Source organism: Squalius cephalus (genome assembly GCF_949319135.1).
Source record: "Squalius cephalus genome assembly, chromosome: 19".
NCBI lineage: Eukaryota > Metazoa > Chordata > Actinopteri > Cypriniformes > Leuciscidae > Squalius > Squalius cephalus.
In genome coordinates this window covers 18,966,432-19,034,745 of record NC_137140.1, presented here as the reverse complement: position 1 = coordinate 19,034,745, position 68,314 = coordinate 18,966,432, and the positions used below count along the sequence as shown (strand labels likewise).

At 37.5% G+C, this 68,314-nt stretch overlaps 2 protein-coding genes across 3 annotated transcripts; both read right to left on the bottom strand.

The window, feature by feature from the left end:
• Positions 1 to 7,659: 7,659 nt before the first annotated feature.
• On the bottom strand, positions 7,660 to 10,301 carry foxl3 (forkhead box L3). Its single transcript, XM_079851483.1, has 3 exons — positions 9,205 to 10,301; positions 8,389 to 8,557; positions 7,660 to 8,085 (listed from the first exon to the last, which is right to left on the bottom strand). Exons 1-3 carry the CDS (start codon positions 9,312 to 9,314, stop codon positions 7,669 to 7,671), a joined length of 696 nt encoding a protein of 231 aa, XP_079707609.1. The 5' UTR covers positions 9,315 to 10,301; the 3' UTR covers positions 7,660 to 7,668.
• A 4,957-nt stretch (positions 10,302 to 15,258) lies between these two features.
• Positions 15,259 to 67,613, bottom strand: fam20cb (FAM20C golgi associated secretory pathway kinase b). Of its 2 annotated transcripts, XR_013819161.1 has the most exons (11): positions 66,418 to 67,568; positions 65,790 to 65,965; positions 64,576 to 64,654; positions 27,408 to 27,500; positions 23,899 to 24,014; positions 22,497 to 22,677; positions 21,006 to 21,115; positions 20,815 to 20,896; positions 20,614 to 20,673; positions 17,109 to 17,585; positions 15,259 to 16,818 (listed from the first exon to the last, which is right to left on the bottom strand). XR_013819161.1 is itself a non-coding variant. In XM_079851090.1 (10 exons), the coding sequence occupies exons 1-10, from the start codon at positions 66,936 to 66,938 to the stop codon at positions 17,327 to 17,329; spliced, it is 1,677 nt and encodes a 558-aa protein (XP_079707216.1). In that variant the 5' UTR covers positions 66,939 to 67,613; the 3' UTR covers positions 16,997 to 17,326. The 2 variants fall into 2 exon arrangements, 1 of the variants encoding a protein (XP_079707216.1); XM_079851090.1 differs by lacking the exon at positions 15,259 to 16,818 and having other exon boundaries at positions 16,997 to 17,585; positions 66,418 to 67,613.
• Positions 67,614 to 68,314: the final 701 nt, after the last annotated feature.

The window sequence follows — 68,314 nt, the reverse complement described above, 5'->3', positions numbered from 1 at the left end:
ACAAAACAATTTAGTTATGCTTTTAAAATGTAATAATTCCTTTTGGCAAGTTTACTGTTTAAATGAAAACAAATGAAAACTTGTTCTATTTCTTAAAAATAATGTTTTAATTAGGGGTTCAAGCGCGTGAAACTTTCGTAAATAAATTTCGCGTAAATTTCCAAGAATCGGGCAGACCAAACCGTAAGTTTTAGAGACTTGAAACTTTGAGGGCTGGTAGTACTCACACAGTCTACACCAGGGTTCACCAATCTCGGTCCTGGAGGGCCGCTGTCCTGCAGAGTTTAGCTCCAACCCCAATTAAACACACCTGAACCAGCTAATCAAGGTCTCACTAGGCATACTAGAAACTTTCAAACAGGTGTGTTGGAGCTGGTTGGAGCTAAACTCTGCAGGACAGCGGCCCTCCAGGACCGAGATTGGTGAACCCTGGTCTACACCGTCACCAAGGCTCGCCCCGATCGGCCTGACGGGGGCGCTACAGCGGTCAAAAGTACGAAATCGTTCATGACTCCTAAACCGTTAGGCGTAGGCTCAAGTCAAGTGTCTTATATTGTTGGAATCCTTGGCTCACGATGACCAAAATGCATGCCTCGAATTTGATCGTCGTCCCGTCAAAATTTTTATTTTTTCTATTTTTTGCAAACTAGGTTTTTGGCCCGATCGGAGCCAAACCAGTGCAGCTTGGTTCTCTGGAGTCTGATTGTCAATAATTATCAAAAAAGTTGAACTTTTGATTCGTGGTCTCTAAGGGTCACCAAACCGTTCTAAGAGGGAGGAGACACTTTTACTAAAAAAGCTATAACTCGAGAACAAAACAAGAAATTTTCATCAAACTTTCGCGCATCACGAAAAACGTGGTCGGGGGCGGCTAATGAATTTTGAGCAGCTGTCAGACAAGGTTAATGGAGGTCGATCGGAACAAAACTCACTGGGCCTAGAGGCCTGTGAGAAATTCAAAAGAAATTCAAGCACTCTGTAAAGTTTACTCCAACACATCCCAAACACTTTCAATGATTTAAGGTCTGGACTCAGAGGTGCCAATTCATGTGTAAAAATGATTCTTCATGCTCTCAACCATTCTTTCACAATTTGAGCCAATTTGACATTGTCATTCTGGACAGTTTGACACAGCCATGTGGGAAGACACATCATGGCCATATTCCAGAATGACAGTTTAAGAAATTAAAAGCCTACACACTCCATCAATTAGAGGCAGGAGAACAAAAACATATAGCATTTTATAAACATATTGATCACTGCAATAATGATCCAATAATAGACAGTAGACAGGCAAACATCTATTCTTAGTCGCAATGGATTCAGTGATTCCGTCTGCGTGTCCGCATTGTGGAAATCACAGGGCTCTACATGGTATTTACAATATAGAAAGTTAGTTGTGTGTGGATTATTTATTGTTGTGTTATAAAGTTAGAACCATTAGAAAGAAGGATATAGGTTACGATTAAAAGAGGCCCCCTCTCCATTGAATAGATTGTTTCAGCGACACACGGTATGACGGTAGGCTATTTCAGAAATGCAAATCGTACGCAAAATTGAAACCGGTATAGCCTACCAGTTGAACCAGTATACCGCCCAGCACTATAGATTTAACGTTAAAATGTAGTTCACTGTTATTATTTTATTTTTAAAAATATAGTGCTGTTATCCTTTTATTTTGAACTAGCCATTTTATTAAGATTTTTAAATTGTTTTGATAAGCTCTGAAACGTATTTAATTTTAATTTCTGAAGTTCCGGCCAATCAGAACTTCTGCTATAGCAAAAAAATAAATATTTTCCTCATATTTTGATGGTTTAATATTGAACTTGGGTCATTAAAAACAAAACATGACTTTTGGCCACTATATACTGTGTATATATATATATACACTCACCTAAAGGATTATTAGGAACACCTGTTCAATTTCTCATTAATGCAATTATCTAATCAATCAATCACATGGCAGTTGCTTCAATGCATTTAGGGGTGTGGTCCTGGTCAAGACAATCTCCTGAACTCCAAACTGAATGTCAGAATGGGAAAGAAAGGTGATTTAAGCAATTTTGAGCGTGGCATGGTTGTTGGTGCCAGACGGGCCGGTCTGAGTATTTCACAATCTGCTCAGTTACTGGGATTTTCACGCACAACCATTTCTAGGGTTTACAAAGAATGGTTTGAAAAGGGAAAAACATCCAGTATGCGGCAGTCCTGTGGGCGAAAATGCCTTGTTGATGCTAGAGGTCAGAGGAGAATGGGCCGACTGATTCAAGCTGATAGAAGAGCAACTTTGACTGAAATAACCACTCGTTACAACCGAGGTATGCAGCAAAGCATTTGTGAAGCCACAACACGCACAACCTTGAGGCAGATGGGCTACAACAGCAGAAGACCCCACCGGGTACCACTCATCTCCACTACAAATAGGAAAAAGAAGCTACAATTTGCACGAGCTCACTAAAATTGGACAGTTGAAGACTGGAAAAATGTTGCCTGGTCTGATGAATCTCGATTTCTGTTGAGACATTCAGATGGTAGAGTCAGAATTTGGCCTAAACAGAATGAGAACATGGATCCATCATGCCTTGTTACCACTGTGCAGGCTGGTGGTGGTGGTGTAATGGTGTGGGGGATGTTTTCTTGGCACACTTTAGGCCCCTTAGTGCCAATTGGGCATCGTTTAAATGCCACGGCCTACCTGAGCATTGTTTCTGACCATGTCCATCCCTTTATGACCACCATGTACCCATCCTCTGATGGCTACTTCCAGCAGGATAATGCACCATGTCACAAAGCTCGAATCATTTCAAATTGGTTTCTTGAACATGACAATGAGTTCACTGTACTAAAATGGCCCCCACAGTCACCAGATCTCAACCCAATAGAGCATCTTTGGGATGTGGTGGAACGGGAGCTTCGTGCCCTGGATGTGCATCCCACAAATCTCCATCAACTGCAAGATGCTATCCTATCAATATGGGCCAACATTTCTAAAGAATGCTTTCAGCACCTTGTTGAATCAATGCCACGTAGAATTAAGGCAGTTCTGAAGGCGAAAGGGGGTCAAACACAGTATTAGTATGGTGTTCCTAATAATCCTAATAATAAGTTAAAATATATATATAAACATATATTAACATATATTAAAATATATTTCAATCGAAAACATCCATTTTCAATCATAATAATATTTCACTATACTGTTTTACTATATTTTTGATCAAATAAATACAATCATGGTGAAACTCCAAACTTTTGAACCGTTCAAAACACAGACAGCCTAGAAAAGGCTGGAGAAGAAGGAAGAAGAGATAACCTGTTTCAGACTACTAAAACATCTTGAATGAAAGTATAACTTTCAGCAGGAAATGATCTCAAACTGAAGTGAGTGAAGAGCAGCTCAAGATCTAAAAGGTGAGTGTCTTTATCATAACCACCTTATTTCATGAGTATTAATTACGTGACTGCCAGTGAAGGAGTTACGCTGTTTCTCGTAAACCCTTGAAGACAAGAATCCTCTGTGCATGTGGACAAATTTGACAACAATTTAGAGGAAATGATGCAAGCACCAATGAGAATCAGGCTCGCGTGGCACATTCCTGACTAAGGGTTAAAATGACTTAGAAAGGCTAGTAGTAAACACTTACAACAAGTGCATGAACACTTTCATCTAGGGCAATAGAAATTAATTATTTCCTGATCAAAGTGCAACGGCCCATTAACGTGTTCGCTTTTGGGGCTCTGTAATTAATGTGATAACCACAATGCCGCAAATGACTAAGTATTAAACATGGCTTGATAATCATGGCTTTGTATTGATAGAAATGCAGGTATGACAACTGTACATTTTTATGACTTGGCCTGTTCAGTTTATGCTCTCCTGTGAATTTTTAGGTATTTAGAGATGATGTTGATTACCACAAAATATTTTGATCGCTACATTAGCAAACATGATAATATACAGTATATAAAAAAAATCTTACATTTAACTGGTGTCAGTCCAAAACGTACAGTAGCAAACCTCATAACCCGTAGTTATTTAAAGAGCTCTCTTAAGCTTCCAGGTTATTCAGAAGCATATGTGCACATCCAGATTGGGAGTTATTCAATGAACGCTACATCCTTAGCTAAAAATCACACCTTAAGGAAATCATGATTGTTAATCAGGGACTTATTATTGCATTATAAGTATTTCTTAAAGGTTTCATCGCTATCTTGTTTTTGTAATAATTTCCTGGCCAAAATCCAATTTTAAAACAGGGGAAAAGGCAATGAAAGCTAAACATTTTGAGCAAATTAGCTGTTTATGTTTATTATATGGGTGCTATTATCGTTGCACATCACTGATTTCCCAATTTCCTCGTTCAGTGCTGTTTACCTAGCCCTAAGCCTTTCATTTCACCTCGCTGACAATGCTTCAGTATAACGCAATAAATATATGCACAAAAAGAGGGTTTATTTACAAATATAAGAGGGAAAGATACAATTTTTTTATCTTAAGATCTGTACAACAACAGACAAGGCAAGTGAACAACACCGTCACAATATTCCAGAGACACATTAATCTATGAAGTGTAAACTGGTTTTAATTAAAAAGCAAAGCAAAAATGAGCGTTTACTCCTTAAACTAACATTAATCCGTACGCCATGGCAGGGTAAAGGAATGCAGCCAGAGCTTTGAGGGGGTTTTTTTGGGAGGGAGAGAGGGGAGGGGGGGGGGGGGGGGGGGTATCTTGGGCCTTTTAAGATCAAGCCTTGAAGCACTTTATGCTAAGTTAATTTACCCAAATATATCCACACCAGAGCACACAACATCAACAATGCTGTTAATAGAAACCTGCTGATCCATAACACTTTTAGAGTTAGATGTTCACTGGGGGCAGTGCAATATTTACCTTAATATCAGTGATCGATCAGAGGATTTGCAAGCCGGCATAAGGCGTTTAATTATAATTGCATCAGGATAGGTGTTGTAGTGGCAGCAGGATTTGAATAAGGTCACATCTCTGGCTAACCTTGCAAGTGTAATGCTATATTAAATGCCACTCATGTTAAGTGTGTTGAAACCTTTCTGATGCAGTCACTCCGTAATATAAAGGTTAAATTGAAAAATGTCCCCTCCTGAGCACAATGCAAGCCATGATTGATACACCTTAGAAGGAAAATAAATGTTAACAGGCTTCCCGTTCTAAACTCCCAGCTTTATGAGTGATATGTATTCTAATAGAGTGTTTGGATCGCATTAGTCGGACTTCGTATAAATGGAAAAGGTCAGTCAGAGAGATTAGGGAGATTTGGAGAAGGTTAGACTGCACTTGTCTGACAGTTTGCTAATATTCAGTTATGTCTATTCAAATATGCCAAATGCATTTCTATACCATTAAGGAACATTTTCATGGCATGTGAAATGGACTTTCTACAGGCCTACATATACATATGAAGAGTTCAGATGCAAAAGTCTCTAAGTGCCATCTGAAATTTTCTTCTAGAATGATCATTTTTATCAAGCTTGTATATTTAAGTTCAGTAATTTCACTTAAATGACAATTCATAGGTAATTTTCATTGCCATTTAAGTGAAATTACTGAACTTAAATATACAAGCTTGATAAAAATTATCATTAGAAGAAAATTTCAGATGGCTTTTGCATCGGATCTCTTCATATATATATAATATATATATATATATATATATATATGTTGAAAATAGAAATGCGTCTATATATATAATATATATAGGACATAAAAGGAATCAGTATTATTAAAGCTGGCTGGGATGTAGATTTATTTATTTATAACCTGTTTTTGTTTAATCTTAATTATAACAGTTAACAATTTTTTAAAAACTATTTTAATGTCAGAATAACTGTTTGTTAGGAGATTACAACATATACAGTATAGAATATTTTCTCAAATCTTGAATAATTAATGTTGGTGACTGGAAGAAATGAGGCCTTATATTCAATAATTACTGCTTTATTGCCTTATATTGGCATTTAAACAATATTTCATAGATCTCAGCATTGCTCCTATAAACCTACTAATTTAGCAGATGCTATGGTATATAATATGCTGTGTATATATATATATATATATATACACACACACACACACAAGCAGGTTTGATTTGAACTAAAAACGAATGACCAAACCAAACTATTATGTGATATTGCAATTGAATCAGCCAAACAATTAGGACTGAGAATAGTGTAGCGCATCTCACTTTTTTCCTTTGAAAAACTCTCCTTCTTATATCATCTTTGTACAAAGTTTAAAGATGCTTTAAAATAAACATATTCCCAAATAAAACATCACAAGCAAAATAACACCCCGGGGAGGGCTTTAGATATGGAGGCCTCTGGTTTTGCCCAGGGGAGCATATTCTCAGTCTATCAGTGATTGATACGGATCACAGACTGTCAAGGGCCAATGATACACATTATAAACAACATATGTAAACAATAGAGTCGTTCAGCAGTTGTGCAGTGAGCAGGGAATGCTGATTACACTAACCTCATGTTAGCGCATTTGTTTGCAAACACTTCACTACCCTTGTCCTCAACACCAACACACCTCAGGTGAGCATGAGATTTGTAATTAATATTTGTAATTTGCAATTTGTACTAATTGTGAGTTATGTATTGCTAACACTTTACAGTAAGGCCGCATCAGTTAACGTTAGTTAATTCATTATTCAACAATGCATTTGTTAACAGCATTTATTCATTTTGTTAACGTCAGTTAATAAAAAAAACAACTGTGCTTGTTCAGGTCCATTAAATAATGTTTTTTGTTTTTAGTAATGCGGTAACACTTTATGTTACACTTTATTTTAAGGTGTCATTGTTATAGTATAATTATACATTTATGTACTGAGTAATATTAATCAACATCATGAACTATATAATATATAGGGTTAGAGGTACAGTAAGTACATGTAACGTGTAACGACTGTAAAATAGTGTTACTACACTTTATTTTAGTGTCCTGGTATGTAACTATAAATTAGGCATAATCACATGCAACACACTCTAAACCAAATCCTAACCCATAGTAAGTAACATTACTCATACTTAAATATATAATTACACTGTAACAAGGACACCTTAAAAGAAAGTGTAACCAATAATGCATTAGTAAATGTTAAAATGAACTGAGATTAATGAATGCTTTAGAAGTATTTTCCATGTTATTAAAACATTTTATGTTAACTTATGTTAACAAATGGAACCTTAGTGTAAAGTGTTACTTGTTTGACATGAACAGTCTAATTGATTGATTTCATCAAAATCAATTGTCTGCTTTCAAAAATTCATGGCGACATTCGAAGTGACCTTTTCAAAGTAAGCATACTATATATATATATATATTTTTTATATATATATATATATATATATATATATATATATATATATATATATATATACACTCAAACTCCTATTATTAATCATTAAATAATTATATATTCATAAGTTACATTCTTATTTAACAGCTTTTCTAACATGAGCGACAGCAGACTTACTGACGAGAGCACTAGCACACAATAAACTGCATGTGCCTATATTGACAAGCCAATTTGCATTATGGGAAGAACTTTTTGCACACTATTGAAGCTTAATTTGTCTTTTTCAGGTATTTACTGAATCTGTTATGCCTCCTATGGTTTAGGTTACATGGTCCAGAAGTGTAGATTGAGATGTTGTGGCTCCAGGTGGTGGATCACAGCTCCAGCTATACTGTTAGGGGCTCTGAACCCTGGCAGAGGGTCCGGCGTGGACAGAATGTAGTCAATGCTGAATTTGATCTCAGGCTCAGGTTTGCTGAGGGGTGGGTTGTTTTGGGCCGGTCTGTGACTGGTGTTCACGGGGCAGAACGAATCTGATTCTGTGGATCTTACTGCGACGCCCTGATGAGTGTCCGTGGCAACAAAGTTTTCGGCTGGTTCCTTCAGGCCCATTTTTAAGTTGCGTCTGCGGCGCCGGCGACGGAAGTTGCCATTTTCAAAGAGGTCCAGCATGGACTCGCAGCCCGTGGCGAACGTCCAGTAATTACCTTTTCCTTTCTCGTTACCTTCCGTACGGGGCACCTGAGGAAAACAAATAATCAGCAGCCAGTTACAGCAAACCCCTAAAGTTAAGAAAACCATTAGTAATAATGCCCTTACAATTATAACTATGGGGTTTCTTTACTTTTTCTTAAAACGTTTGTTGATTTCAGAACTTCCAGTCATGCCTGGTTGCACAGCATAACAAAACAATCTGGTTATATTTGTATAATGAAAATTGTTCATCCACTTAGTTTTTTTTTTATTTATTTATTTTTTTTTTTTTTTAATCTGGGTACTTTACGTTTACATTTTAGCATATACATCCAGCCTCCATCCTCATACCTTTATGAAGCAGCTGTTTAGAGAGAGGTTATGCCGAATTGAGTTTTGCCAAGCCCTCTGGTTGGATCTGTAATAAGGAAATCTCTTCATGATGAACTCGTAGATTCCAGATAGGGTAACTTTGTTCTCTGGGCTCTGCTGTATAGCCATCGCTATTAGTGCAATGTAACTAATAGAGAGACAGAAAACGCATGTTAGAGAAAATTTGTCCTTTTAAAGAGGCTTGTATGCCCTAATTTAAGGGATGCATGCTCGTTTGTAATCATTCACACACACACAAATAATTAATAAAAACTAAGAATATAATATGCTTTAAATGTTCTGAAACACTTATTAATCTTGCTAACATTGCAAAAGCTTTATTGCAAGTCTTCACTGATCTAGACAACAGCATAAACTTATTGTCATAATTTCATAAAAAAATACTGTAATTATAATTACTACATATTACATATTGTTTTCATTTTACATAGTATATAGCTGATACATTATAACTTTTAAAATGTTTCATATAAATAATATAATATAATAAACTTTCATTCATTACTTATAAATATATAATAAATATTATTACCCTCTGAAATGCTCAACACCATTCGCCACATTAAGAAATAGAATTTGAAATATAAAATAATAAAACAATGCCAGACAAAACAATAATTTAAAATATCATCAACAACTTTTACAACAATGTATTTAACTTAACATAAAATGATTGTAAATGTGCAAAAATATATATTTTTTACTACCTTTTATTCTCATCTAACAAAAAAATATTATTAATACTACTAATAATAATAAATAATAATGAAATACCTGTAAGCCGGACGACACACTTTCTTCTCTTCATCTGTGGCACAAGAGGGATATCCTTCTCCATCATAGTTAAAACAGTTATAAGGATATTGCGAGCTGTCAAACATCATCAGACGTCCAGGGTGGAAAGCCTTTGTGATTTATAATAATAATAATAAAAAAGGCTCTAGCTGGCCAAGATAAATGAAGCAGCTCTCATGAGAAGTGTGTGTGTATGTGTGTAGTGTAAGTGACCGGCTGCTGCTCAGATGCTCATGTAATGGGCGTACATGACTGGAACTACTGTAAACGTCTGAACCCGGGGCGTGATCAACAAACTCCAGTCACTCATTCACTCTTTGATTCTGGGTGGTCCAGTCCTACTCGGGATTGGATGTTTTGTTTTGTCGTGTTTCTTTTTATAGTCTGACCCTCTTAACTATAATTGAACGACGAATGAAACATTAACAAACATGTTTCTCGTGTCTTTAGTCTTAACTCTTTCAGGTTGTTTGTGTTCCTCTCACAAAGTTGTGGCCCCTTGAATCACATATCTCTCGGCACTAACTCTTGGCTTCTGTAGATGCAATCTATAATACGACATAATAGCCATAAATTGTGTTTCCGTGACTAAAAAGGGGATGTGTGTTCAAAAGAACATTAAGTGGCGTATGAAGGACTGAGAAACACGAGCAAACAGCCCGCGGCGCGAGATGTCGGTGTGTGGCCTGAGATCGATCTCGATTCTCGCTGCCATGTTTGAACACCGCTCGGTCAAAAATCGTTGTTTTGCTTTTGTTATTAGTCTACGCTTTGTTAAAAGTTGGCCGTGATTTGATATTTTAGCAGGTGAGAATGAAACAGTCAATGATTAAAGTCCAGTTGTTTTGCGTTGTAACGATCACACAGATATTCGCGCTCATGTGGCGTTTCCTGTCAGACTCTGAGTGCACAGAGAGTGCGATCTGATAACGTTCCCTGCGGAATCCCGGTCCGTTCCCATGACGCCGTTTCCTCTGCTGGACCGTCTGCGGCTGCTCTGATTACTGCAGTCCCTGTCCCCCCAGACCAGACCAGACCAGACCATTACTGCACCAGCACAACAACACTGTGCATCAGGGACAGGTCAGCCATTAGCCAGGGCTTGAGGCAAAACTGCCCCAGATATTTAAAATGTTTGTTGTATCAAATGTTATAGGCGTAGGCTATAATAACATTCGTTATATTTCATTTGTTACATGCCACTGATGTTTGCCACTGAATACACTGACATGCAGCTGTCAGAATAGACTTTTAACGTGTTTAGGCTTTTAAAGCCTTATTTAAACGGATAGTTCACCCCCAACATTTAAATTTTGTCATCACTTACTCACCCTCATACGGAAGCTTAAGAGGCATGGATTATAATGTTTTTCTGTTTTGTTTTCTCGTGACAACGACTTAAATTTCTCGTGATCTCGAGATAACAAAAGTTGTTATCTCGAGTCTCGTGATCTCGAGATAACAACTTTTGTTATCTCGAGATCCCGAGAAATTTAAGTCGTCATCACAAGAAAACAACAGAGAAATAAATACACTGCTCAAAAAAATAAAGGGAACACTTAAACAACACAATGTAACTCCAAGTCAATCACACTTCTGTGAAATCAAACTGTCCACTTAGGAAGCAACACTGATTGACAATCAATTTCACATGCTGTTGTGCAAATGGAATAGACAATAGGTGGAAATTATAGGCAATTAGCAAGACACCCCCAATAAAGGAGTGGTTCTGCAGGTGGTGACCACAGACCACTTCTCAGTTCCTATGCTTTCTGGCTGATGTTTTAGTCACTTTTGAATGCTGGCGGTGCTTTCACTCTAGTGGTAGCATGAGACGGAGTCTACAACCCACACAAGTGGCTCAGGTAGTGCAGCTCATCCAGAATGGCACATCAATGCAAGCTGTGGCAAGAAGATTTGCTGTGTCTGTCACTGTCAGCGTAGTGTCCAGAGCATGGAGGCGCTACCAGGAGACAGGCCAGTACATCAGGAGACGTGGAGGAGGCCGTAGGAGGGCAACAACCCAGCAGCAGGACCGCTACCTCTGCCTTTGTGCAAGGAGGAGCAGGAGGAACACTGCCAGAGCCCTGCAAAATGACCTCCAGCAGGCCACAAATGTAAATGTGTCTGCTCAAACGGTCAGAAACAGACTCCATGAGGGTGGTATGAGGGCCCGACGTCCACAGGTGGGGGTTGTGCTTACAGCCCAACACAGTGCAGGACGCTTGGCATTTGCCATAGAACACCAAGATTGGCAAATTCGCCACTGGCGCCCTGTGCTCTTCACAGATGTTGCAGGCAGCAGAACGTTCTCCACGGCGTCTCCAGACTCTGTCACGTCTGTCACATGTGCTCAGTGTGAACCTGCTTTCATCTGTGAAGAGCACAGGGCGCCAGTGGCGAATTTGCCAATCTTGGTGTTCTATGGCAAATGCCAAGCGTCCTGCACGGTGTTGGGCTGTAAGCACAACCCCCACCTGTGGACGTCGGGCCCTCATACCACCCTCATGGAGTCTGTTTCTGACCGTTTGAGCAGACACATGCACATTTTTGGCCTGCTGGAGGTCATTTTGCAGGGCTCTGGCAGTGCTCCTCCTGCTCCTCCTTGCACAAAGGCGGAGGTAGCGGTCCTGCTGCTGGGTTGTTGCCCTCCTACGGCCTCCTCCACGTCTCCTGATGTACTGGCCTGTCTCCTGGTAGCGCCTCCATTCTCTGGACACTACGCTGACAAACATAGCAAACCTTCTTGCCACAGCTTGCATTGATGTGCCATTCTGGATGAGCTGCACTACCTGAGCCACTTGTGTGGGTTGTAGACTCCGTCTCATGCTACCACTAGAGTGAAAGCACCGCCAGCATTCAAAAGTGACCAAAACATCAGCCAGAAAGCATAGGAACTGAGAAGTGGTCTGTGGTCACCACCTGCAGAACCACTCCTTTATTGGGGGTGTCTTGCTAATTGCCTATAACTTCCACCTATTGTCTATTCCATTTGCACAACAGCATGTGAAATTGATTGTCAATCAGTGTTGCTTCCTAAGTGGACAGTTTGATTTCACAGAAGTGCGATTGACTTGGAGTTACATTGTGTTGTTTAAGTGTTCCCTTTATTTTTTTGAGCAGTGTATATAATCCATGGCCTCTTAAGGCTTCCGTACCCTCAAGTTGTTCCAAACCTGTAGGAGTTTCTATTTTCTAACACAAAAAAATATATTGTATATATATACACTCACCTAAAGGATTATTAGGAACACCTGTTCAATTTCTCATTAATGCAATTATCTAATCAACCAATCACATGGCAGTTGCTTCAATGCATTTAGGGGTGTGGTCCTGGTCAAGACAATCTCCTGAACTCCAAACTGAATGTCAGAATGGGAAAGAAAGGTGATTTAAGCAATTTTGAGCGTGGCATGGTTGTTGGTGCCAGACGGGCCGGTCTGAGTATTTCACAATCTGCTCAGTTACTGGGATTTTCACGCACAACCATTTCTAGGGTTTACAAAGAATGGTGTGAAAAGGGAAAAACATCCAGTATGCGGCAGTCCTGTGGGCGAAAATGCCTTGTTGATGCTAGAGGTCAGAGGAGAATGGGCCGACTGATTCAAGCTGATAGAAGAGCAACTTTGACTGAAATAACCACTCGTTACAACCGAGGTATGCAGCAAAGCATTTGTGAAGCCATAACACGCACAACCTTGAGGCGGATGGGCTACAACAGCAGAAGACCCCACCGGGTACCACTCATCTCCACTACAAATAGGAAAAAGAGGCTACAATTTGCATGAGCTCACCAAAATTGGACAGTTGAAGACTGGAAAAATGTTGCCTGGTCTGATGAGTCTCGATTTCTGTTGAGACATTCATATGGTAGAGTCAGAATTTGGCGTAAACAGAATGAGAACATGGATCCATCATGCCTTGTTACCACTGTGCAGGCTGGTGGTGGTGGTGTAATGGTGTGGGGGATGTTTTCTTGGCACACTTTAGGCCCCTTAGTGCCAATTGGGCATCGTTTAAATGCCACGGCCTACCTGAGCATTGTTTCTGACCATGTCCATCCCTTTATGACCACCATGTACCCATCCTCTGATGGCTACTTCCAGCAGGATAATGCACCATGTCACAAAGCTCGAATCATTTCAAATTGGTTTCTTGAACATGACAATGAGTTCACTGTACTAAAATGGCCCCCACAGTCACCAGATCTCAACCCAATAGAGCATCTTTGGGATGTGGTGGAATGGGAGCTTCGTGCCCTGGATGTGCATCCCACAAATCTCCATCAACTGCAAGATGCTATCCTATCAATATGGGCCAACATTTCTAAAGAATGCTTTCAGCACCTTGTTGAATCAATGCCACGTAGAATTAAGGGAGTTCTGAAGGCGAAAGGGGGTCAAACACAGTATTAGTATGGTGTTCCTAATAATCCTTTAGGTGAGTGTATATGGGAGTCAATGGGTGCCGTCAACTGTCTGGTTCAGTTTAAACATCCTTTATAAATATATATATATTTAAACATGTTTAAACATCCTTTAAAATATATATTTTTGTTTATATATATATATATATATATATATATATATATATATATATATGTTAAACAATATTTTATAATTATTATTTTTTTGGTACTATAGAAGTCAAAGGCTACAGTCAACTGTTTGATTACAAACATTCTTCAAAATATCTTATTTTGTGTCCAACAGAAAAAAGAAACTCATACAGGTATTAAACAACTTGGGGGTTAGTAAATAATGACAACATTTTTGGGTGAACTAACACTTTAAATGACAAAATCTACATGAAATACATTTATGTAAATGTATTTATTGCATTACTGTATATCATTATCAGCTCCTTTTAAAGTTTATTCTATAATTAAGTCATACTTGTTATGAATAAAAATGTATTTGTATTGGAAAGAATACCTTGATGTTTCCTTAATATTCTTTAATATTATTTGACATGTGTAGAGGTTTTCAACCTTTACAGATAGGAACCTCTTAGACACAGCAAACTCATTGATCTCCAAGATAATAAAACAAATTTATGTGCTCAGTAACACTTCATAAAATACTTTAAAACATTATTAACATCTGCAGTGCTTACATTAATGTACCTATATCTAACGATTTCTTTTAAAATTGTTCAGACGGATCATTAATTAATACCATTATTAGCTCATGTATAACCATGTCATATTAACAGCCCATATTTGTCTAATCACTTTAATTGTTACCGATGTTTTACATAGGCCTCTAACTGGTCATTTATGGTCAGTAGCTGATCTAGAGATGATTGATCAGTTGGACTTATTTCAGCAAATTTCTATATTGATTGCTATTAGAACAAACATTTGCTAAAGGTGATTTTGTAGCTATAAAATTGAAGCAATTGTTTTCTGAAAATATTTTGAGTGATAAAGATTTGTTTTACAGTGTTCTTATTACATATGTTACATGTAGTAACTGTAGTACTAAATTATGCATAATTACATGCAATTAACCCTAAATCAAACCCCATTCATAACCCTAACCATATAATAAGAACATGTAGTTAATTCATATTACTCAGTCCATATATAATTACACTGTAAAACAGACACCTTAAAATGAAGTGTAACCGATAACACTTTACAATAAGGTTTCATTTGTTAACTACATTAGTTAACATGAACTAACAATGAACAATACTTATACAGCATTTATTAATCTAACGTTAATCTCAACATTTACTAATACATTTTTATGATCAATGGTTTATCTGTTAAACATTTGTTAATGCACTGTGAACTAACATGAACATGAACATTTTTATAAACTTGCATTAACAATGGTTAATAAATGCTGTAAGAACAAAGTGTTCATTGTTAATTCATGTTAGTTAATGCATTAACTAATGTTAACAAATGAGACTTATTGTAAAGCGTTACCTAATGATATGCAGTCCGTATTTAAAAGTCTATGATTATTACACTGGAATTATTATATAGGTTACATTAAAAAAGATGATCTGTATTCCATCATTTGCTTAATCTCTGTTTATTGTACCATAACCAATGGACAAACTGAAACAAAAGGTCCCATTAAAGAGACAAAATATGACAGCAACAGCAAAACATACTGTGCTCCTTTGATACTGTGAAAATACTAACTGTAGGTATGAAGAAAACAACAAATCGTATGAAATTGCAATGTAGCCATAATATAATAAACCACATTTATTCTGCTGATTACTCTCACATCTCCACAACCGAGTATTCAAGTATTTCTCTAATTGCACAGGCACTGGATTCACACGGTATTTACAGAACGTTTTCAGCAGTGTTAGTAGAAATGTGTTTTGTAGCACAACAAAGGCTGTAGAGAGCTGGACATAAACACCCACATCCTTCCCACCCTGAACTAAAAAGACAACGAATGTTACAATGTACATGCATGTCTATACATACGCTGCAGCATATCATATACAAAATGATACTAAGAAAAAAGCTCAATCAGCAAAACTAAAATGGCCTCTGTGCTACTGCCGGCGACTAAACCGAGTGGTATTCATGCACGTTAACTCTCATGTACTGTTTCTTTAAGAGCTGTGTCAATGGGGGGTAAAAAAAAAAAAAACGACTTTTAAAGGTTTTTTTTTTGTTGTTTTTTTTTTTTGCGAGGACTAAAAAGATGTGTATATCATCCATTAGATCTAAAGAACATCATTCACATAATTTCACAATTTTTGTTTAATAGCATGAAAATTCTAGTCATTAATCTGACTTTATTTAATCAGCATCCTTGTGCAATTTAAGGGCTCCATTTACAGGTCACATGTGGGTGAAAATGCAGCAGTCACTGACAATGTTGATTATTGAATGTTGAATTTTTGATATCGCCTTCAATTTCACTGAAAACAGATCTTGATGTGCAGGTAGAGTAGGCAAAGCCAGAATGATGCGAGTTGTTAAATGTTAAGGACAATGCAGTAAACCATCAACTTTTTTCAAACATATACTGCACATTGTTACTTATCTACTCGCTATAGCACAAATACTGCAACTGGTTTAATGTACCAGATCAATTTACCTCTTTGATTTCATGTAACAGAATGTATGAGTGGCATGCTTAAAGAACAATAAATATGAAACTCAATAAATAATCTCTGATCAGCTACAACATTACATGACAGATGGGACAGTTTTGGGAGAAAACTAATATTTCACTCAAAGCTTTTTGTCCGAAATAAGGTCATGAAAAATACGTTGCTATATGAATGCACAGTCCCTCTTATTCCTCCTTGTATGGAGAGAGTATAAAGTATTTTATTTGAAGACATGAAAGTCCACATATATTCAGACAGATGCACATGTCATGTACAGCGGCGAAAGAGTTGGTGAAGCTGTAGTTTGAACCTTCTTTAGCTGCAAATACTTCAGCCAAACTTTAAAAAAAAAAAAAGAAAAAAAAAGTCGATATATCTCTAAAGTTCAAATACTTTCCCAAAGGGACAGCAAATACTGGTTAAATGATGTTCTGCAAAGACATGGAAATAAAAGCGTTTTTGTTATGTATTTAGATCCGTTATAACAGTGGTTCTCAACTGGTTTCGCATCTCATATTAAGTGGCAACTCAACACAGGAACAAAGTTATTCACCATAAAAAAATAAAACCAAAAATATCCTTTTTACACTGAAAATGATTATTAGGCCTAATAAGAACTGCATAAACCCAATAGTATGCCACATTTTGAACCTGATATAGGCTGAATAGGAAAATATTTTTAGAAAGTACATAAATAATAATTATACGTCATCAGAACAAGTCTGTGACCCCATTTTAGGTGACGCTTCACCAGTTGAGAACCACTGCTTTATAACACCGGCTGTTACATGTGAAGATCATCTTATATTTTGGATCAAATAAATGCTGGACTGCTTTCTCTGTCTACAGTGTGTCCTTATTTGAACACATGGTCCATTGGTTGAGGAATGAGTCTTTGGAATTCACTGAATTCAGAAAAGTCATCTCTTGCAAGACGTTCATGGTCTATAGAGCTGTGGCGGGACTTCAAAGGACCCGCAGGGAGCATGTGATCAGTCTGTGCCCACTACCTCTGTGGGACCGTGCCCGTGTTCAAGCCCTCTGTGCCCAGGTCGTCCTCTACTACGTTACTGTAGCCCTCCTTCTCAATGCAGTCGGTAAGTACTTGAAGCACCAGGCGTAGCCGACGGTCCATGGCCTCCAGATGAGGTTTAATGAGGATGGGCGTCAGCGTGTCCGCCTGCAGACTTTCCTCCATCAGAACACTCAGTTTGAACTCCTCCTTAGCCAACAGCTGAAGCCGTAAATGAGTGGACTTCTTCATCCTGAGTCAAACAGATCAGACATAATCACTAACCAACAACTACAAATTTCAAAATTAGGACTAATCAAATATTTTTAATTTCAATGAATCGGTTCATAGAAATAATTAATATTTATAAATAACTATTTCAAAACATGATTAAATAAGTAAGGGATAATCCACGGGTAGCTGTGCATTACGCGGAAAAAATTGTTTAATGCACAGTTAGCCGTGGATTATTCCACTTACACAGTACCATGGTCATTTGACAGCATTGACAAGTTAAGCGGTTATTGATGTTTGCAGCACAATTTTTGACCGGAAGGGTAAAATAGGCTGTTATTTTCGTTAGTTACGGTTCTAGGGGTTCTTTCGTCAGTTACGGTACTAGCATTCTGCCCGCTTTAAATCAGATATAGTATAAGATAGTGTGTATATATATATATATATACACACAGTCGTGCTCAGAATTAATCATACCCCTGTTAAATATGATCAAAAATGGCTGTAAAAATAAATCTGCATCGTTTATCCTTTTGATCTTTCATTCAAAAAAAATTGGCAAAATCCTAACCTTTCATTGAAGTAAAAGAATTGAATGTGGGGGGGAAATCACATTATAAAATAAATGTTTTTCTCCAAAACACGTATTCATACCCTTTTATTAAATACCTTTTTGCAATCTCCTTATGCCAAGATAACTGCTCTGAGTCGTCTTCTATAATGCCTGATGAGTTTGGAGAACACCTGACAAGAGATCAGAGACCATTCCTCCATACAGAATCTCTCCAGATCCTTCAGATTCCCAGATCCATGTTTCTGCTTCTTCTGTTCAGTTCACTCCACTCATCAGGTCAGGGAACTGGAACGGTCATGGCAGAAGCTTCATTTTGTGCTCCCTAACACATTTTTGTGTTGATTTTGATGTTTGTTTTGGACCGTTGTCCTGATGGAAGATCCAGCCACGGCCCATTATAAGATTTCTAGCAGAAGGCGTCAGGTTTTGATTTTTTATCTGTTGATATTTGATAGAATCCACGATGCCATGTATCTGAATAAGAAGTCCAGGACCTCCAGCAGAAAAATATGCCCACAACATTAAAGATCCAATGGTATATTAAATTGTACACATGGGGTACTTTTTATCCTTGTGTGCACAAAACCCATCTAGTTTTTAGTTTCATCTGACCACAGAACCCTGTGCCGTTTGACGTTCCAGTCGTGTCTGACAACTGAATATGCTGGAGTTTGTTCTTGGATGAGCGAGGAGCATTTTTCTTGAAAACCTCCCAAACAACATGTGGGGATGTGGGGGTTGTTTGATTTTATTTTAATAGGCTTTCTGACCCCCAAGACTCAACTAATCTCTGCAATTCTCCATCTGTAATCCTTGGAGCGTCTTTGGCAACTCAAACTTTCATCCTCACTGTCCATTAAGACAATATAGACACACGTCCTCTTCCTGGCAGATTCGTAACATCTTTAGTTGATTATAACTTCTTAATTATTGCCCTGATGGTCAAAATGGGGATTTTCAATTCTTTAGCAATTTTCTTACAGCCACTTTCTATTTTGTGATGCTCAACAATCTTTTGCTGCGCATCAGAACTATATTCTTTGGTTTTACTCATTGTGATGGATGATTAAATAAATTTGGCCTTTGTGTTTCCTCATATTTAAACTCCTGTGAAACAAGAAGTCATAACTGGACAATTTCATGTTCCTAGTCACCCTGGTGTGCTAGAAAAGGTAAATATTAATGGGAATATACTTCAGAGATATTTTTCTAGGGGTATGAATAATTGTGGCCAACGTGTTTTGGAGAAAAACATTTATTTCATAATGTGATTTCCCCCCCACTTTCAATTCTTTTACTTCAATGAAAGGTTACATTTTTACCAATTTTTTGAATGAAAGATCAAAAGGATAAACGATGCAGATTTATTTTTTACAGCCATTTTTGATCATATTTACCAGGGGTATGATTAATTCTGAGCACAACTGTATATATATATATATATATATATATATATATATATATATATATATATATATATATATATATATATGTATATAATAAGATAGTATAATAATAACATGATATAAGTAGTGTGGAAAGATTACATTTATTTGAATGAATTATAGCATTTATATATATATATATATATATATATATATATATATATATATATATATATATATATATATATATATATATAATCATTATTTATAAGTAAATGCTATAATTAATGTGAATAAATTATGAATTATATATATGAAGAGAGAGAGAGATGTGTGTGTGAATTACCTGTGTCTGTGCAGTGTCTCTCTCTACTAACGGTGAAGCTGTGAGTTTAATTACTTCAAAAACAGTTGCGGAGAAATATCATGTAGCGATTAAGTGAAGCTATTTTATTTCTAAAAGTCGTGTGGCAGCGTTGAAGAGTTTCTGTGCTCCTGAATGTTTGTGTGTGTGCTCCATCTCCCATCATCTGACTCTGTGTGCGAGTGTACTGTACTGTAAAATGCACACCTTCCAGCCAATTAGAATTTAGACAGACCATGATATATAATAATATAACTTTTCCTACACTTTGTGTATTTAATCTGATTCTTTTCATTCACGTTTGTGCAAACAACATTGTGTTTTAATTTAACATTTGATATTTGTTGAGCTTTTAATGAAGTTCCAAACGCAGGTTCGGGAGAAGCCTTATCATTCAGTCCTGTCGATCATCATTACGAGCATATCTTGCTGTCCCAGCGACAAGTCTTCCAGCATCCCTCCACCTCCCCATCTCCTCTATTTCTCTCATTCTCCCATTATGTAGTACCGTTATAGGGGGTTTAGCTCAGAACTCGGAGCTTCGGAACTATTAATGGGCAGGCGAACTAGTGAACTGATAATTAATTTCTACCATACAAAGTGAAATGGCTTTTGTTAAACGCCACAATCACATTTACACGTTAAGTTTGACAGCCTTGATCTAAACAACTTTTGGAGATTCTTGCAGTGATATGACAAATACTGAATAATAAATAATACTGACCTGCAACACTGACTCAAAGGCACCAGTATGGAGAGCTCATCATGAGAATGTTTCCCAAAGCTGAAGATTAAGAGACAAATCAGACAGAAATGACATTTGTATTGTAATGCTTCAGAAAACACACACACAGCACATTAACAGTAATGAATTTAAGAAGCTTTTTTCATTGACAGTTAAAAAAATGAAAGAATAATGTCTTACCCTCTTCCATTATCAAGGTGAATAATGAAAGTTTCATTTCCAAATTTTTCAAAAGTCTCATAATGATGACGATCCATGTTTCCTTTGAAGACATATAAATATGAACATTTATTATATAAATACCTTGACTGAATTTCAGCTTTAGTTTTGTGTTCAGGCACAAATGATGCACTTCTGTGAGATCGTCTTACCCATGAGGAAATCAAAAACGGTCATGTCCATGATGTCCAGCAGGCGTGTGCCGCTGTCATAGGGTGGCGTCTGCTTCACCTCTTCACAATAATCTGGATCCACCTCCCACCTACAAACACACACACACACACCTCATTAGTGTCACGCTAACACACGCACTCTACAAAGAAAAACATGCTGAAGCTCAATGTAATGAGACACTGGAGGGCTATCATGATAATCTGAGGAGAAACTGGACGATTAGAAGTGAGTCGAGACACTGCTATTAATGAGTTTTATAATGAATATGTCCTACATTTTGGCATTTCTGTTCCAATGAAACAGTGATCTTTAAAGGGATAGTTCACCCAAAAATTACTCACCCTCAAGCCATCCTAGGTGTATATGACTATCTTCTTTCAGACAAACACAATCGGAGACATTTAAACAAAATATCCTGGTTCTTCCAAGCTTTTTATAATTGGTGTGAATGGGGGGAATTCAAAATTTGGAAGCCCAAAAAAGCGCATCCATCCATCATAAAAAATAATCTATACGGCTCCAGGGGGTTAATAAAGGCCTTCTGAAGCGAAACGATGCGTTTGTGTAAGAAAAAAATACATATTTAAAACTTTGTTAGCTATAATAACTAGCTTCCAGCAGACGACCGTACACATACTACGCACCACAAGAGTAACCCCTAACGCGATGTATGACAGGCTGTGCAACAAACTCAAGCTCTTCTTCTCTTATATCGAAATTCTCCAACATTTCTTGTTTTAGACTTCTAATTCGTGACCGGTGTTTTGTTTTGCTCTATGCTCTGCGCTTCCGCGTTCGTCATTGCATCATACGTCAGGTCAGGGGTTAGCCTTGCCGGAAGCTAGTTATTAAAGCATTTTTTTTTTTTACGTTTTAAATATGGATATTATACTTACAAAAACCTATCGCTTCTCATCAGAAGGCACCCTGGAGCCGTATGGATTACTTTTTTATGATGGATGGATGCACTTTTTAGGGCTTCAAAATCTCGTCTCCCATTCACTGCCATTATAAAGCTGGGAAGAGCCAGGAAATTTTAAAATATAACTCCGATTGTGTTCGTCTAAAATAATAATGTCATATACACCTTGGATGGCTTGAGGGTGAGTAAATCATGGGCTAATTTTCATTTTTGGGTGAACTATCCCTTTAAGGGTGCTTTCACACTAGCACTTTTGGTGCTCACTCGGGTTCGACTGACGTCAGAGTTCGGTTGGTGTGGATGATGTGAACGCTGTTTTCTCCTTCTCCTGCATCGTCGTCACCAAGAGACAGGGTTAAACAGCTGCTGCCTTGATGATGCAAACGTGCCATCGTTTGGACCCAAATAATGGAGGGGGGAGCATTCGAACTCGGGTCCGAACCAGGCAATCGGACCAAGTGTGAAAGCACCCTACCAGTAATATGCAAATATATGAACGTTTCTTGGGATGTATTTCTCTAAATGAGGTGTGCTGTGTATTCCTCACTCTGCTTTCTTGCGTTTGTGATAGGATCGTCTCCAGGGGTTTCTCCAGGTCCTGCGCTTGGCCAAGGCCAGGTCGGGCAGAAAAGCTGCTAAAGAGCCCTCGATCTGGTCAGGCTTCCCGCACAGAGCATGCTCAGTGGAGCAGTAGTACGAACATTCACCGTAGAAACAGATGTTATTGGCTGCAGGGATGATAGAGCGTGATAAAAAAAAGTTCAATACATTTATAATGATGAATTTAAAGTCAACATTAAATTCAAATGCATGTTCCTGGCATTATTAAGCCCAAATTCCAGAAATTAAATCAGTCTGACCAGACCAAAAATATATATTTAGCTCAGTATTGCTGTTTATTTACTCTGTATTTGTATATTGTTTCATATAGATGAAAATGAGTAATTATCATGCATCCTCCTTAAACATGTGTCTAGATTACTATGAATTTTATGAAAATGTCATGTGTTGTTTAAGTCTACTTTACAACTCTGGCTGTTTGGTTCCTTGCAGTTTAAGGGCAAATAAATATTGAGATCAAACTGCTTTTGTTGAATATTTGGTTTCACTTGGAAAACTATCACATTATTGTATTGGTAGTAAATAGCATTTCACATTGACTTTAAATTATGATTTTTGTTTTAAAATTCTGTGGCAAATAATTAGTTAATTAAAAACTATGTCATGACATTAACACTACAGTTTGCAGAAAGATTTTGTTTTGTAAAAGAACTTAAGGAATGAATACTTTTATTCAACAATGATGCATTTAATGACAGTAAAGACATTCATAATGTTACAAAAGATTTCTATTTCGAATGAATGCTGTTCTTTTAAACTTTGTATTCATCAAAGAATGTTGAAAAAATTTGTCACATTTACCACAAAAATATCAAGCAGAAAAACATCGTTTCAAAACATCGATAATAAGAAATGTTTCTTGAGCATCAAATCAGCAAATCAGAATGATTTGTGAAGGATCATGTGACACTGAAGACTGGAGTAATGGCTACAGCTTTGCTATTTTTAAATAGAAAACAGTTATTTTTTAATTGTAATAATAGGCCTATTTCACAATAAAGGTAGTGTACATATTTTAATTGCAGCCTATCAAGGGGATTATTTGGCGTAAATCTGAAGTTGGTGTCAAATGAGTTCTCACTTGACAATTAATTGACCAACAGCGCCATCTACTGGTTACCTACAGTAGTAGAAGTAGTAGAAAATCGCAGAATCCTCTGATTAGATAATAAAGATAAGCACAAAAGAGATCAGAGAGATCAGAAAAAGCACAGTTTGAATTGGTGATAAGAAATGATCTTGCCTCAGTTAGGGCTATTTGGGCCAAAACTATTGATTTCGATAAGTCCCCTTTAGTCATGAGAGAGTGACTGCTGGATGCTGAGTACCTGGTGAAATGAAAAAGGTTCTCCACAGTTTTTTGTCACGGGTCACATCTCTGATCTCTTTGGTCATATTCACCAGTCGCCCAGTCACCGGCGGCACTCTGCGGAAATCCAGGATCCTGATCATCAATCAAATGAGACATGAGTTAGTTTTTACATGGATACCACATACGGATTGAAGCCCAATAAAAAATGTTGCAGCCCAAAAAGTTATGTACAGATTTGCTCAAATAAATCAAAACACTCATTCAGAGAGAATTGTGGGAAGAAACTATGGGAGGTAAAATTGATAATAACTTTCACCAGTAGAGGGCGCTCAAAGTACACAACATAAAATACACTTCACAGATTGTGAATAATAAAGCACTAGCCTGTCAAGGGATGAAACATTTGTTTCCTATCAAAACCCTTTTACTTACTGTATATTTCATATTTCATCATAACACATTTTTGCAGAATTTACTGTATCTTTTGACGGAACTGACCTTGCACGAAGCTGAATTTATTGCTGAATGTAACATAAATGTGTTGGCTTTCTTCCTGGTTATTTGTGAGCGTGGTCTGCTCATCCATGTTTTAAAACATGTTCACCCTGCGTGCAAGTGTAGACTCTCTGCTGACAGGGCAACTTGGAAAAAAAACCCACCCTGAAAACAACTAATGGACGGGGCCGAAGGGATAAAAGCACTTGAAGCTACTAATTGCCCAGTCATGCTGACAGAGATGACAGAGAGAGTTTGTGTGCGGGAGCGCTTTCGCTGTCCGATGCATAACTCAGTGGGAACTGTGGGGCAAATGAAAAGTTGTCCTTTCAAACCTCTCTTCTCCCTCAATCCCGTCTTCCTCCCCAAAGCCACGCTACAATAAGCGTTTCCCATCAACTAAAATCCGATAATTAATGGTACGTTGTCAGATTTAGCCGTGGTGGGCTTGCGAGGGCAGAGAGGCCCACTGGGTGATGCCGCTTTAAAATAGAAATAACAACCTGCACTTTTGTCTAACCCAGATGAACTTTATTTAGAAAAAGCTGGTGTTTTTTTCATGTTCTTGGTTTGCGCTTTCTACCCACACACATGCCTGTGTGTTCTGACTAGATTTTACTCCCGGCCAGATGTGCAGAAGCGAGGCGGACCAGGCCGGTCTGGGCCTGCTGAATGATTATATTGTGCCCAAGACTCATGCTGGGTTCAGTCTGACTCACGCTCGCACTGCCGGAGAGGAGGATCCAGTGCCGGCTAGAGAACAGCACAGGACAAGACAACACGCCAATCATGTGAGGGACCTTCAGATTTGTATGGTTGGGCCTCCTCTCCCAAGAAACTATAAGTAGACATTACACTCCAAAAAACATCTTCTAAATGGGTATTTGTTTTCTAGCTAAAATAAGCATTCTTAAAAAATAGTTAAATAATAAAGATAAATAATATTCAAACAAAATAATACTGGTAAATATGTGAGAAGTATAATCGTGTAAGATAATAAGACTAGATATAAATATTATTACTAACACATCTTATACTATTCTTAATTTTTATTTCTTATCTTATTTGAGCAAAAATACAGTAAAACAATAATATTGAGAAATATTATTACAATTTAAAATAACTGTTTTCTTTGTTATATAATATACCAATATAATATATTTTAAAATGTATTATTTATTTTGATTAAAATGTATTCCTCTGATGGAAAAGCTTAACTTTCATACATATATATATGTGACCCTGGATCACAAAACCAGTAACAAGTCACACGGGTGTATTTGTGGCAATAGCCAACAATACATTGTATGGGTCAAAATTATCCATTTTTCTCTTATGCCAAAAATCATTAGGATATTAAGTAAAGATCATGTTCCATGAAGATATTTTTGTAAATTTCCTACCGTAAATATATAAAACATTTATTTTTGTGAGTGGATGCAGCAAAATCGCGAACATAAATGGACAACTTTAAAGGTGATTTTCTCAATGGTTCGATTTTTTTGCACCCTCAGAATCCAGATTTTCAAATAGTTGTATCTCAGCCAAATATTATCCTATCCTAACAAACCATACATCAATGGAAAGCTTATTTATTTTCAGCTTTTAGATGATGTATAGATCTCAATTTCAAAAAACTGACCCATGTGACTGGTTTTGTGGTCCAGGGTCATATACTATATTAGTGCTGTATATACACACAGACACTATAATATAATATATATGCACATATTTTATATAAACAAAAATTTTAATCGATTAATCGATTTAACAGCACTAATAAATATAGCATTCAGCATTCATTAGAAAGTTCAAAAGTAACATTATAAATCTATTTACTGTCACTTTTGATCAAATTCAGAATCAGACTGTGTGTTTTATTCTGCAGGTGTGCATTTGGTCTGGTTTCCAGAAGCTCTAGATACTTACTTACATACAAATATACACAAGAGAATAGAGAGAAAGAATTAAATAAGCAGAATTAAATCAAAACTTAAAGTAATATACATTAAAAAAAAGTATGTACATCTATATGGAGTTGATGGAATGTACTTAAAAGATCACAATAAGTATTTTATATACTTAATATACTGTATAAAATAATGTATTTACATGCACTCCTGGTTTGCATAAACATCATAAGGATATTGTTCTAAAAAAACAGCTAGACAGTAGTGGGAGTGCATCCTTGCTGAATCCTTGCTTAAAGTATTTATTTCTTTTAAAATAATTCATACTGACCCCAAACTTTTGAACTGTATATTATATTATATTATATTATATTATATTATATTATATTTATATATTTTATACTTTTTTTCTCAAATGTTTTTTGTCCATTGGGTCTCCTCTTCGACAGGGCCGGGACAATGTTTCCGGATGTTCACACCCATCACAATGATGAGGAGAACACGAGATGAGAATGGAAATGAACTATAATGGGAATAAATCTCAGTCTCAGATCACAATCGAGGAAAATCTGACTCATATAGCAAACAACCAATAAACTCGGCTGCAATGAGCTGACAATGACAGATGTACATGGGTTATTGCGGCTGACACAAATTAAAGCCTCTCAATCACTAACTGACATTCATCAGAAGGGTAATCACCTATAAGCAGACATTGTTGGATGGAGCTCGATCGGTGATCAGATACTGACGGATGTGTTTGCGTTCATTCAGAGTGAGTCATTATATTCTCTCTGCGTTTAGTGTTTATAAGTGTTAAACTGCAGGTTTCAGACTGCTTACTGCCCCGAGATATGCTCACACACTGTACTTTCACACACACATACAAACACAAGTTCAAACGTGCTGAAAACATGCTGGACACCACAAGCGTTACACATTCACACGCACACAAAACATTCTTGTGCAAATAAACGCGGCCCCACAGGTTCATATACACAAGCAGGCAACATACTTATAAGTAGCATGTGGTGCATGTATCCATACACATATATTCAGAGGAAGACAAACATCTCACACACTCTATTCATGCCAGAGGCTGACATTTATGGCGCTTTACCTGTCTAGATGATATGCTGCGATCTCGGCATTGTGCCTCTCGAAATCTGAGAAGTAGAAGAAGTCTGGGGGTGTCTCCTGCTCCCGTGTCTGCCTGCAAGGCAAAGGTTAATCTGCTGTGAGCCCCTTTCATCAACAAAGCCATAATCACAGCCCTAGCCCTTGAAACTAAAGCCACCCTGTCAAGAAAACTTTAAGAGACGCCCCTCCATTATTTCTGGATTGATGTCTGGAAGGAAAAGTCTTTTCTTAACATATTTTTGAAAAAATACCTTATTTTATTTATTCCTAAAATAATTGACAGAGACAATAACTTCAATTTTCATGCTAATACCTTAAAGCTTGTATATTAAAGATCACAAAATTGCTTCAAGAACAGTTTTCCTTCCTGTTTTGATTTAGGTTATGTTTACACAATAACAATATGCTTAAAACGGAGAAGTTTTTCCTTTGAGTTTTCCGCGTACAGACGACACCATTGTCAAAACGGTTCCCATTCACTCGAATCCACGAAAACGACTAAAACGCTGTATTCTGCTGCCAGGGTGTTAGATGGCGATGAAACACTATAGACTGAACGCGTAATACGCATGTGCATGACGTCATCGCCTTCAGAGATTCGTGTTTTAGTTTGTTTACACGGAGACCGTTTTCAAAAACTTGCGTTTTCAGGCACCCAAAACGTCGTTGTCGTGTAAATGAACGGCCAAAACGCATACAAAGTTTTACGGTTTTAGTTGAAAACGGTGTCGTGTAAACATCCCCTTATTTCCTCTGGAAAGAGTATGTTTGGATGGGACATTTCAAATGGTAATCAAAGGGCCATGATCTGCTAGCTATAGTTGCTATTGTTAGAATTTGCAGGACGTTTTAGGGGGAGGGACATTTTGGTCTAAGAGAGGATTTCATTGGACAGAAATCTGTGTAGTGCAGGATGAGTCATCAATCATTTCCCAGTCAGTTTTCCCATTAATGTTATATTTCTAAAGGCTAATTTTGTTATCATACTGATGGCTCTTAAGCTAACTGGCATGGACTTAAAGCCACAGAACTTCCATTTTGATTTCATTGAAACATCCAAAATTATGATATTGTACATGAGCAGTTAATAACAGGCCAAACAATACGAAAACAATATCATTGAATCAATACTTGTAGGTCATTGGAGGACATATCAAGTTCCAGGCAAACATTTCTCCACAGACAAGAGCCAGAGAAACTATTTTTAACCCGGGCCGACTTCATACGGTCCCGCTGAAATGTTTTCAGCAGCCTCCATTTCAAACATACTTGAGATTTCTCTCTTTGCTCTTCCCTTCTCTCTCTCTCTCTCTCTCTGAATGCTGTCCGAATGTCAGAACAATTAAATCCAGCTGGGTTTCTCGCCTTTCGTAACAGCCTTAATCATGTAAGGACGGTTCAAAACAATGACTTCTCTGGGAGCTGAATCTTGTCACATCCCAACATCTTTGTGGCAAACCGAAGGCAAGGTAGCTGGCGGGAGGAGTGCCAGCTCTGTAATGGAAACAGATCCTTATCTTGGCGAAATCAGGCATTCAGTATCGTCCTCAGCTGGCGGCAGTCGTTCAAGGCGCAGCTGTGAGACTGACACGCTCACCGATCGTTAAATAACACAGCATGGGACCTGCCAAACGAGAGTCTCCAACTTCACATTCTTCTGCAGTTCGCTCCTCAGAGCCCCGGATAATATCGCTCCACTCGCCAACTGTGAACCTCTTTTCAGGCATGAAGAGAATTAAAATGGATTTGTGTTTCTGCCGGAAGAAACAGGCCTACTTCTGCAACAAACCCAGAAGTGTCCTGGTGATGAACCCATTGGACGCTTGCCCTCAGACGCTCAGATGTTTAATTGGCAGAGAAGTGTGTATGTGTGTTTTTTTGTGTGTGGAAAGTAAACACCCCTAAAGGACTTTTCACTCACACGATATTTTTTTCTTCATTTGTCCACTAGCAACGTCTGACAGTCTATTTACGATTAAAAACATATTCAATATTTATTTATACACATGAAATTGTGGAACAAAATTACAGCTTGACTAGAAATGATGCTCATAGGAGATATTTATTCACACACAAGCTCTTCGCCAACACCATTGTCTATTTGAAATACTGGGTCATTTAAAAAAAATGTAATTTTAAGATTTAAAAAAATAGACTACTGTACAAAAGTTCGATTTTTTCAAAGAAATTCAGCACAATGCATTAAACTGATTAAAAGTGAAAGACAATTATAATGTTGCAAAAGATTTCTACTTCAATTAAAAGCTGTTCTTTTGAACTTAATATTCAGCAAATAATCCTAAAAATACTGTATCATGGTTTCAGCACAACTGTTTTCAGAATTGATAATAATATTAAGAAATATTAAGAAATGTTTCTCAAGCACCAAATCAGCATATTAGTATGATTTCTGAAGGATCATGTGACACTAAAGACAGAAATGATTTGCATCACAGAAATAAATTACATTTTAAAATATCAAAATAGAAAATACATTTTAAATTATTATATTACACAATATTATTGTTTTTTTTTATACAATATTATCTCTATACATTTATACAACATTTGTAAAGAACCAAAAAAAAAAAAAAAAAAAAAAAAAACACCTTCCAAAACACAAAGCTGTTTTAACCCTTATGTGCTGTTGGGGATGTTTTCATCCACTATGGGGTATTTTTGAGTCTAAATTTGGCCATAACTTTTTCTGTGTTTCAGCAAATGGAATGATTTTTGGTGACAAATCTTATTTTGACACATATTTTGGGAAAATGCTTTGAAATTTTTCAAAAACTCAACAGTACACTGTGGGCAAATTTACTACCCTTTCGTTATGTTTGTGGCTGAAAACAGCCACTACTTTAAACTGCTGTAAAAATTTATCAGATAAATATTTTTTTCAAATTTTTTTGCATAAATCTATTAATCAACCTCAGTCCTGCTCAAAAATACTAAATGTTTAAAAAAAATTCAGGATTTTAACTCTTTAATTGCCAAATTTGTAAATGATGTCACTGATTTGGGAAAAAAACACACACAAAATGACTCATTTTCAATATAAAATGTGATTGTGGACTGGATTTTTTTTTACCTTTTATCACAGTCTTGGACATGTCAAAGATTAGAAACAACATTGGTTTTGATGCATTGTTAGTTTTTGTGCAGCATCAGATTTTTAACTTTTTCTCCCTCATTTACTGTTCGTGGCTGTTTTTGCCCCATTGACTTCCATTATAACCACATTTTTTGATTGCAAAGCCATGACACCATATAATCATGCATTTTTGATTGTTGGTGGTTTTCCCTGTTGGGAAGAGGTAAAATTTGTCATTTTTACTGTTGATAACCGGGTGGCACCATTAACCCTTTAGATAGGCCTGTGCCAAAAAAAGCTTAGTTTCTGGCTTTTACATGGAGTTATATGGAGTATAACAGCATAATAATGTGTGTGTGTGTGTGTGTGTGTGTGTGTGTGTGTGTGTGTGTGTGTGTGTGTGTGTGTGTGTGTGTGTGTGTGTGTGTGTGTGTGTGTGTGAACTCACCTTGATGCGTCTGAGAAAATCAAAATATGCACCTCAGCTCTCAGAACTGCATGGAGTAAACAAAAACAAAGTAAGTGTATTTATGCACCTGCTGCCTTTTGATGGTGAGAAATGCAGACTAAACAAAAACAAAGCAAGTGGATTTAAACGCGTGCATGCAAGCCTGCTGGTCATTTGATGGTGAGAAGAGCAGCAAGCAACATGAGAAAGGGCTTGACTTGTAGTGAAGTTTTAGAGATGATTATGCAGCCTGACCCCTCCAGCGAGCTGCAGGATGTTTCGTCTTCTCCCTCTGACACCACAGACTCAGGAGAGTCAGATCCTGATTTGGATGTGGCACCCTCATCATCCACTCTAGCTTCCACTGAAGGCGAGGAGGATTCGGAGGATCCTGGATCTGGGTGGATTGGGAGAAACGGCGAAGTGTGGTTTTCCACCAACGCGGAGACAACTCCCTTTCTTCAGCCTGCCAGAGGCGTGACTCCAGGGCCGACGCGCTATGCCTTCGCAAGGGTCCAGAACATGGATTCCGTGTTCAATCTGTTTTTTACGGAGGAGATGATTGACCTCATTGTCAGCATGACTTGCGTCAACACATACATGTTTGTACAGTCATACAAACATGTATGACTATGCCTTGTGATGGCATAGCGCGTCGGCCCTGGAGTCACGCCACTGGCAGGCTGAAGAAAGAGAGTTGTCTCCGCGTTAGTGGAAAACAACACTTCGCCGTTTCTCCCAATCTACCCAGATCCAGGATCCTCCGAATCCTCCTCGCCTTCAGTGGAAGCTAGAGTGGATGATGAGGGTGCCACATCCAAATCAGGATCTGACTCTCCTGAGTCTGTGGTGTCAGAGGGAGAAGACGAAACATCCTGCAGCTCGCTGGAGGGGTCAGGCTGCATAATCATCTCTAAAACTTCACTACAAGTCAAGCCCTTTCTCATGTTGCTTGCTGCTCTTCTCACCATCAAATGACCAGCAGGCTTGCATGCACGCGTTTAAATCCACTTGCTTTGTTTTTGTTTAGTCTGCATTTCTCACCATCAAAAGGCAGCAGGTGCATAAATACACTTACTTTGTTTTTGTTTACTCCATGCAGTTCTGAGAGCTGAGGTGCATATTTTGATTTTCTCAGACGCATCAAGGTGAGTTCACACACACACACACACACACACACACACACACACACACACACACACACACACACACACACACACACACACACACACACACACACACACACACAATCACACACTTTATTATGCTGTTATACTCCATATAACTCCATGTAAAAGCCAGAAACTAAGCTTTTTTTGGCACAGGCCTATCTAAAGGGTTAATGGTGCCACCCGGTTATCAACAGTAAAAATGACAAATTTTACCTCTTCCCAACAGGGAAAACCACCAACAATCAAAAATGCATGATTATATGGTGTCATGGCTTTGCAATCAAAAAATGTGGTTATAATGGAAGTCAATGGGGCAAAAACAGCCACGAACAGTAAATGAGGGAGAAAAAGTTAAAATCTGATGCTGCACAAAAACTAACAATGCATCAAAACCAATGTTGTTTCTAATCTTTGACATGTCCAAGACTGTGATAAAAGGTAAAAAAAAATCCAGTCCACAATCACATTTTATATTGAAAATGAGTAATTTTGTGTTTTTTTCCCCCCCAAATCAGTGACATCATTTACGAATTTGGCAATTAAAGAGTTAAAATCCTGAATTTTTTTTAAACATTTAATATTTTTGAGCAGGACTGAGGTTGATTAATAGATTAATGCAAAAAAATTTGAAAAAAATATTTATCTGATACATTTTTACAGCAGTTTAAAGTAGTGGCTGTTTTCAGCCACAAACATAACGAAAGGATGTAAATTCTAACAATGCACAAGGGTTAATAAAAATCATAATTGGACATAAAAGTCTCTGAAGGAAACACCTGTTCACTTGTGTGACAGTGTACCACAATTCCACTTGCTTTAGCTCATAATTTCAGTACTCTGGGAACCGCATCAGGCTTGTTTTCACAGCTATTATGATAGCTCACTGTCTAATGCACTGTAAAGTAATATTAAGTCTCTAAGCACTTATTGAGCACCACTGTGCCCAAGGACTTGACCCAGCCGAGGCCTCCGCTGCGGTGACAGCACTTAGCATCTGCACACATCTGCCTCTATTCTGTATATGCTATTCATCAAATAGGATTCCATCAAGGTAAAATTAGTGATTAACATCAACTCCATAACACAAATGGTCCCAACAGGAAAAAAATAAATAATAATAATAATACACAGGCTTTTTAAAAGCTCATAGACCGCAGCTGATGGCAAAACCCTCTGAGGAGTGTTCTGTGGGTGGAGAACTCGAAACTCCCTCCACTCACGCTGGCACTCCAGACAACCTTGTTAAGCTGGAGCTTGAGAGCTCTCATTTATTCCCGTAAAACCCCAGAGAGACATGAGGAAAACAACATTCGACTGGCTGCTGGACCAGAAAATTATAACAAAAGAAACCAGACACAGGCCAGCCTGTCAAAGGGTCAAAACAATCCCTCTGAAGAATTCTGTAAAGCTTAGTTTCCTACATTCGACATTAACTACACCTCGGAGAGAGGAAAAAAATCCCTCTTTAAAGACGATTTAAAGACAACAACATAAAAATATAGAACATAGCATTTAGAGTAACAACAGTTTCTAATGGATTTCATTAAATTAACAAATTGACACGTTTATGAGGCACTGAATATAAAAACGAAAGGAAAAACAGGTGCAATCTGTGTGCGTGGGGGGGTTGTTGGGATATAGATTGAAAGCTCAAGGTGAATTTTTTCCTCTACTTTCTTCAAATGCAGGATCGGTGGATGTGGTTCACCATAAAAGACGCCATGGGAATGGTGGCCACTCTTAAAGTACACTGAAATGAGCCTCAAGATGGGCCGCCCTCTGGGATCTTAAAACCAACTCAGCTGAGAGCAGAATGCCTCTAGTGATCAAAATACGCTGAGAGAGCGCTCTCCATGACCCTGCACTTCAAGGTAAACACTCTGTTTACTCCTGCCAAGCCAATAGATTATTGATTCATGCAAACAGGCTCACAAAAACACTAGTATAAACGCTAGTTGTCGACTTATATAATGGCAATATAAACAGCAATATTGGAATAACCCAGACAGCAACATAGTGTGGATGTGGATTCAATGTGGATTCAACGCGTACCAGATGTGGGCCGGATTTGGGCCGACACTATGTTGCTGTCTGGGTTATACTATTATATTTTTATGTTATGGCCAATAACCATAAATGGCTGATATTGACATTTAATACTATTTTGTGTAAATAAATTGCAAATAAAACAGTAAAAAGAAATGAATGCTACAAGTGAACTTAGGCATCACAACATTATAATGTATAATATTAACAATGGATATTAATTTTGAACATTTAATTAGCTCGCAATTACATATCCAGTGTCTGCCTATATTTAAGATTTTAAAAAACTCAAACACTGGCTATTAGCGATACTGTACGTATATATTGTGCATCTCTAATTATTATTATTCATTAAACTAATTAGTAGTTCATTAACTTAACTGTTGGCTGTTTGAGGATGCCAAGCAAGCAACTATATTGAAATATAGAACATGAAATTTAGAGTAATATAGAATTTATAGTCATTGTACAACAGTTTCTAATGGATTTCATTCAATTAACATCCCAGGTTTTGGAGCTGACACTAAACAGATGCTAGGAACTTTTGTTAATTAGTCCAAACCCGGCATGAAATAGCCAAATATCAGCCGATCAATCTGAGATATAGGCCTATATCGGTCTCTCACTGTACACATGTGGTTTCAAGGCCATGGCTACATGTAAAAGCTGGCATTGCAAACAATAAAACAGTAGCAGATTAGAAAATTCCTGATGGACAAAGTGCAAAAGGTACAGACAACCACCAAAAAAATAAATAATAAAACCCTGATCTATTAAGAAAACACACAGGAGCAAACAAATGAATCAAACAGGACACGGTATCTAGGACACTATATTCTGCCAAATCCCTTAGTTGGCTTTACACTGGACAAATACGAAAAAAAGCTCACACAATAGCCATGAAAGCAAATTCATCTCACAAAGCCTGATGGCTGCAGCACTTGTAAAAGCTTATCCCAGCATTCTTAGGAGGTGTGTTGGTCAGACTGCGATTGCGAATGAAGAAAAAACAATGTTCAAGCAGACACTTCTGGAGCCTTAAAGGGACAGTTCACCCAAAAATTAAAAAATGATTAGTCATTATTTACTGATCCTCGCATCTTTTCAAACCCACAAAATGAGTTATCAAGTAGTATTGGCCAAGCTGCTCTTTTTCATACAATACCAGCCACTGTCCCCATTCACTTTCATTATATACAAAGGAACAGCTTGGACATTCTTCAAAGTATATACATTTTTTGTTCCACAGAAGAAAAAAGTCTGACAGGTTTGGAGCGACATGAGGGTGAGTAAATGATGACAGAATTATCATTTCCAGGTGAACTTTCACTTAAAAGAAAAACTGTTGGTGCGAGTACTAAATTTGGTCACTTCCCAAGCTGTTTTCCACAAGAGCCATTCTGTGATTTTTTTGACTGTGAATGATGATCAAACGGAGCATTGTTTAAACTGCAGAAGCATGCAGAAACGACCTTTGGAGCGAATGTCATGGCGTTGGGAGCAAATATTAGAGAAGGGGGCACCAGGACGGGAATAAAGCTACATTCTGTGGCTTGTTTGTGATAACAGGTAACAGGTAATGTCAAGAGGCGGCTCACATTACAAACTTCAGCAGTCGCTGTTTTTCACAGCACTGCATAATAATAACATTAGAGTTTAAAAAAAGACAGAAAAGTGCAGAAATGCTGCTATATATTTAGCCAGGCCTCTTTTCTACTTGTTCTGCACCAGTGACATGCATCATTGTTTTAAGAAACTTGTCAAAGCAAACAGCGGTGTAATTTTTCTTTGTTTGAAAAATGCTTTTCCATCTCTTAAGGGCGACCTCTCCTGAGTTAAGGCCAAACCATTCCTCCTCTCTGGCTTAGAAGTGCTACTGGCAGGTCAGTGGGGATGTCTGGTATTTAGTGTTGCATCTGACAGTGGCGGTCGAGTTGTTGATGAGCGTGAGAGAAGAGACTGACGTCGGCCTTGAGCCTGCTTTATGTGAGGGGATATTCAGACCTGCTGTAAAAATTCCACAGAGAAATGCTTTTCTCTCTGTCTCTGGATGCGGCTTTTTTATTTTAAAGCTCTGACAGGTTTATTGAGTTACATTTCTAAATTTGCTTACGCACAAGGCCAGCATATACTTTTTGGAACATACTGTAGGCTTTATGAATTTAATTGTGAGCGTCAAAGGGCCAGTTCACAAGTTTTGTCATCATTTACTCATCTACATGTCACTCCCACACGTTTGGTGAAACTCGTGTTTTGGCATTAATGAGATTGCAAAAATAATGGATGAGGTTTCAGGGAGTGTTTGTGAAAGCAGACATTATTTTTTAAAATCTATCCATCAACGCCAGTAGAATTAGGCAAAAATTCAAAATGAAATGAAGATCTGGCTCCCTGAATGTGAATTTGAATTCAATTACCACAACCCACAAGAAGCACAATGAATGGGAATTGGAATGAAAAGAAGAGAAATTTACAGAACAATAATTCAAAGAAATTCAACACAGGTGATGCCTTCTGGGAAATGCTGTGTTCTTCCATCCTGGTCTGCAAAAACTAATAGATTAATCTATTTACCATTATCTCTGTCCACAAAGGCTATAAAAACATTCAAACATCAAGGCTTTGTGAAGTTGGCATGAAATAAAAAAAAAAACTGCTACACTTGAATATATCTGTTTTTACTTCCGCTTCACATATGTAAACCTTTAACAAACTTTTCTGTTCTAAAATTAGTACATACAATTAATTTTATTTCTTCATCCTCACATTCAAATGGGCTTGCCTTAATCAAAATTCAATTCAAAAATATGATTTGAACTGGTATTTAAAAAGTTCTGAATGGTGCAGTACTCTGCCCCCTCTGTCTTCCATTGCCTGGACAAACAGTCTCGCATTGCATTATGTTTTGCCCCCCATAATGAAAACTACAGAGATTTCATCTTACTAAAACATATCATTGTAAAATCTACTGTAGAGTGACAACAGATATTTATATGCATGTTATGCAAGTGGTCTGATATACTGTTGTAAAATTCTCACTGTTTAAATCAATTTCTTCTTACTTTTTGGCCATATAAATATCAGCACCAAATTGCAGATTTGCTCAATTTAGGTCTCTTTTCATATTCCTTGAGTTTTGAGCTCCATATTTTTACTATATCATAAAATATGAGCCAAAAAATGCATGCAGTATCAAATATGATATAACATAAAATGCGATATGCAATAACTCGTTAAATAATGCGATATTCGATAATGCTTTAAGTGTGTAAAATAAATTTCAATTATATTTAAATATTTAAAAACTGAAAATAATAGAACCAACATACATGTTTCACATTCTTCTTTTTGTGAGAAGAAATAATCCTTATAAATTCTGAAAGTGAATAGCAATGTTTTACTGTAGCATTACATAAAAATTGTCATTTTAACATCTGTGTAAACCAGGTATGGATGAATTAAATACATACTGATTCTTATTAAAGCTACAAAAGTGTTTTAGTCAGGAGCAGTGAGTGATTTTCTCTTAGTCTTTTGTTGTTTGATTAACATTAAGCACACAGATAGAAACAGGTTTATTAAGCTGCTCTCACTTTAAGAGCTGCACGTGTCCTTTCTCAACTGTTTAGTCCACTTAAGACATAACTGACTGTGTTTACATGAATACTCACCAAGACTGTGTGTGAATTTGGCCATATAAGCTGTGGAAGAGAACTGAACTCGGGATCATGCACTCTCTGAGAGGCGGCTTTCTGTGCGTTTGAGTACTCCGCATGTTGCATTTAATAACATTAAGCATGTCACACGTATGCAACAGTCATGAGTCCAGTCTACTCTCTGCTGTCTGCGGCGACCTTTTTTTTTTTAAATCCTGCAGTTATCGCAAGCCGTTTTGATATGCAAATCATAATGTACATTTTTTGATTATTTCGATATATCATGCAGCCCTACATGAAATACACATGCAAACTTTTTAAAGATATTTTAAAATATTTTGTCTAACAGTTCAATAAAATGTTAGATTTTTCTGACTAATATTATTATATTTCTCAGGCTTTACAGGGTTAATATTAGCCTGACGTCGTCAGATTCTAGTCAGAATATGAGTCTGATACTGCTCCATTGGGCTGTGATTATGGGGCGTGTTTCAACCGAACCAGGAAGGAAAATGCCTCTGCACTCAATTGGATGGACCTACAACCAATCAGAGCAACGGAGTAAGTGGCGTATGTTCATCATTCATCTTTCCGATCGACAAATGCCTTGATCGCGGTTCTCAATGCCTTGAGCACGTTCAAATAATCAATCCAATCAACTTGTCATCAAACAATTACCATGTCTACCCTATCAGCATGAGAGGAAGCATATATTTATTCACTCTGTCAACTCACCTAACATTCCTTGACAGTTTTCAGCATCCCTCCACTCACTCTTGGCCTGTTCTTCCACAGCCTGGAATACGAGGGAGTACTTTGGGTTTGGGCCGAATACCAAGCCCGGAGCCCTCTCCTCGGACAGTACGCCAAATATGCATTTATTCTATCTGACTTATTTGTAAGCGTGAAATCTCAGTTCTCCAGCGGCAGTCATCTTTGTTGTGATGAATTCAACCCAAGCGCTCTTTGGTGACATGGATGATTACGTTACTGTTGATCATCTGTCCATCATTGTATAAAGCCCGCCCTGACAATTTGATTGGTCCGAACAGCTTTTGTTCAGGCATAATAGCTCCACAACGGATCAAGTCCAGACCAAACTTCCCTACCTAAAAATGTTGTGGGCGGGGCTAAGTTTGGCTGGCATCCAGGCTAGGTTAATCTAGGATCTAGAATCAAACTTTGTATTTCACCTCTCTCTCTTTTCTCACACTTTCACAGATGTGCTCAAGGGTATGATATGGAGCTCTGTGAGCCAGCTGTTTTCTTTAAGTCCAGTACAAGCGTGAAAAATGGCTTGACGTGAATACGAGACTACAACTCGCAAGACAAAAAAAAAAAAAAAAAAAACACCCCCTCAGGAACAGGCTGCTTTTTGTACAGAGCAAAAAATTTGCTATGAGAAACTTGGCTAGGCTGAAAATAATGAAAGATCCTTTGCACATGTATTGTGTTTCTGAGATAAGCATTGAGTGCTCACACAATCACTGAACATGAGACTTCTGAGATGACAATGGACTAATAGATCTTGACTGCAAAGAAAACCCAGGCACTCACAGGAAACAGTACACACACATACACACACACACACGCACACACACAAATAGAGAGAGTCATAGAGGAAGAGCTAGGGGTTAATGAAGAGAGAGAGAAAGAGAAAAAAAAGAGAGCACACACTGAGCTGAAAGACAGGCAGGCTTAAATAAGTGAGACCACAGCATCAGCCTCTCATGCGCATCATCCCTGTAATGGCATCGTGTAAATATTCCAGCCAGATCAACAAGCCATAAAGAGGAATCCATCATCTGCACATAATCTCTGACAGATTTACTGGCCTGGGCTGACAGGCTTCCCTGTATGATAGCACGTCTGGGATAACACCCCCCACATGCGCGCACACACACACGAGCCACAGAACACATCTCCCGCCTGACAAGTGGTTAAAGTCAGGTTAAAGTGTGCAGTGTGTGGATGGTGTGCTTTCAGTCTTGTGGTTTGATCTGGGCTCTCCAATGTTGAAGGGGCTGCTGTCACACATCTCAAAGTGGAGGAATGGCAGAGGTGGGAATCGCCTGGGTTTGGGCAACAATATGATACATTTAGTGATTAGAGATGTTTTGAGACGCAAAAAGTATTCTGATGCATTGTGATATATATTTCATTTGACTTTCATATGACAATTTCATGGGTCACTATAAATAGTCAAAGAAATCCTAAATGCAGATAAGATAAAATAGAATAGTAAAAATAGAAAGTAAAAATGTTGCCAGAATGCTTATCATCATAATCATAATCATCATTCACTATAGCCAAGAATTAAATCCATGTTTAAAAAAATATTAAAATAATAAAAAAATAAATAACAAATAATAAAATAACTAGGGCTGTCAAACGATTAATCGCGATTAATCGCATCCAAAATAAAAGTTTGTTTTTACATAATATATGTGTGTGGATGGTGTATAATTATTATTATTATAATTACACACACATGCATGTATATATTTAAGAAATATTTGCATGTATATACTGTGTATATACATGCAAATATTTCTTAAATTTATTTATAAAAAAAGTTATTTATAAAAATGTGTTATTTATATATAAAATATTTATATATAATATAAATTATATATAATATAAATATTTTATATATAAATAACACATTTTTCTTAAATATATATGCATGTGTGTGTATTTATATATAGAAAATAATTATACTCCATACACACACATATATTACGTAAACACAATTTTTTATTTTGGATGCGATTAATCGCGATTAATCGTTTGACAGCCCTAAAAATAACACAAAACAAAGAAACAAAAATAATAAAAGAGAACCTAGATACAAGTTAAAATATAATAAAAATTATGTCAGGATTATTATTATTATTATTATTATTATTTACTATAACCGGGGATTGTTAAAATAAAAATTATATACATAAAATAAAAACAAGATAACCTAGATACAAGTTAAAGAAAAAATAAGTACATATATTTATAAAATAAGGATATATATATAACCAAAAACGAAATGCACGTTGAAATTTAAAATAATATAAACAATAAACGGACTGTAATGTATTATTATAATTCATGATAATGCATTACTACTGTTAATTGATTTTTTCTGTCATTTTTTATTTAATTTATTTATATTATATATTTATATTACCATAAGGCTCTGTGGAAATATTGCAGCAATACACATAGACCCTCTCTGAATCACAAACTCTCTGAAATCACTGAAAGTCTAACTGGAGGTCTCAGAAACCAGAATGTTCTCATTTTACTCGTATTTCATTTTCACAAATTTAAGATGCCCAAGTTAATTAAAGTCTTTGATTTAAAAATGGGCTTAAAAATACGATTTCCTATTTCACCCACTGCCTAGTATCATCCTTGAGAGACAGCGTACTGAAACTCCATGATCCACACAGGCCTAACATCCAGAGACAAATAGCTCCTATCTCTGCCCTGCAGGTCTGCTTGTCTCCTCTCTCATTGGCTGGCTGACCTCATTGAATCAAAACTCTCACTCCTTTATTCATTTATTTTGGTCATTCAAACATAAACGTGTATCGTTTAAGAGCAGGTCTATGGGGCGTTCAGCCATGAATGCCGTACCTAGGTGCCTCTGATGTGAAATAGAGCTTTGTATCCATGATCAAGGCTGTGACCCTGTCAGTCTCTATTACCGAGCTTTATCACTTTCTGCTGGTCGTAAAAAACCCCAGGGTGGGTTAATGATGAAACGGTGAGATGGGACACATGATTTGTAATGACCTAAAATCAAACGTGACACTGAATGTTAACCAAGAATAACAGTCATAAACTAGGTTACAAAAAGAGATTCAAATCGATGAATCACACTGCCAATACATCTGTCAAAATGACCAATAAAGTTTAAACATCAAATATCCGCCTGTCAGTTGTTACTTATTTTAAGACTTTAATTAAAATATATTGTAAAACATGCAGTGATGTGATACATCTCGGTTAGGTATGTAACCCTCGTTCCCTGAAGGAGGGAACGGAGATGTAGTCGACGTGTCAACTGACTGGGATCACGCTTAGGGAGCCTGTCATCTTTGAGTATTGTTAAAACGAGCCAATGAACATTGGCGTGCGTGAATTGCATCACACGCTCCGCCCCGCAGCGCGGGTATAAATACGGAAGTGGATGCACGCACTCGTTGATTTTCGCTGAGGAGCCGAGTGGAGCCCGGAGTCAGTGGTGGTCCAGCAATAGTGGCGACGGGACTACGTCTCCATTACCTCCTTCAGGGAACGAGGGTTACATATGTAACCGAGACGTTCCCTTTCAGTCGCTCACGTTCGACGTAGTCGACGTGTCGACTGATTGGGATCCCTATTAAAACGCCACTTGTGCTGTCACCTTTCAGTGCCTAGAAAAAAGCCTCCTGATCCCCCCGCATTATTGAGGCGGAGATAGGACAGGGCTTAGGCCAGGGAAGTCACTGCTGTTTCACAAGACCACTGGTAAAGCATTAACCTTTCGTTGGAAGGAATACGCTGCGGAGGCCACATCCTGACCGAAGGGAGGTAACATGTGGGGAATAACACATATGGACTGGGCAATTTACCGGGCAGTACAACATACTGTATAGAATGTCACTGAGGTGGCTCCAGCCTATAACAGGGGGGAGACGCAACCGATCAGTGACGGCAGAGCAGGCTCTGCCAAGGGAAGACACGGGCATGCCGCAGGGAGCCGTACCGTGGAAGAATACACATATGGGGCGTAGGGACCACAACATATGGACCCAGCCTAGCACAGGTTCCACCAGTGCATCCGAGAGTTAGGCCTTGGAAATATGTGCCTTGGAAATATACACCAAGATGATGGCAACCACTTATCCAGTGGGCCAACCTCAGCTTGGAAACAGCCTTCCCTTCTGCTGGTCTCCGTAACAGACAAGAGCTGGTCTGAGGTCCTGAGGCTTTGCATTCTGTCCTGTTATAACCGCAAGGAGCGGAAGGGACAGAGAAAAGCCAGGACTGGGTCTGGCTCGTCCGGGGCAGCGCTTGAACTGAAACAGTGAAGCACTCACTTCTACATCCTCTAACCAACCGTCAACAAACACAAACACAGAATTTGATGCTGTTAAAACAGCAGTTGAGAGCCTAGAAGCTCGCGATCTCCACGACAGGCCGCTCCACTGGAGGGATAGCCTCATATCCCTTCGCAGCTCCTCCGTCAAGGGTAATGAGGGGGGAGGAACTACTTAGCCGGTTTCTGGCAGAGAAATGTGCTGTCTACAACCTAGTAAGCTCCTCATGCACTTCAGGGAAGTCCTCCTCATGCACTTCATGCCATGACGAGCTACCGACCTGCACTCACTGTAGAAACCCCAGCACTGGGAGAGTCTTCCAGAAGAACACAGACACACTCGCTCGTTGTATAGAACAACACTCTTCAGAGACATTGATACACCGATCGGCTCCGAAGCGAAAGACAACTAGTGCGTGCATCCACTTCCGTATTTATACCCACGCTGCGGGGTGGAGCGTGTGATGCAATTCACGCACGCCAATGTGCATTGGCTCGTTTTAACAATACTTGAAGATGACAGGCTCCCTAAGCTTGATCCCAATCAGTCGACACGTCGAACAGTACGAACTACTGTTTTCAACTGTATTGTTTAATTGGTTCACGAGTTCACACTTACAAATAAGTCAGATAGAATAAATGCGTATTTGGCGTGCTGTCCGAGGAGAGGGCTCCGGGCTCGGTATTTGGCCCGAACCCAGAGTACTCCCCCCGTATTCCTGGCTGAGAAAGAACAAGCCAAGAGTGAGGAGTCGGGGTGGTGGAGGGATGCTGAAAACTGTCAAGGAAGTTAGGTGAGTTGACAGAGTGAATATATATATGCTTCCTCTCATGCTGATAGGGTAGACATGGTAATTGTTTGATGAGTTGATTGATTGATTGATTGCTTGATTATTTGAACGTGCTCCTCCCGAACTTTGTTAATAAAACATCATTTAAATTATAAAACAGAGGGCATATGCTCTGCAAGGAACCAAGTTCATGCTAAATTTAATATTAATTATGGGCAGGGCCAGAAATGAACTTTTCCATTTAGGGGCAATATTGTCCACTGGAATTGATTTCCAGGGGCAATTTTTATGATCACCTTATTAAATGTATCTGTTGTCTTTTATGTCAAATGCATAAATTTATCTAATTACTTAGACTGTTATCAGTACAATTTTATCAACATCATCAAAAATCAGAACAGTGCAAAGGTGGAACAGAATCTGCATCTGACATGGCATGTTTATTTACATGACAATTGCATGCAAATAGCCTACATGAAGTATAGAATTATAAACATAAAAAAACAGGAATTAATTACAGGGCAGAACTGCAATATGACAAATCATTATTGTTTGTGATATTGTAATAATGATTTTTAATGTTGATTAATACATAAATTGGCTCTTCCTTGTAGTCTACACAGACAAGACAAAACAAGTTAAGAACTATTTATGAATCAGTTTATTGCTTTTTATGCATTAGAAAATAAAGACTTTACATTGGTTGTCTTAGTTCGAAAACCGGTTTGTTCTTCGTACTACTGAGAATAAATACAGAAAGCAAACATGTTCCCCATCACTGAAGCAGTCTATGACTTCAAGTGTAGCATGAGTTATGCACTCTCGCAAAAACTTCCATTATAATCTTTGTCTACATTGCTAAACGATTCTCGTTTACATTGTATCTGCACTTCGTTGTTTATGATGAGAGAATCCGCAAGAAAGTGTAATTCAGTGAGCGTGAGCACTAAACAAAACTCTTTATCACCTTTATCATCTAAACTAAACGACTCTGATTGGATCATTACATTCATACGCTCAACAGAAATGCATGTGATTGGTTTGCAAAATTCAAAATTCTGTAGGGACTAGGGCTTTGTATTGCCAAGAATCTGGCGATACAATACTGTACGTATCACGTTACAGAGGTACAATACAATATATTGCGATACTGTAAGACAGTAATTTAAAAAAAAAAAAAAATGTTATAAAGAACATACCACCATATGCATTAAACCTGAGCAAAAACAAAATCAAAAACAGTGGCATCTGCATTTGCATTTATATCACTAATCACCACGCCGGAGCCAGAATAATTGTATCATCTTGTGAGCTGCATTTGCTAATGCTAATGCTAGCGATTCACCCATGTTTGCATCTCTCCTTCACAGATTGCGTTCTCAGATAACACTGCCATCTGGCGGTCGGGTTTAAACCTAACACAAAGCCACTGACACGAATCTTGGATTTAAAGTAATATAAATATCGATACAGTGTTTTTGAGAATCGATACAATATCGCCAAATATAATATCGCAATATTCCAGTGTATCAATATTTTCTTACACCCCTAATAGGGACATTTTGGGGACAAACTTGGCATTTTTGCCCCAAGCCCCTGTAATTTCCGACTCTGCTTATGGGCCAAGTCAAGTTTGTGCAGTACTGGAGTTCCAAGCACCTCCATGTACAGTAACTGGAATTGACTGCTCCATCTCAGCCACTGCTTTCCAGCAGCAAGAAAGCATATTCCATTATCATTTATAATTACAACTGACCCATGGGATCAGTGAGTATTTCTCATTGATTTCCGGTGCTCAGCCATGCTTTTCTAGGCAAACATGTCCTTTTCATTGCTTCTAAAAACAGAACAAAGCCCTGACGAGGTCAATGTTAAATGCATCATCCGAGATTTTGCCGAGATTTTGCTGAAAACAAGTAGGCTATAATGAGGTTATTGTGATTCCCATCAAACAAAGATCTCAATAAAAATATAATTTTTGTTTTCTCCTTAACATTTTTCAAGGCACTTTAACGATTGACTTCAGTATCTGGTCCATGCTCTTTATTGTCTTTTGTTTTGATAGTAGTGGCATCCATTACAGGCTTTGACAGCTCGATATAGACCTAAGTTTCACTAAACAGTTTTGCAGGCTACATAAAATAAAATGTTTTTTTGAGAAGTAAAAGTTTTTATGGCTTTTAGATTTTAGCTTTGAGGTCATCTATATTCTAGTGTACTCCTAAAATTTGTCAAAAAATAGATGCCCCCATCCACGCAAAGACCACTTATTTTTATTATCTTTATTGAAACTGTATAGAATGACAATCATAGAAGCATGCTCAACCTCAACATTGGATGGCTGTAATATTGTACATATAGAAAAAAACAAGAAAAACAAAACAAAACAAAACAAATAAAATAAAAAATCAATACAAATGAGCAGCAAGTAGCAAATCATCTTTCATGGTTGTGACATAACTTAATCTTATCGACTCCATGTTCTTTTTTCAAAAGGAACAACAACACAGAACCGAAAACGAGTGATTACATTCTGTATCTAAAATGTCAAGTGAAAAAGCTTTATAAAACAGAAATGTAAGGATCAGACAATACAACACCTTTTTTTTAAAAACCCATTAATCACTGTTGCCTCTAAAACAATCATAAGTGTTAGCATTCTCATGGTACACTGCAAAGCTCTGAAAGGAAAGTGGTGTCTTAAGATGTATGACTTACAGTACAGAAGAGAAAACAAGCAAATTGCTTTGCCTATACAGCAATTAGCACTAATTAGTCAGGCTGAGTCCTCCATTTTGGATTTGGCTCTCAGTGCACGTAGCACACCTTAATTGTCTCTCCTCAGACTAAAGCCTGCAGCTGAGAACACAAAGGCAATTCTTCAACCACAGGAAAACAATGCTAATGCTAACCCTGGGAACAGCAGAATAACTGCTCAGGGGATGACCAACTCTTGACTTTACAAGGGGACGTTTGCTTTATTGTTAAATACAAGCAACAACATTAGCCTTTGTCTTACAGTGGAAAAGCCTTTTAGTGAGGCGAATATCGGTCCGCAGCATTAGGTGTTATCTTCTGACTGGAAAACAACACAGAGTTTGCTGCAACGCAGTCAAAAGCAAAACAGCAGGATATGACAGAGCTCTTGGGAGAAGGCTTTACATAATTTATATCCCATATTCCCATATTACTCTCTTAAGGGGCATTACCAGGAATGTCTAGCATTCCAACAGCCTAATGGTCATAAGCTGCTGTGAGTGTGTTGTGTGTATGTGTGCATTTAAAGGTCGATTATTTACAGCACAGGATGAGTCAACTAGACATTTTACAATAACTAGACCCACATGGAATCTGTGCCTGCAGAGTTCTGCAGAAAGCGCCGGAAATTAGTACACAATCTCAACATTGTGTTTATTTATTTAACAATATGGCTATTTTGATTATGTTTTCAGCTACTCTTAGCTCTGTTTAACGCAGTAACAGAATTCCGACTGGAATTCCTGTGGAACCCAATAACTTTTTTTTGTCTCTTCAGTCTTCTGTACAAGGCATGTGTCAAGTCTAGAAAGCAAAACAAAACAAAACCAGCAAATTATCTTAAAGTGCTCCTATTATGCAATTTTAAAGATTCCTATTTTTATTTCGGAGGTCTCCTACAACAGGTTTACATACATCCAAGATCAAAAAAACATTTAAAAGTTCCCGTAATATACATTGCACATCACCTCATTTCTTAAAGAGTCTAAAAAAGGTTTGTTCGAGGTTTCAGTCTCTCTAAACCCCTCCTTTCTGGTCTACTCTGCTCTGATTGGTCAGACGGCCCAGTCTGTTGTGATTGGTCTACCGCTTACAGCGTGTGACATAAACGAAATGACCATTACCATATCTGAATTTCAGCTCCAGAGGCTTCCTCAATGCTCAATGCTAGGTATATAACAGCGAGTGAGACTGGAATTGATGACGACTCATTTTGGCAGTTCAAATCGATTCTTTATTTAAAGGTGAACTAAGTAACTTTTTTACCTTAACTGAACAGCTTCGGAGTCATTGGAATAGTTATATGACTTTTTTCGGGTTGAATGGTGGTCGTCTCGCCCCCCCCAAGAGCCTGTGAGCCGAAAAACCACCCTTGCAACTTGGGCCGGCGGGCTTTACGGCAAACAAATTGCTTTACGGCAAAAAAAATCTGCTAAAATTCTGTCATTATTGCGCTCCCTCACGCTGTTCGAACCCGAATGAAGAAGACGTTTTAAAGAATGTCCCATCTGCTTTGATGTCGTTGATCTACTAGCCTCTGGTATCTGAGAGTCGCCAACGAGTTTTTTGACAGTGTTGTCAAATATCTATTCCGAAGCTGTAGGGGGAGCTCTATAGAGAAACCTGCGAGCAAAAAGCGAGAATACAGCGAAGAAATTCCCGAAACTGCATAGCCCTGCTTTAATGTGACAATAACTTTATTTGTTGTGCACTTTGACCTTTAAAACCTTTTACATTCACAAACAGCAATATTACACACTTCATGAAAGGCAATATTTGAAAATGCATAATAGGGGCACAATAAAATAAAATAAATAAATAAATAAATAAAGGCCAGCAAGTAGCATATTTCATGGTTGTGACATAACTTATCTTTTTGTTTTGTTTTCTTTACCGTTATATAGGGGGAAATAATAATTTAAGTCTTGGGTGATTATTAAAATATGCGAGCTGACAAAATCTCAATGTTTAGCTGATATAATAGCAATAATTATTCTCCTATCACCATGCATTCAGTGAGCAGTTTAGGAGTGCTCTTGGATCAATGTGTATAAGTGCATGGGGAAAAGGCTTAGAAAAGAGCACGTCTGTGTTGTGAAGGTAGGGATTATCTCTAGACGGCATTCAGAGAGCTTTTTAGGGCTTTACACTCAATATCATATCCACCCCACTCTACCTTCGCCTTAATAGGATAACCCCAACGTCTAATAAAAAGCACATCATTTGTGCCATTCCAGCGCCCGCCTCAGCCATGCAGCAAACGCAAGCCCCGCAGAGGGCAGATACACAGACGGGCAGGTTAATGATGACACAGCCAGAATGTCAGGGTGCCGAGGGCACTCCATTCCTTCATATTACAGAGCTGCTGGAAACGGCTTAATGGACAGGATCCGAGGCCAGAGCGCAGCGTGAGGGCAGAAAGACAGCGAGAGATATCGAGACAGACGCGGACGAGCGGGACACGGGAGAGAAAGAGAAGAAAAAAACTCTCCGGAGGGGATGGTCATTCTGAAGGCAGTGATATCCATCTGGGCGGGAAGAGAGAATGGGTGTGGAGAATAGAGAGATGCTGTTAAGAGCCAGATTTGGCACCAGATACGGAACATGGAAATACATACACCAGACCTCTCACTGGGAATTAGGACTCAAAATGTTTTTAAACAACATATTTATGTAGGTGTAAGACACATTTATTTATACTATTCATTAAATGTTTTCTTTAAACAGAACGTGTTTTTGCTGTTAATCTGAGACGCAGGAGAGTGGAAAGTTGAACTTATTTTAACTTAAGGTGTCATGCGCAAGATGCTGCAAAGGACACAAGACGCGAACGAAACTGTTACACAATGGAAAAGTTCTGGGTGAAGGGTCATTCTCAAAAAACAAATTCTAATCTTATGGTAAGAAATTAACATCTAATCACATAATAAAAAACAGCCTCTTCTTACTCTGAACTTTTACCTGGAAGTATTTATCCACAACTTATTGTATTTTCAAAATACAAGTTTTTAACATTGATAACACCAATGACTATATTACTTTTAAATTAATCATAACCCTAATTATTTAGTTTTACTTGATCTTGAACTACTGCTTAACCCAGGGGAGCAATACTGACATAGGGGAGTGAACTGACATAGTTCACATGACTGAAAAGCCAACGTACCTATTGTACAATATGATTATCATTCTGGAAATTTGACATATAATGTCTATAATATTACTCTGTGACAGCTTTAAACACTTCGGCTGGAAAATGTTGGCATATTCTGCAAAACATTACTAATTTGTTTATAATTACAAACCTATTATTACTAAGGCTTCCAAGACATTATCTATTATACTAATTAAGACAAGTTTGTGTGTCTCTCCCCGAAGAAGCAGAAATAATAGGGAGGCCTTTAACATTTTATTTTTGCCTATGTTACTTCATGTACTTTACAGAATTCACATAAACAATATTTAATGCATCACAGAAACTGAAAGTCTGCAAGCCATACAAGCCTAGTCACATAGTGCTTACAAACAGAGCATTTAGTGATTGCTGCTCTAAGGATGGCAAATCTGCCGTCCACATGCAGAAACAGAAAATTGCCGGCGATAAAACAAAAGGGAATCGGCAGGATGTTTAAATGCTTTTTCCTTCTATAATACCCTGTCAACAGGCTTCAGATCAAGCACTTGACATTTATCGACATTTTCAGAGTTTTTCTCAGGTCAGGATGGATGGCGTCAACCTCAGTTGCAGCTGCACAGATAATTCAGAAGAGCGACTGCGATTAAAAGGCATTTCCTCTTTTGCTGGGGTGCTGGTCTCTATTTTCCTTGTAAACAGCTTGGCTACTTTGCCCAAAGGGATTTACTGAGGCCACGCTGAGAATGGAAGAAACATCTGCCTGCAGAAGGGTGTTCTGTTGTTTCCTGTCCTTGGTGCTCTGACAGCAGCGGTAAAAATGTCACTGCTGAGAAAGACTCTTACAAGAGGCCTTGTACTGTTTATGACAAGTAAACTTCTTTGCTCTCAATATAACATTATCACACTATTACATGTCATCTTTTGTTATGCTCCTAAACCTAGCAAGCATTTTAAGGCATCACAGCTGTGCTCCTAGCAGGATCCAATGGTGAAGAAAATGTACAGTAGATTAAAAATACTTCGATTTTTCCCTAAATACTGAAAAGTATTAATAAATATTTTGCATGTTTAACTCCTCTCTTTCGACTTTCGAGGGAAAGCTCCGCCTTTTGAGAAATCAGACTCACCTACAGAGTTATATATATATATATATATATATAAAATTTCATTAAGTGCAGTTCTTTTAAACTTTCTATTCATTGAAGAATCTTGAAAATATCACATTTTCACAAAAATTTGAATCTGTTTTCAAAATGAAATGTTTCTTGAGCACCAACTCAGCATATTAAAATGATTTCTGAAGAATCATTTGACATTGAAGAGTAATAACTGCTGAAAATTCAGCTTTGCCTCACAGAAATAAAATACAATTTTAAATATATTAAAATAGAAAACATTCATTTTAAATTGTAATAATATTTCAAGATTACTGTATTTTACTGTATTTCTGATACTTACTGTATTTTTCAAAGTTTCCCTCAGGCAGATTTTGAAATGGGTTCAAGTTGGTCACACAAATTTGCTGGGTTAACCAACAGAAAGCTGCTTGGTTTGAAAATGAATTGTGTGTGAGCTACACTATTGATAATAGACAATGGAACTTTTTTGACCCATGAAATTTCACAGAAACTTCACTAATGTGGCAGCACCTTAAGAAAAGCATTCTACATTAGTCACTTATGAGGTTCGATTTCAGTTAACTTAGGTTTTGTAAGTAGTAGGTTTTGAAACCGAGCTAAAATCTTCACCCCTTCTGTCTCCCGCTGTCTCCTTTTTCTACCATAGTGTGCATTTCCCATAGGCGGGCAGTCAACACCCACTCCTCAGGCCCTGAGGGGGAGCAATCAGAAGACGGACAATAGCAGAACACTGCACCTGCACCAGAAACGCTCTTCTGTCCCGCCACGGAGGGGGGGTGGACCCTCAAGATCAGTTTCCTGGTGCCCTGACTGGTTGCGCACTGAAATTCTTGATGACAACAACATATTGCACTGGAAGTGCTTCAAATGCAAAATCAATCAGCTTTCCTGTGCTTGGAAATGATTTAGACATGAGAACAAGTCTCCTTGTTTGCCACCGTTTTAATAGGTCTTCTGAAGTGAAAAGAGGCTTAAGCTTTAGCACATCAACAAACTGAAGAGACACCATTTTTGAAGCATTCCTCCAAATATTTTAAAATCAAATGTTCCCTAGATAAATTCTATATAAAACATCTTTTTGTTGCTAAGTGCTTATTTGGTCCCCACTGAGTATAATTAAAGATGTTCCCTGAATTCTTTCATGTCTGGCTTCAGATTTATTGCCGAGACAATTAGAGTAATTATACTGCTGGAGTCTGGTCTGACTGTTGGTGGCAACAGTGCTGGCAAGGCCTGACTTGTGCCCAACATGTTTTCTTATTTTCTCATACTTAATTGCAAAAGCAGAATCCCTTTGTTGTATGTTTAAATCATTTAGACCAGGTGTCTTCAACCTTCTGAGGCCAATGACTCCTTTGGTGGACAGCCAGAGACCCCTGTTACATAACATATAAAATTGAGTGTCACATTATAAGCCTGGCCTATAATACGACGCGTAAACTTAATGCATATACATTCTTTGCTATGATGCTCACATTGCAAAGCAATTCAAATATCCATTCCTGAATTGAAGGACAATTATACATTTAGCTAAATGTTAACTTCTTAATATAGTGAATTGGTAGAAGTGGTTGAACATAATATTGTATTTTATTCAATGCATTTTCTTCCTCAAAGATCTAATAATAATAATTGCCAGACCCCCTGCAGTACAGTTGCAGACTCCCTAACAGAGACTAATGCAAACCTCTTCTCCATAAATACACGTTAGATTACTTTCTGTTTAAAAAGTCAACACATCACAATTGCAGTTCTTTAATCCAGAGTAATATTTTAGTATTCCTTCCAGCCCCCATAACAAACATCATGCCCAGGTAAAAATGCAGCCGTAAGCAATGAACAGGAAAAAAAAACTCCCTGAGTCTGTGGTAAGCATCCCACCATGAAATTAGGTAAATTAGTGGGTGGAAAAGTAAAGCGAGAGTTGATAAGCAGAGCTCTATAAATTAAAGGGCAAGAAAAGGCCCAGCCCTGGTTACAACAGTCTAACGTAAAAAAAAAAAACACTGGCTTTCGCAGACATTGCGCTTTCACTCCTCACTTAGGCGCGAGCGCTTCCCCTTCAGGAGTGTTTTCAAAAATAATATTCCAAGTTCAATATAAGTTAAGATCAGTCGATAGTATGGGTGGCATAATGCTGATTAACACAACACACTTCGATTCGTCCATCATTTTCTGTAAAAAATAAATAAATAAATCAGTGTAACAAGCGTTCAAGTGAATGGGGCCAAATTTGGGAGGATTTAAAAACAGAAATGTAAAAATTTTAAGAAAAAATGTAAAAGCACACTACTGTTCACTACTTTTTAATTTTTTTACTTTTATTCAGAAGTGACAGTAAATACATTTATTTCAATAAATGCTATTATTTTTTCAAAGAATCATGCAAAAATATATATCAAGGTTTTCACAACAACATTAGGCAACATTAAGCAACTGTTTTCAGCATTTGTTAAAAATAAGATTTTTTAGTTGTGTTTAAACATGTTAAATTCTTAGAGTTGTAAAGTTGTGCTAGTCATTTTTTTTACTTCACAAAGAAAAGCACTTTTTTAAGTTCATAGTTCACTTCCATTATAAGTGCCTCAAGTCGAAATTATTTTTGTGGTTTTTGCCACACATGCAGTTGATTGATAACTTATATGGAACCTGGAAAATTCCTTTAAGGTTTATCTGATTCTTTTATAATTGTGAAAAGATGACAGACAAGCAACTGTAATTAAATCAACACAGACTAAAAGAGACAAAGGCTTCTGAAATCTAACCCGATGAAATATAGCTTCGTTCAAAGGGTCAAAATACTCTAAAATTTAACTGAAATCACACGCTATTGACCGTGTGGTGAGAACATGGAATCCAGTAGCTGGCCGTAGCACAATAGGAAACATATCGGCCACACTGAGGAAAGCAGTGCCAGAATCGAAATCATTAAACATTTATAGAAACAGTCTGAGATGCTTTAGAGGGGGGAAAAACAAGTTTGTGAGAGAAAGCTTGGATTAACTGCACTTTTGATGCTGGCTTGGTTTGAAGAGTTCACATTTTCCAGCTATATAGAAGTTCCTTTCATAATTCCCAGAGCATAGACACAAAAGACAGGGGAAAGAAGGAAAAAAACACATTTGCTAGGCTGCAAGCCCTGAAATCCTCAGCAGTCCCACTGGTAGAGTGAAGTACGTGGCATACTGCCTTTCTGAAGAGCGAGTAGATTACAGGCTATATAGATTATAGAGGAAGGGTAGACAATAGAGAAATATCCTGCAGTTCCCTCACTCTATATACAGTATGTGTATACATAATGTTTTTAGGTACTGGTTGTGCAAGTTTTCATTGACTTTCTGACCCCCCCAAAAAACTTCATACATTGTACTCTTGGAATGACTCATTAGGCTTATATAATGTGTGTTGGTTAAGCTGCTTTTTAGGAGGTACTGTGTTTGTTGAGACAAGGATTATGGAGAACTTTGAGACAGTTTCTCAATAAGAGCTTTTTGGGTGTTGGCTATTGTGAAGGTGTGTCTGTGAATATTCTGCGCATGACAAAAGCCATTTCCTCTGAATCCTCTAACTGAGCAACAGCATTATTCTAATGCCCAAATTATAATGGCTGCATCATTGCATGATTGGAGATTAGACACAAAACCATGTGCATCAACCAAAAATTAGACTCCAAAGCTCATATTTGCATATGCTGTGCCACAAATGGGGTCAACATGTTTTCTCAGGTCTATTGCCTATTTCTGCAATCCTGAGTAAACAGATCAATGGTTTTCTGCAAGTTGATTTGCTCTAGTGCTGTTCAGTTATTCGCCTACATCTCCCAGTCTAACAGCACATTAGAATTATGCCTATAGTCTAAGATGCAGACAATTGTCACTCTTTCAGTTTTAACAGATGTTAATCTATTGTTGGGTCATTCCTGTTATGCAGTACCTTTTGAATTTTAAAAATGTAATGTTATATATTTGAGTTGTAATTTGAGGTAGTATTTCTATGAAAAGGGTATGGCAGGCTCTCAAAAAAAATGCTCTGGTCAAGCTCAGCTACTTACACTTTATTCATTTGGACTTGGCAATAAAATTAACAGGATGAAATCTAACAGGGTGGAAATAAAGAGCCATTTCTCAGTGAGGAATGAGACGTGTCATAGTTATATGACGGTGTCAAGTTCATTTTGACATATTTTTTAACTCTCTTTTGAAAGGTTGGTGGGTATTATCATACCAATTTGACATACCAAGATTGAATGAGAAACCAATAAATGCCATAGAACATTGCAATTTTTTAAAATTCATAGCTAATAATGATGTTTTGGCTGTAGTTGTTCCACTTAAAATGATGTCACTTCCTGGAGTATTAAAGACCTGATTTCTGTTAGTTAATGGGTTATTACAAAAGATTAGGAAAATATATACACATTACCTTTCAAACGTATGGGATCAGTATACTTTTATTCAGCAAGGACACAACAAATTGATCAAATGTGACAGTAAAGACATTTACATTGTTACAAAAACTGTTTTTCAAATAAATGCTGTTCTTTTGAACTTTCTATTCATCAAAGAATCCTGAAAAAAAATCATGTTTTCCACAAAAATATTGAGCAGCAAGTACTGTTTTCAAAATTGATAGTAATGAGTTATTTTTCTTGAGCACCAAATAATGTGACACTGAAAACTGGAGTAATGATGCTGAAAATTGCAGCTTTGCCATCACAGGAATAAATGACACTTTACAATTTATTAAAATAGAAAACAGTTATTTAAAATGGTTTCAAAAATAAAAGAATAAATATAAATATTTATAATAAAATAAATATTTTACCATTATATTAAAAATATTTGATTTTACTTTTTTTTTTACTGTATTTTAAACAAACAAATGAAGCATTGGTGAGCATAAGAGACTTCATATGATGAAACCAGAATATTTCTCATTCTAGGAACTGAATCTAGAATATTTTTTAATAAACTGTAAATTTTTTATGTCAGAAGTTAGTGCACCTGGGGACAAGTGGCATCTGCTCAAAGCAAACTGGTGAAATGAATAAAATATTACCCCATGTTTGTTCACATAACAGTAATACCATCATAAAAAAGAAAAAAAATCAAACTAATATGAATTCAATCCTCAAACATTGTGAGTTCCAATATGTGACCCCGCCTGTGAAACCCCGGCTAAAGTCGCAGAATCGAATTATGAGTTAACGAGCGTCAAAGTAGTAATAGCCATAAAAATGACAAAAATGGTCCATGTGTGTTTATTGCTGTAAATGATGATGGTTTTGAGATGCAATACTTACATTTTCATTTATAACATGATAAATACTGAAATTAATGATTTTATTGACACTACGTTATACTTTTGCGCAAAAAAAAAAAAAAAAACCGGACATGGGCTTCCTAAACATTGATTTCAATCGTCTCTGGGTTTATTTCGCGCAACAACACTGCTGATTCGTATATCATTCGGTTCAGGAACTTATTTTCTGTGTCTTTTCTATTAGAAAGAGTAAAAACAGACTTTAATAGTAATAGACTTGAATTGCTTCTGTTTAACAAAAAATAAGATATTTTAAAGAATGTTGGTAAGCAGACAGTTGGCGGCACCTATGGAAGTCAATGGGTGCCGTCAACTGTCTGGTTACAAACATTCTTTAAAATATCTTATTTTGTGTTCAGCATTAGAAAGAAACTCATACAGGTTTGGAATAACATCAGGGTGAGTAAATGATGACAGAATTGTAGGTTTTGGGTAAACTATCGCTTGAAATTTTATTTATTTATTTATTTTTTACTCCATATTTACTCAATGTTACACCGTGGGCCAGTAAGAGAATGATAATTTCAGAGAATGAGAAATGTTATGTTATTTAATTGATATATTATTGACGTTTCACTGATATTACATTTTACTAATAAAGTTATACAAATCATTCCACTGAATTGACATGGTAATTGTTGCTATGATAAAGCTCTTGTGGTACCCCCATTCATTTCAATGTTTTTATGCTTTTAGCTTTTTGGACATGCACATCATAATAAATAGACCTGTTTTACAAAACTTTAAGAATTTTTCCACTGATGTGTCATATATCACTAAAAAGGGGAGAATCTCAGCTTTATTGTGTTATAAGGCACATATGCAGGATAACTATGGATCAAATGTGTTGCAGTTTTAACAAATAACTTATTTTTAAATTGGAATTTCTCACAAATATGATTTTCTGAGCCCGAATTTTAGCAAATCTTTGACATGGCCTTACTCAGTCAATATTAAAGATATCAAGGTTATATTTTCACAGAATGTTCCTTACATTGTGTAGGATGATTTTATGTAGAAAACATTGAATCACAAAAAAATGACTTTAGCTGGGTTTTCACAGGCAGGGTCACATATATTAAGACATATGTGATGTGGACATAAAAATGTATGGCACAGTAGGAATGACCCTGCGATGTTATTCTCTTTTCTCTTGATCCTTCACTATGAAAGTCTATGGAGAGGAGCAAAGAGCCCCGATGCAGAGGCTTAAGAGGTACAATGCACCGTGCTTTTCCTGGATATAGTGAAGCGCTTATCACAACACAAACAAGTATCTGCGGTAATCCTGGAAGAAGCAGAAGGAGAAATAGAAAGAATGTGAGGGAAGAAGCGAAAGAGACAGGGTAAGAGGGAGGGAGTCCGCCTGCTAACACAGATTAGTTGTGGGCATTTGTATCCAAGGCCAGTTACATCATTTATTTTGTCTACCCAACCTCACTGTTACTCCAACACAAGTGAGAGGAAAGTAAAGAGGAAAGTCAAGGCCATTCAGCCGAGCAGTCCTCGTCCTCCACAGATCAGCTCTATCCGAAGCTGTAGAACAGACGTCTTCAAAGCTTCGGTGTTGCTCATAAGCTGCAGTACTTTAGTAAGTTTAGTTAGCATTATAGTACTCTGTTGTCCCCAAGGTGTGTGCATTCTGTTGTCCCCCAATTATCCCATCATCCAGGGTTATGTTTCAGATACTCTGGAACATTCAGGGCCAATTAGGGAATTTGTCCTAATGAGAACAGATAAAATCATGCATGCAACGCCTGTGCTGTTATAATTAAGAGTGACAATCAAGAATTTTAACAACTGTGAAAACGGTATTTTACCTTGTGCCTCAATTATCAGATAATTATTCCCCGAGGTGCTTGACTGACAGTAACTATAGCTTATAAAATAGATTCTGCTGTTGTGCTCTGTGATGCTGCTTACATACCCGTCTTCTTTTAAAACTATACCAACAGACAGACACTACATAACAGAGATTGGCTGATATTGTTTTTGTAAACGTTTGTTTTTGGGAGAACAATTCATAATACTTAGTAGTAGTATAGTAGTCGTAGTAATAATACATTTCAAAACCTTTAGTATGCTGTAAATTATATGATCAATAAGTAACATATGTTTTTACATTGCTTTAACTCATCAAAATACATTAAACATTAAAGTCAGTTTAATGTTATTTAAGTTGAAATGACTTAAACATCCAAGTTGATTGTACTTAAAAATTGAAGGCAGCAACATTTTTTCAGTGTACCACGTCCACAACTAAATGTATAATATGCATTATAAATATTATTTGTATTATTCCTTTTTAAATTAGACTTTACACTTAGCTGTTAGACTTAGTCTACCAAACAACAACAACAACGATGTATGCCATTATATTTATTTTCATATACGTATATATTGACTCACCGCTAAGTTTAAAATGTTACATATTTCTTAAATTAAGTACGTTACTTCACATGTGACCACTTCCTTTTGAACGCACAGTTGCATTGTTGGGTGCAAATCTTTAGAGATCCACTAAATTATGCCATTTATCGATGGTCCCAGTATTGTAGAAACGTATCAGTAAAAAATATTGGTCAAATCAATTACCTATCTCTAATAAATTAACACTGCAAACAAAACTGAGAAAATGAATTCTTTAAAGCGACATGGAATTTCATGGGGCATTAAGCTGGTATGAATCCCTTTTTTTGAGTCAAAGACCTGCAAAAAGGCCTTGATAAAGACAGGACAAGAACTAAGCAAAAGCACTACAAATGTGAGTGAGCTCTGAGCTGTCTTATGGAAGACTTAAGGTCTGTCATGGGAGTCATATCTTGGATGGGAACAGATCTGTGGAAAATGAAAGCTTTAGCTTAAGTTCTGTCAGGAAGACTCAATTGTTATGTCACTTATTACCTTCACATCTAACCAATCATGTTCTAATACTTGCAGTATAAAAGATCGGTACTTACACATGTCTGAGTTCGCAGATGCTGACGCCATCAATTACCTCCATCCTCCCCACCACCACTAGAATGGTCCTGTCCGTACCTCCCGGGGGGGGTCGGCTGCGCCCCTGCCTTTGTCTTCAGGCAGGAAATGCAGATTCCGTTACCCTCGGATTGCGAGCTACGGATGGGGCCTACTCCAAAGAACTTTATAAATACTTGCTTGCTAGCCTGTTAATAAATGTATGCTTTGTTACGTTATTTTGCCTCCCGAGTCTTTCTGGTAGAACTGCACTGCCAGGGTAGATATCATTAACCTTGTCGATGCACAAAACCTCAGATCATTCAGACAGTAATACTTTATGACAGACACCCCTGAAGTACATGCTTCTGGGACTATGAATCAAGCATCAGTATAAACCACATGAAATAACAAAGACGCTTTCAGCATGACTAAACACAACGCATAAAGACAAGTTAATGGCACCGGGGCTTTTCCAAATGGACAGATCGAGTGTCTCGCCAACTGGTCAGTCAAACATAGTCCCACCCGAACCCAAGCCAATGTGGTTGTGTTGTGATGTTCTGGATGCACAGAACCACAGTGTTAACATTTCTCAGGAAGTGAGCCTACAAACAATTACTTATTTATATAAATCTGGGATATAAGAAAGTATTTGAACATTAAAAAAATTGCACACTTAAGCTTTATAGATTTTTTCATTTGTTGTGTAATTTAATTGCACTGCCTTTTCAATGTAACATGTCTTTTTCACACACAATACAAAATCAATATCAACAAGAAAGTACAGCAGGCAGTAGTTTGTATTATATGCATAAGTGATACATTTAGTGGGAGATTATCTGCTTTGGTTTGTGATGGGCCAGGATTGGGCTCAGGCTATTTTTCAGTCCCAGTCCAGCCCTAGTTAATGTTACAGCAAAGAAAATTCTCAAAGTATGGACAGCATAAGTGTTGTCAAGTTATGGCTGGGAGCTATTTTAGATTATTGCAGTTTTATAAAAAGAAAGATTGACTCTGACATCCATGTTTGCAAATGCTGAAACTTCATTATGAAATAAAAGCTTTTATTTTGATGATTAGGGCCAATGTCAACTGGCCTACCATATATTTTTTTTAATCCTGAATGGAATCATGTAGCTTTAATGCAATGGGAATGCAAGGGAAAATAATGAAATCTCAAAAAGTGCTTGTCAAGATCACTTTTCATTAACATATAGACTTTATTACACACCACACTGTTTGTTTTTAGGATGACAAAAAGTTTTAAAAGTAGATTTTTCAAGATGGTCTGCTTAAGTGGTCGAACAGTGCTCATCAATGACAAAATGATTGAGATGGCCAATCAAATCATCAAAGGCGGGCTTTACTCTACACAGAAGCCAAAACGTGAATTGCAGCATGACTCTTCAGTTTTAACTGTGAAAGAGTGAGTTAAGATATCATTATATATAGGACAACTGTTAAACAACATAATATCCAGTGATGCAAACTACTCGTTGTTTTGGTAATTTTCTCCATTTTGAATTGAAAATATAGGTTGTAATTAATGCGATTCAATCAAATGAATTATTTTACAATAAATTCTTTAACTGTTTTCTGTCTTTTATACATCATTAACTATATTGAACATAACATTATAGTATAGTATATTAAAGTCACCAATTCTTGTTTTTTATAAATGATTTCCATGCAATCTAGCAAAATCTATATTTCAGGGGGATCCAGCTAAAGCACACAGATGTTCTACAGTAAGCAACTAACAAAAAGCTGATTAACTGGTTCTCTTAACTGAGGGGTGGGACTTCCATTCTCAAATTATTATTTTTTTACAAGTGGTCTGTCTCTTTTTCCTTGGTGAAATTCTTACCTCTAGAATAAATTTTACATTAGCAACTCTCATCAGTCAAACAGCTGCAACAACGGAATGACTCATCAGATTAGCTTAATCAATGACAGCATGTTTGTCCAAAAATCCTGTCTAGTGTGACCAGGGAGGAGCTAATTATGGATGAAGCATGTCAGTGTTTCTGTGGGGGGGCTGCAGTCAGCTTCATGGTGGATCAACACTAATGGAGGTTTCATGAGTGAGAGATATCAGGAAAACACTCATTCATCTGATTCATTTCATTCAAACTCTGAAACTCATAGTCATGCACACATACTAAGATGTTCTCTATCTAGTTGTCCTCAACTGGTGGGTCCAGAGAACATGAAAAAAACAACAACAAAAAAATACAATGCTAAATGTGAATAATAAAATGCACTTAACTGTATAATCAACCATAGTTAGGATGACAAAATAAATATGACAAATATGCCTCAAAAACTAAGAACAAAACAACATATGGTAAAAAAGAGCATTTTTAATATGCTTTACTTTTTTGGTTTGTGCCCACTACAACAATATAATTTTTTTATTTACACACCTAAATACAAAAGAAAACAAAATGTTCACATTCAAGCTATATTAGAATAATCTGTGTATAATTAGTCATTTTGCATATTGTTTAGGGATGCACGATACATCGGCCACCATATCGGTATCGGCCTTTTTAACTAATGTTATCGTTATCGGCCTGAAAAGAAAATATGGCCGATGTATTAAAGCCGATAAATAATGGATTATTTCCTTCAGCTGACAATTCAGATGCTCACTGTTCACCATGATGTTTTTGAATTGCTTGAAATATGATTGGAATCACTTAAAAAAGGAAAATACAGTTATGTGCAGCGCAAGTCTGTCATATAAGCTACATAAAATTATAATGAGAACATTATAATTGTGTGCTTGGGACATGGGTTTTAATGGTGAGACTTTTGTTTTGTGATCAAAACATAAAAAAATTCTATAAAAATTTGGATTTAGATTTATCGGCCAATATATCGGTTATCGGCTTTCAACTAAAGAATTATCGTTATCAGTATTGCCCAAATTTTCATATCGGTGCATCCCTAATATTGTTGGACCTAATATTAATACATTTTCAGTAAAAAATCCAGTAAACTTTTGTCAAAGAAACATTTTCAGTATTTGAATTGACATTTGATTTCCATTGACTCTCACAAACTGAGTCCTAAAGCAAAACCAGTGGAGAACCACTGCTCAAAGTCAGTGTTGTGTGCTTGTCATGTGATATTTACAGGGATATGTCAAACAACGCAAGCAGATGAGAACAATTGTGTTGTTGTCCATTCGCCTCTATCTCAGAACAGAGGAAGATCCATTTTTAAGCATTTCATGCCTCAGAGAGCAGCCTTTAAGACGTGTCTGTTTGCTATTGAAATCTCCTTTATCTTTAAATAGTGCTTGAGTAATGATGCATTCAGAGGAGCTCGCCTCTCCTACATTGAGTTCTTGTATCTTTTCTTTATTAAACCTCGAGAAGCCCAACTGTGGAAGTTCTTAAAAACTATCACTCCCTCTGATCTGTCCACCCACTAATCCACTCACACACCCATTCATCACAGAGTTTCATTAATTCTGTTAAATAGCCTAAGTACTAGCCTAAGCAGAAACCACATAAGAATTCCAGACCAAATTACCTGCTTTTGAGACCAATCAAGCAGCTTTTATTCTATCAAATGATCATAGGGAATTTGCTAACAATCTAACCAGTTTTCTATTCCAGGAGCTCAGTTCCTCTGCCAAAAACACAAGCCATAAATGAATAAATGAATGAAACATTTAATGCTGCACCACACCTGTATAGTTTCCTTTGTTCTTTAGATCATAAAAGGAGATGTTATTTATGGTTTTGAGGCTGCTTGTTTCCATAGAATGAAAGCAAATGGCAACTATGTGCCAAAAAATGCTAAAAAAAAGAACCATATGACCTTTAAATTGTTATTCGCTTAAGATCTTTCTTATTTTTAGAGTTTGACAGCCTCTGGTCACCATTTGCTTTCATTGGGAGGAGCAGCAGGAACATTCTGCTAAACATCTTATTTTGTGCTCCAGGGAAGAAAGGAAAATATACAGGTTTGGAACAACATGAAGGTGAGCAAAGAGAATTAAAGCTGATTAAGCAATTTCCTCAGGCTATACAGTAATATAGGAATATCTGAGTGTGTGGCATATTTGAACATGTGGACATGAATCAAAAGGAAAGAAACTTGTCCTAGTCAACCACAAGTGTTGCAAGAACACATCCTCGCCTGACTTGTCAGAGAAGGCATGGAAAGCACGTAGACAAATCAGTTCATGAAAACAATATTTACAAAATGTAATTACAAACAAAGGCAGAGATGAGTAAAGACGTTTGAAGTTTCATCTTGACTTTGATTACATTAGCAATGTGCTAGCTGGCAAACATCTGAGATCGTGTCCTCAAAGAAGGTCGAGCAAGTCCTGGGTTTCAAACTATCAGTGAAAAAGGAGAATGCAAGAGAAAAGATGATCTCCAAAAGCAAGATGGGGGTGAAGTGTTTAGCTTGTGGCTGGAAAAGAAATAAATGTGTCTTTGTTGGTCTGTGCTAATTATAGCAGGAACAGCCTGGGCTCAGACCTCCTCTCTCTAATAACATTTATCAGCATCTTGTCACCAAAGACCCATTGTTCTCATCTCTCCTCAAATACTCCCCAAGAACAAACCAAGAACATCTCTGAACGGGACACATGTGCCTCCTATTTGGCTTCCTTAATTCTGAGAACATAATCGAAGAATACAGAAAACAACATGGACATTTTACATTTGTCTATATAAAATTCAAGAATATTGATCAACTCTTCGATTTCATGCTCACACACGGAAACGCATCTCATATTAAAGTTTGTCAATGCTAAAGTGTGTCTTTATGAATACAGGATGTCTGCAGTCTGAACACCAGCTTCATGGCCAATAAAGGCACTCAGCCGGCAGGACATACGGTCGACCAACACATTAGAAATGATTCAGTCACCAAGGCCCACATCCTGTATACATTACTCTTTAACTGGTGGTGCTATGAAAAACCATTGAGGAAACAGAGAGGATCTCAATGATAATAATGAAACCACTAAGACATTAAATACTAATCTGCCAGAGAAAGCATAAGCAGTGTCTGTGAAACAGATAGTTAAGGCGCATGCAGATGGAGGGGCTGCTGCTCTGAATCTGACAATGACACCAAAGATTTACTTGCTGCCATTTATAGATCTGGAAAATTACAGGGAGGCAACTATTATTTGTGCTGAGGGGTTGTCAAATCCGTAAAAACAACCTCCCTCCCTTTGTAACCTACATTTCAAATAGGATGTGATCCGTCCATTGTGGATCACTACGCAGACGACTATAAATCCATTTTCAATAGCTGTGATCCCAGCATATTATCACACGATTATAATAACAGACATATCCAAATAGAATTGAGCAGATGAGCTAAAAGTACCACACAATGGTGTCCGTCAGAAGATTTAATAACAGAGTATAGACAACTATATAGCACAGGAAATAGTCCCATAAGACAATCAGAAGATGTAAAAATCAAAGATGTTCACACAACTATAATATTTAACCATGGGTAAATTAGTCATGTCATTAACATTGTCCTATTACGGCATCACTTACTTCATGGGCTTGAAGAGCGCCTGGCCATAGTTCTGGAATGTCATGATGAGCTTCAGCTGCGTGCCTCCAGATTTCATTGCTACAGAGAGAACAAGAGTGGCGCTAAACACTCGTCTCAGGAAAACAACTTGAGCTTTCTTACAATTAACCATTTAAGATAAGACTCATTATGCAAGTGGCAATAACAATGTGAAAATTAAGTAGTGAAAATTCTTTGTCCTGTAATCGCAGATGGTTGTAGTCTTGTTTTTGATTATACACGGTTGAAAAAACGAAAGACAACAAGTGTATTTTGGCCATACACACTGTCCTTTTCGGGAAGTTGATAAGACCTTTTTTACAAGCTGTAATGAATTGTTGTAATGAATATGCAGGCAATCACAAACAGATGAAGAACATAAGGGGACACCGCCTCAAGTCACTTATTAGGCTGCTGTGCCTATACCAGGTTTTTTAAAGATCACTATCATCGTAGATTAACATGCAACTTCCTTTAAAATTAAATAAACACAGATCCCAAACAGGGGGTCTTTGTTCCTTAATGGATCATCCTAAATGTGTTTATTTTGTGATAATGACCGGTTCACTGTGCATTCTGTAACTTATTACACAGCTACTTAGCAAATAAGTAAATAAATGGACACGAAATCCATCATCCGCGAAGAAAGAGAGAGCGGGTTGATACGAGTGAGATTGCCAAGGACAGTGGTCAAATATGTAGTTTATTGATTATTGTACAAAAATATTCTGACCACAGAATACAACAATCATCCAATCAGAATCAAGTATTCAGGAGAGCCTGTTAATAATAAGTTGAGAAATTGACCTTGGGGCTTCACATAAATGCAGCCCATCAAGCACAAGTCTGCTTGACAATATGAATGCTTGGCAGGAGATACTTTTCCACAGCATGGCGTTTGATTAAGTCTAAATTGCACGCTCTTCTCATTCATTTACCCTGCTGGAATCCACTACCAGTGAATCTCAGTCCAATTTTATTGATGCATCCACAGGCAGAGTGCAGGAAGAGTCTAGCCATTATCTTTGAGAAACTTCATTCAAAGTATCTATTTAAATCTGTTAGGAGGAGCAGCACTGAAAGATGACGCTGCACTCAAATCACGCATCACAACCACTGCAATCCTAAAATCACTTCCCCATTTAACGTTTAACTCTAATGCTACTTAATTGTGTAATCTCAACTATTGTCTTACCAACACTTGTGATCCTTTGCGACACCAGATCCTTCAGCATTGCATCAATGACTGGGTTGTGCCTGGAGTAAAGCTCATACCGGTTGATCCCAATGTGGAAGCGGAGCCAGTTTGGGTATGAGTCTGAGGACATCTCGCCGGTAGGAGCATAATCCCCATCTTTACCTTCCCCATTCCTGCGGAAAGACAACATGTCCCAGATGCAATGAACAATGTGGCATTTTTCAGAAGCCATTACAGAGATTAATCATAATATGTTGTTCTGAACGCATCAGTTTATTGACATCATCAAGATCAAATGCATGATGATAATAACAATTATTTTAATTCAATTCAATTCAATTCACATTTATTTGTATAGGGCTTTTCACAATACAAATCATTTCAAAGCAGCTTTACGGAAAAATGCATGTTTCTGCATTACAATTTAGAGTACCAGAGTTGAGGTGACCAAAATGTGTCCAAAGTGTCCAAAATTGTTAAAGTTCTAAGATAATACAAATCATGCAGTTAGCTATTACTATTATAATAGATAATATTATCACTACACTTATTATTGTTGTTGTTACGAGTAAATCCATATTAATTGTGCAAAACAGAAAGAAACTCCCTGAGATTCTCAACCTACCACTCTGGGTTCTGTGCAGCTTTAGGGTCAAATCTTATATCAGTGTTGACATTGAATAAAGTGTCTTCATCTTCATTTAAAGTAGGCAATGGCCTGTTGTACAAAGGATGGTCAAATAGCGCAGAGAGCCTCGAACCCTTCACAACTGCGTTCTTCAGGGTAGAGTCCCGCGTCGCGTGCCTCTTCTCGTCACCTGTCAACTGCTCAAATCTTTTCAAAGCCTCAGGTCTCTCCCCAACGGTGATTTTTTCCAGCGAGTGAGAGGACAGGTTTGAGTTCGGCTCGTTGCTGAAGTCTTGAAGTATTCTGAGAGTGTGTTTATTAGGCCAGCCGGACTCTGATCCCGGCTTGGCTCGATGCTTAGCCCAGTTCTGCGGCTCTTCGCTGGGTGTGTGCGAGCACGAGCACGCGCTACTGCTCCGTCTCTCCAGCTTCGGTAACAAGTCTATCATAATGTGCATAGAGCAGGCTATAAGAAACACCATCAGAATCAAAACGCGGAATTTTCTAAAGAGGATCATCTTCAGGGTCTCTTGTTGGAGAAATGACTTGTTTGGAATGGCAGGGATAAAAGTGAGCAAGCGCACTACATCGCCAACAGTACATAAAACACGGGCTCCCAATTTTGTGAGAAGAACACATGGGACGTTTTCGTTTTCATTTTCCAGTTTAAGGGCAGAAATGGGGGTTTATTTGGAAAAAGCGCTCATCCACATCCATGCGAAACAATAATCCAGTTATTTACGTGCGCTCGCGATTAAAGTCCTCCCGTGCAGTCAGTTGACGAGACACGAGAACAGTCTCGACACAATCGCTCATAGTCTATTTTAACATGTAATAGCTGTTATGCTGCAAGTATTTGCGAAATATAATTAAGTCAAGCCTCATCAGATAAATTATCCACAAAAGTGCGTGTTCTCGATGCCGCAGCTGCACAAGTTCATTCGCTTTTCTCATCCAGTACAAATCGAGGCTGTTCAGTCGTTGAGAGCGATGAACGCATGGCAGGTTTCGAAAAAGTCTGGCATCGCATCGAGCTCCTTCCGTCGATAAATGTGATCTGTGGAGAAAGTTTCAACGTTTCATCCTGAACATCCAGCTGGTATGAAGGTGATACCTGCCCGTTGACAGGCGCTTGAGGAAATACCTCTGTCGGAGTTCAGGGTGGGTGTGTTAAATATCATGATGCTGAAGCCCCTCGCACATAGAGGATTGGCTGAGCTTGAAAACAGAAGACAGACAGTCCAGGCTTGCTTCCTGTAGCGTCAAATTGTGCAAGAAGAGGGCGTCTGAACACACACTACTACCCATTTTTGTCCGAAATGACTTTTTAAGATGTATTTAACACGCATGCCCCTCTCTACCACCTATTTCGGTGGAAAATTTCTGGACTTTTTCCATGTGGCATGTCATGGAGCAGTTGACAAAGAGGCATATAGGCCTACTGCAAATGATGAGGTAAAATAATAGGCTATAATAAGAAAGAACCCTCATTAAAGTGAGTTCACCTAAAAGTGAAAATTGTATGTTGTTTACTGTTAATCCTAACATGTGATTTTACTCCTCCTGTGAAACACAACAATAGAGAAGGATGACTCATTTGTGAAGAAATTGTTCAGACAGGGCTTTATGAACTGGATCATCTGATTCATTGATTAGCTCATAAATCAGACGTCACTTATTCTCTCATGAACACAACAAGCTAGAGAAGATGACTTCAAGATTTTTAGTAAATCACTCACTATGTGACTTTGTTTTCTTATCCAAAGCAATTGCGTAGCTTCAGAAGATGTGAAATATATATCACACATTGTGGAATAATAGAGTATTGCGACTTTTAAGGTTTCTACATTATAGGGTGAGTAAATTATGACATTTGGGGGGGGGGGGGGGGGGG

Bases quoted from the DNA above. Each gene is read 5' to 3' on its own strand.
- foxl3 (XM_079851483.1), bottom strand. From the start codon at position 9,314: ATGATGTTTGACAGCTCGCAATATCCTTATAACTGTTTTAACTATGAT. The intron at 8,558-9,204 runs GTATTTCATTAT...TCTCTCTATTAG, and splicing joins GTGTGTCGTCCGGCTTACAG to TTACATTGCACTAATAGCGA. The intron at 8,086-8,388 runs GTATGAGGATGG...TGTTTTCCTCAG, and splicing joins TAAACAGCTGCTTCATAAAG to GTGCCCCGTACGGAAGGTAA.
- fam20cb (XM_079851090.1), bottom strand. From the start codon at position 66,938: ATGATCCTCTTTAGAAAATTCCGCGTTTTGATTCTGATGGTGTTTCTT. The intron at 27,501-64,575 runs GTAAGTGATGCC...TTTGCCTTGCAG, and splicing joins GCGCTCTTCAAGCCCATGAA to GCAGACACGGGAGCAGGAGA. The intron at 22,678-23,898 runs GTACTCAGCATC...TCATCCCTGCAG, and splicing joins AACCTTTTTCATTTCACCAG to CCAATAACATCTGTTTCTAC.